We start from the raw sequence: 62,148 nt of genomic DNA on the forward strand, positions 1-62,148 counted from the left end.
GACCAGCTCTGGCACCTCCTGTTAGAAGCAGCCTGCCTGGTGTTGGGGAGCTGGGTGGCTCAGTCGGTTGAGCATCTGACTTCGGCTCAGGTCATGATCTTGCGGTGTGTGGGTTCAAGCCCCGCATCAGACTCTGTGCTGACAGCTCGGAGCCTGGAGCCTGCTTCAGATCCTGTGTCCCTCTCTCTCTGCCCACCCGCCCCCCCCCCCGACTCATACACTGTCTCTCTCTGTCTCAAAAATAAATAAACATTAAAGGAGGAGAAGGAGAAGGAGGAGGAGAAGGAGGAGGAGAAGGAGAAGGAGGAGGAGGAGGAGAAGGAGGAGGAGGAGGAGAAGGAGGAGGAGGAGAGGAAGCAGCCGCCGCCTGGTGTCTTCAAGCTCCAAAGCAGGGCTTCTCCCAGCTCCTGACCCCTTTTACCCCCATATCAGATCAGACCCCCAGGCCTATGGAAATTCTATGCCCTGGTCTCATGCCCTCCTGCTTATCACTCCCCCATGGATCCAGATGGCCATCAGAGCGAGCCTTCAAAGCGCCAGCCTCGCCATACCCCTCCCTCGCTCTGTCTTGCTGTAGCTTCCGCCATCCTCACTGGCATTTGCCAAACTTTTGCCCCGGATCCACGTCCCATGACATCGACTTCCCACGGTTTTGAGTTTGATTTACATATTTTTATCTTCAGAGGAAATTAGAATAATATACTATTTAAAAATCCTTGTGAAATCTTGAGTTTGATGTCCTACTTCAAATCAGCCAGCCAGCTCCCCAACCCCTCCAGTGACACTGAGGTCACACCAGAGGGAATGCTGCAGGTCAGAACCAATCCAACCTCCTTAGCTGTGTGTTAGAAACCCAGGGCCACCTGCATCTCCAGACTCACACCCTACCACCTTGTACACACACACACACACACACACACACACACACACACACACACACACGCACACAGAGCCACAGTAGCATTTATCTGCCTCCAAACTTTCAGCTATGCTATTCCCTCGGCCTGACATTTTCTTCCCGTATCCTTATATCCCTGAGACTCTCCTACTCATCCTTCAAAAGCCAACTCAAATGGTATTTGCTATCTAGATTTTATCTCCTCTCTGAGCTCCCAGAATTAATTTCTCCCTTCTCTGGCTTCCCACACCCCTCTGCTCACCTACCTGTAATAGTAGGGACCATCTGGTGACATAGATGCCTGCCCAGACGCCCTCCTCCCTACTTGGCTGGGAGTGCTTGTCTTAGAGGAGCAGGGCCTTATTCATAAAGCATCTGACAAACATGTGTTGAGTATCTTCTAAATGCCAGGCACAAGGAAAGGTATGGCAGACACAGCCATGCACAAGACAGACCCAATTCCTCTCTCCTCGATCTTACAGCTTTGTTGGGGAAGACAGACATTAAACACATAGACAAACAAATGAGCATATAATTTCCAAACTGTGATAAGCGCTATTAAGAAAGCATCCCGGGTGCTTCAAGAGAGAACAATAGAGAACCCATCTGGATAGGGCAAGAAGAGAAGGCCTCTGTAAGGAGGTAACATTGAGTCCCGAAGGATGGGAAGGAACCCGCAAGAAGAAAGGCTGGAGACCATGTTCGGAAAAGAGGACACAGCCTGTGCGATGGCCCTGAAGTGGGAAAGTCGTGTGCTCTTTGACGAAAATGGAGGACAGGGTGGCTGGACCAACGTGGTTAGGGGGAGAACAGGGGGGTGTGTTTACTGGGATGGCAGTGGCCTGATCACCTGAGGCGTAGCAGACACTGGTGGTCCTGGCCATCAGCACCCACACCCCCTCATGGCTTCCTGTGCCTCTGTGCCTGAGGGAGTCACCTGTCCATGGCACTGAGTTTGGCTGGACAACAAGCCAGGAGAGGTAAGCCCCAGGGGGGTGGCCCTCGATCAAAGAGGATCAGAAGGTAGAGGATAAATACCCCATTCTTCCACCAGGGCCGCCAGGGTACAGAAGGGCACAAAATCCGAGGCCCTCACTCTCAGGGTTGTGCAAGTGTGAGTCACCAACCGAGAGTGAGGGCCTTCTTGAATGTTTTTATAACCACTTTATGGAGAGATAATTCACATACCATAAAGTTCCCCCTCTTAAAGTGTACAATTCAATATATTTACAAAATTGTGCAACCATCACTCTCTAATTCCAGAACATTTTCATCACCCAAAAGAGACCCTGTACTCATTAGTCCGTCCTTAACTTGTGTCACCACCCGCCCCCAGCCCCCAGCAACCACTAATTTACTTTCTGTCTCCAGGGAGAGAAAGCTGCAGTGGCCACGAGAGGGTATCCCTGCTTCTTGGAACGTTCTTAAAGGCTGCAAAGTGCCAGACAGACCTTAAATAATGGGAAATGAGGCTGGACAGGCGAAGGGGGCTCAAATGGCAACCCCAAGTATGTGGGCTTGATCTCAAGGGCTCAGAGCAGAGGAGGATCAGGGTCAAGGGTAAGGTTGGAGGTGGGGAAGGCAGGAAGGAGGTTCTTATTGGTGCTGGGCTGGGCCCCTGGGCATGCAGCGAGCAGAGGATGAGGGTCCATATGGGAATAAGTTGGAGGGAAATTGGGATTGATCATACAGGGATCACTTTGAGCTGGGCTTCTTAAGATGTCAAACTGGACCCCTGAGATTTTTTTTGGTATATCTGTGTACTGTTTATCATTCTAATTTATTTAATATTTTTTGTTATTCGAATTAATCACCACTACATACCCACCAGGATGGCTAAAGTATAAAAAGTTGACAATATCAAATTTTAGAAAAGAACAACAGGGGTTCTCCTACCTAACAGGTGGGAATGTCAAATGATGCCATCAGTTTGGAAAACATTTTGGCAGTTTCTAATAAAGTTAAACGCACACTGACCACATGGTCCAGCCACTCCCCTCCCAGGTATTTGACCCAGGAGAAATGAAAACGAATGTCCACAAAATGACCTGTACAAGAATGTCTGTAGCAGCTGTCTTCATAATAGCCCCAAACTGGAAGGAACCCTAATGTCCATCAACATTATGGAGACTCAACAAGCTAATATATAGTGAAATGCCGCTCAGCGGTACGAAGGAATGAACTGTTGCCGCATTTAGTAACGTGGATGAATCTCAAACACGTTACTCCAAGTGGAAAATGTCACACACATTACATTCGATATGATTCCATTCATTAAAGCCCTAAAGCAGGCACAAGGAGTCTACAGTTGTATGAACCAGAACAGTGGTTACCCCCTTGAGGAGCTGAATATAGACAGCATAGCAGGAGGGCATGGGAAAACTTTCTGGGGTGCCGAAAACTTTCCATGTCTTGATTTGGGTGGTGATCATTTGAATGTGTATAGACTTGAATGTGTGAAGACTTGTTCATTTACATCTCAACACTAAATAATCATGAAAATAGAACAATGTTACCTGATTGGATTTAATTTTTCATTGTTTCGTGTTGAGACGATTGGAGACGTACATGCGGTTATAAGAAATGATGCAGAAAGAGCCCATGTAGCCCCTACCCGGTTTTCCCCAGTGATGACATCTTGCAAAACTACAGTAAAAGATCACAAGCAGGTTATTGACATGGATATAATCCATTGATCTTTTTAGATTTCCCTAGTTTTGCTTTACTCGTGTGTGTGTGTGTGTGCGTGCGCACGCACGCATGTGTAATCCTACGCAATTTTATCACACGTGTAGGGTAGTGAATCCATATCCAGAACCACAGTCAAGCTACAGAAAAACAGTTCTGTCAGTACAAGGATCTCTTGCATTGTTCTTTTGAAAACAAACCCACTCTGGGGCGCCTGGGTGGCTCAATCGGTTGAACTTCCAACTTCGGCTCGGGTCATGATCTCGCGGTTCATGAATTGGAGTCCCACGTTGGGCTCTGTGTTGACAGCTCAGAGCCTGGAGCCTGCTTCAGATTCTGTCTGTCTGTCTCTCTGTCTCTCTCTCTCTGCCTCTCTCCCGCTCCCTCTCTCTCTCAAAAATAAATTAAAACATTACAATTTAAAAAAAGATAAAAACATACTCACTCTCACCTCTCTATCCCCTCACCTCACCCTCAATTACTGACAACCAGTTGATCTGTTCTCAATGTCTTTAGCTTGGTCATTTCAAAAATTTTATGTAAATAAAATCATATAGAATGTTACCTTTGGGGATTGGCTCTTTTCACTCGGCATAATTCTCTAGAGAGTCATCCAAGTTGCTGCATGTATCCACAGTTAGTTCTTTTTTATTGCCAAACACTATTCCATCGTGTGGAGGTACGACAGTTTATTTGACATTAACCCATTGAAGGATGTCTGCACTGTTTCCAGTTTGGGGCTATTACTAATGAAGCCGTTACGTATAGGTTTTTCAGTGAACGTAAAATTCCATTTCTCTAGGGTAAATATCCAAGAGTGCCGTTGTTGGGTATATGGTAACTGCACATCTGGTTGTTTTTTTTTTTTTTAACTGCCAAACGTGGGGGCACCTGGCTGGCTCAGCTGGTGGAGCATGTGATTCTTGATCTCATGGTTGTAAGTTCGAGCCCCACACTGGGTGTAGAGATTGCTTAAAAAAAAACAAATAAAATCTTTTTAAAAATCTGCCAAACATGTTTACCAGAGTGGCTGTACCATTTTACACTCCCACCAACAATGTATGAATGACCCAGTTTCTTCATATCCTCACCAGCATTTGCTGTTGTCGCTAGTTTTTATTTTAGGCTTTCAGATAGGCATATAGTGCTTTCTTGTGGTTTTAATTTGCATTTCCTTAATGGCTAATGATGTTGAACATCTTTCCATGTGGTTGCTTCCTTGCCATCTGTATATCCTCTTCCCTGAAATGTCTGTCATGCCTTTTATCCAGTGTCTAAGTGAATTTTTTTTTTAATTTTTGAGTTTTGAGAGTTCTTTATATATTCTAGATACCAGTCTCTTAAGTATTTCCTCTCACTGTACACTTTATCCTTTATCCTATATCTCTTGATCCTTTAATATAGTCTTTCATGGAGCAAAATTCATGATGAGGATTTTTACAGGAACTGCATTAAACTAACAGGTCAATCTGAGACGTGACATCTTTACCAGGTTGATTGTTCCCATCTGTGAACACGGTATGTTGCTCCTTTGACTTCTGTCCTCAGCATTGTGTAATTATCAGCATACAGATCCTGTATGTGTTTTATTAAGTTTGTGCCTTAGTATTTTATGTTCATTGGAAAGACCATAAATAGTATCATAGACCACCCAGCTGGTATCCACAGAGAATTGGAAAAATTATTGATGTACGTGAAAACCCATACTTTAGGTGTCAGAAGTAAAGTACTGTGCACAGTAGTAGGAGTAGACAGAGTGTTTTTCCCTTTAAGAACCCCTAAGTATTTTATGGTTTATAGTGCTACTTTAAATTGAATGTCTAAAAATTAATTTCCAATTATTTGCTGCTAGTCTATAGGATTTCATTTATTTATTCACTTTTTTATTATACAACTTACTTGAACATTTTTTTTCAATATATGAAGTTTATTGTCAAATTGGTTTCCATACAACACCCAGTGCTCATCCCAAAAGTACTTGAACATTTTTTATTGTGGTAAAATACACATAAGTATTCGATTCTTTCTGATGCTAGTATAAAGGCAATTGTTTTTGTAATTTCCTCTCAGAGTGTTCATTGTTTGTGTATAGAAACACAACTGATTTATGTGAGTTGACTTTGTATCCTGCTACTTTGCTGAATTCATTTATTAATCCTACAAGTTTTTTGGTAGAACCTTTAGGGTTTTCTACAAATAAGATCATGTCATCTATGAACAGAGATGACTTTACTTTTTCCTTTCCAATTTGGATGCCTTGTATTTATTTTTCATGCCTAATAGCTGTGGCTAGCACTTCCAGGACTGTACTGAAGAGAAGGGATGAAAGCAGACATCCTTGCCATGTTCCTGATCTTAGGAGGAAAAGCTTTCAGTCTTTCACCATTGAGTGTGATGTTTGTGGTTGTTTTTTCATATATAAATTTTATTATGTTAAGGTGGCTGCTATTCACGGTTTGTTAAGTATTTTTTCTCATGAAAAGGTTTTAATTTTGTCAAGTGCTTTTCTGAATCAGTTGAGATGATCATGTGACATTTTTTCTTCATTTTGTTAATGTTATTCTAGGAATAAATCCCACTTGGTCATGGTGTATAATCATTTTAATATGCTGCTGAATTTGGTTTGCTAGTATTTTATTGAGGTTTTTTGCATTAATGTTCATAAGGGATATTGGTCTGTTTTGGTTTGTTTGTTTGGTTTGGTTTTTTGGGTTTTGTTTTGTTTTGTTGTTTGTACTGCCTTCATCTGGCTTTGGTATCAGAATAATTCTGGTCTCATAGAATGAATTAGGAAGGGTTCCCTCCTCTTCAATTTTCTGGAAAAGTTTGGAAGGGTTGGTATTGGTTTTTCTCTAAATGTTTGACAGAATTAAGGGGTGCCTGGCTGGCTCAGTTGGTAAAGCATGAAACTCTTGATCTCAGGGTCGTGAGTTCAAGCGCCATGTTGGGCATAGAGCTTACTGAGAAAAAGAGAGAGAGAGAGAGAATAAGCTAATAAATGTTTGGTAGAATGCACCACTGAAACTATCAGGCCCAGAGCTTTTACTTTGTTGGAAAATTTCCGATTACTGATTCAATCTCCTTACTAGTTACATCTCTATTCAGATTTTCTATTTCTTCCTGATTTATCTTGGAAGGTCTTATGTTTCTAGGAATTTGTCCATTTCATCTATAGTATCCAACCTGTTCACAGCACTCTCTTATAACCCTTATTATTTCTCTAGAATCAGTAGTAATGCCCACTTTTGTTTCCAATTTTAGTAATTTGAGTCTTTTCCCTTTTTCTCTTAGTCCATCTAACTAAAGGTTTGTCGATTCTGCTAATCTTTTCAAAGAGCCAACTTTTGATTTCATTGATTTTTCTCTATTGTTTTTCTATTTTCTATTTCATTTATCTCTGCTCTAATCTTTATTATTTCCTTCCTTCTGCTAGCTTTGGGTTTAGTCTGTTATTTTTCTAGTTCCTTAAGTTATAAACTTAAATTGTTGATTTGAGATCTTTCTTGTTTTTTTTTTATTTTTTAATGTTTATTTATTTGTTTTGAGAGAGAGAGAGAGAGAGAGAGACAGAGCATGAGTTGGGGGGGGGGCAGAGAGAGGGCTGATGTGGGGCTGGAACTCAGGAACCATGAGACCATGACCTGAGCCAAAGTTGGGGGCTTAACCAAATGAGGCGCTCCTTTATTTTATTTCTTTAAAGTTTATGTATTTACTTTGTGTGTGTGAGAGAGAGAGAGAGTGCGTGCATGCACATGCAAGAGGGGGAGGGGCAGAGAGAGAGGAGAGAGAGAATCCCAAGCAGGCTCTGAGCTGTCAGTGCAGAGCCCCATGTGGGGCTCAAAGTCACAAACCGTGAGATCATGACCTGAGCCAAAATCAGAGAGTCAGACGTTTAACTGACTGAGCACCCAGACTCCCCAAGATCTTTCTTGTTTTTCAGTACAAGCATTTATAGCTATAAATTTCCCCTTTAACACTGCTTCTGCTGTGTCCCATAAGTTTTGGTATTTGTGCCTTCATTTTCATTTCTATCTAAGTCTTCTCTAATTTCCTTTGTGATTTCTTCAATCATTGGCTATTTAAGAATTTATTGTTTAATTTCCATAAACTTTTGAATTTTCCAGTTTTACTTCTGTTGAGCGACCTCTTTTTTTAAAATGGGAGAGTACAACATGTTAGTGCCACACTCCTCAGTAAAGAGAAAGGAGTATTTATGAGCTATTAGAACAAGCCCTTCATCTCAGTGCTGCTCGGTTTTGGATGAAGATGAAATTCCAAATAATAAAGTAATTAGAGGATTCTCATTTTCAGATTTTTTAAAAATCCAGCAGTGAGAATCTCTCTTTATACTCAGAAAGTCCTTGGGTTCATTCATTAAACAAACATTTACTATTTCACCAAACATTGCGCCAGAAAAGAAGAGTTACACCAATGAATGAAACGGAAACATCCCTGCCCGCATGACGCTTCCAGTATAGAGGGGGAAGACAGACAATGAACAATAAATATACTAAATAAATAAATTACACAATATGTTACAAGGTGGTAAGAGCTATGGGAAGAAAATAGAAACAGGGTGAGAGGGATCTGAGTTCGGGGCTAGGTTGCAGTTTCAGAGAGGATGGTCAGGGTCAACCTTGTTCCATACATAGGCCATGCTCGAGTAAAGATTTACAGAATGTGAGGGGGTAAGCCATGAAAATATCTGAAGGAAGAGCATTCCAGCAAAGGGAAGAGCCAGTGCAAATTTGAAAGGGGAGCGCATGTCTGGAATCTTCATCCAAAACTATGAGACTGGAGAGCGATGGAAGTGATGTCAGAAGGGTAGAAGGGAGATGGCTCATGGGGAGTCTTATTGGATTTAGGATACAACTCTGGAACAGATAAAGGGGCACTGAGGATTTTGAGGAGAGTTTTAACACGATTTGACTAATTTTGAACAAAATCACTGGGGCTGCTGAGTCTTGACTGTGATGGAGAAAGGACCCCAGTAGGGAAGCATCTGCAGTAATCCAGGTGAGAGAGGATGGTACCTTGGATATTAGTGGTAGAAATGGGGAGAAGTGGTTGGATTCTGGAGATATTTCAAAGGCGGAGTCACAGACATTGACCAGATGTGGAAAAACAATCAAGGATGACTCTAAGATTTTTGGCCTTAGAAAATAGAAGGATGGCATTGCCATTGGCTGAGATGGGAAAGGCCACAAATAGAGCAGATTTGGGGGCGGGGGGAAGGATCAGGATTTCTGTTTGGGACACACTGAGTTTGAGATGCCTGTTAGACATCCAAGTGATGGTATCCAGTAGACAGTTGAACATTGGGAGTTCAGAAGAGTGACATGAGCTCCTTCTCTGATAGGGTTGGACAGTGAGAATCAATTCCTTATCAAAATGATGTCATTACATTTGCACAACAAGCTTTTGTTTCTGGAAGCCATCTGAAGCAATCTCCAGAATCTATCCTTCCACTGAGTGTGCCAAGTTATTTATCGATGTCTGCAAAGTGATGGGAGAAGGGTTCTTATCCACTCACAGCTGCCTGCCAGCTTGTGAAAATACTCACAACGATCTTTCAATTCAACGCTAAAGTGTCTCTTCATCTTGTGCAAAATACTTTCAGTGAGTTCTTCAGCTGCGTTTATAACCAGACCATTGAGACCACACACACACCAAAAAGGTTTTCAGCATTTGTCTTAAGGCTGACAGACTGTGTGGGATTGGTGATCTCCCTCCTAAGGCACAGGTGCTTGTGTGGGACCCCAGAGGTCATAGGGCAGCCACTGCTTCTTGAGTGCTTACTGCATGCCATGCCCTGTGCTGTGCCACTTGGCGCGTCTGCACAAACACATCGAAGTGTCGCAACTGTGCTGGGAGGGAAGTACTATGCTTATAGCCATAGAGCTGGGGAACCTGAACCTCCAACAGATGGAGTGATTTTCCCCAGTTCACATAGTGCATGAGTGTTGGAGATAGGACTAGAGTGCTTTGAGGGTCCCTGGAGATGTCTTTGAAGCAGCTGCGGTCTCCTGGGTCAGAGCATTGAGGGCTGATTCCAGGTGCGAGGCTTTGGAGGCTCCAACTTCCCACTCTGAGCATTTGCTGAGGGCTGGGCCACCCAGCACTCCAGGACTTGGAACCACTCCGGACTCCTGGGCCTGGCCTCGGGATCAAGGCTCTGGCTAGTCTGCAGCCCCCATGGAGGGGCCATGGGGGCAGGGCAGACCCTGCTCGGTGTGTACCGGAAAGACACTAATGATCAAAACAAGAGGACATCACAGCCACTGCTCTCATTTCCTCTCATTCCGCAGACCTTCCCTGCACTACCTAGAATGCCCTCTCGCCCACTTCTGAGAATGCTGGACAGACTAAAAGTAGGGTGTGGGGGCAGATGGGTTTTTATTGACCATTCTCCTGCCTGAAACATCAGCTTCTCTCTGACTGTGGCCCTGATAATCCTCGAGATCCCCTCCACCCTCCTCCTGCAGTGTCCAGCCTCATTAATAAGAGGTGACAGATGGAAAGAGGAGGTCAAGGTGATCATGGAATTAGAGTAGGGCTCAGGGAAGACGGGGGAGGTGGCATTCTGACAGGGTTGGTGGTGAGGTGCCCCTCAGACTCGGAGGGTGACGCAACCACCCACAGCCCTCTTAACTATTTGTGTTTGGGACTGGAGATTAGTTTCTGGGATGCCATTAACTGTCAAGCAGGTTGCAGACTGCACAAGAGCACTCAAGCAAGGAGAGACTAAAATCCAGCCGTTGGCCCTTTCACTGTAGAGCCGAATCCACCCAGAGGAAGGGGTGACTTTTTCTGATTCACACAAAGACAACATATGGGCTAGAGGTAAGCCTGTGCATTAAAGACCGGATCTTAGAATGTTATGTGCAAAGCTTAAGTGTTTTATTTTGACTTAAAACATATAAATGTGTATTTACTCTCCAATCTTTTGATATAGGTCCAAGGCCTTTTCTTTGAGGAGTCCACGGGTCGGAATTCCCATTCATTACCTATGTCTATAATTTCTAATTTTGGTGTCTCGAAAGTGGAAGGGACTCTTGTGAAGTGACCCGCAGGCAGAGGTCTTGCCAATTTCTCTCTCACAGCTGTCCTGTTCGTATCTAGTTACAAAGCGCTATTTTTACAGTTTGCCATTATTGGGGCCTCACGGACACCTAGCTAGATCCCAAAGCTTCTGCACGGCTGCCTTTGTCCGTGGGTATTTGCAAGATATTGTTGCTGAAGGGGGTACCAGCGGAAGACCTCACGTGCTGCCACCTTACTGGTATCTTTCCTCTACCAGTTTTTCAAGCTAGCATTTATCAAGCATTTACTAGATGCCAGCTGGATACTAAATATTTTTCATGCGTTTTCTGCCACACTAGGAGGTCAGATCTGTCAGTCCCATTTTACAGGTGAGGACCCTGAGGCATAGGGAGAGGGAATGCTTTGCCTTGTTTTCTGACTGCACAACTCCTATGTTGACTCAGTTCTAAGACATATTTTTTTTCACATTGCTAAACTTAGGATGTCGACGAAATTTAGAATAAATGAAGAAGCCATGATGTGTAAACATGCTTTTAAAAACTTGTAAACTTTTAGTCTGAAAGCATTTCAAACTTACAGAAAAAGGCACAAGAATACTGCAAAGAATTCCCATATGCCCTTGACCCAGAATCACATATATTATTAACATTTTGCCACATTTACTTCAAATTCTCTCTCTCTCTCTCCATATATATGAATCATTTGAAAGTAAGCTACAGACATCATGCCTCTTTTCCCCTAAACATTGCCCAAGAACAAGGAATATGCTCTTACACAAACATAGTATAACTATTAAAATCAGAAAATTTAACACTGAACAATATACTATTATCTGGCTCATAGTTCATAGCCTACATTCAGATTTTGCCAACTTTTCCGGTAACGTCCCTTATAGCAGATTTTTCTAGCACCAAATTCAATTCAGAATTACATGTTGCATTTTGATGTTGTATCTCTGTCATCCCTTTTAAATTCCTGTCTTTCCTTTCTTCCCGTTGACATTTTTGGCGAGTCAGGCCAGTTACTTTGTAGAATGTCCTAAATTTCAATTCGTCGGGTTGTTTTCTCACGATTTCATCCAGGTTACACACTTTTGGCAGGAGGACCAGGTACGTGATAGCTTCTCGGTATATCCCATTGAGAGGCACATATGTTGGCTTGTCCCATCAGTATGATGTTAACCTTGAACACTGGGCTAAGGTGGAGTCCATCAGGTTTCTCCACTATCGTGATCGCTCTTCTTTTGTAATTAAAAAGCCATTTGGAAGGAGACACTTTGAGACTGTGAATATTCTTCTAGCAAACTTTCAACAGTTTTAGCACCCATGGATGATTCTTATTCCAATTTACTGCTATTACAGTTGCAAAGTTGTGATTTTCGTATGCTATCACCCCTTCTATATTTATTAGCTGGCATTCTGCTATAGGGAAGATGTCTCCTTCCTCTCCCATTTATTTCAAGAGTAGAGACTCATGGATTCTTCTCACATTAGTCAGTGGGAAATAATGCATTACTGTCATTATTTATGCTGATGTTTTATTGTCACTGAGGCAGGATATGAGCCCCGGTCCATCTGATGGCAGAACCTATGTTCCAGACCACTCTTCTATGCTCCACTCTGTTTACTAGCTTTTACCTTGAGCACACTGCCTAAATTCTCTAAAACTCAGCTTTAATACTGGAAGGATCTAAGAGACACATGTGACACATGACTGAGATTCTAAAGGGAAAGTCTGTGGCATTGGCCCTCTGCTGGGTCCTAGGACAACCCTTGTTCCCTGCCAGGCCCTCAGCACCGTTCTGTTCAGTCAGGTTCAAGTTGCACCAACCTAACACCTGGTCCTCTACTAGGGGCTTTGTATACACAGATGAGTGAGACCTGGCCTCTGCCAGATTGAGGCTGCTCCACACCACTGCGTCCCAGAGAAAAACAATGTGGAATAGAGCCACAGCTGAGCCACGATGGGCTTGTAGCACGAATGAGACATAAACATTTGTGGTCATCAGGCCCTGAGGTTTGGGACTGGTTTGTCCCTGCAGTATAACCTATTACCCCCTGTCCTAGTTTCTGAAAGTACAATTAGGACCAAGGCAGACTTAGTTCCTGCTTTCATGGAGCTCACAGTCTACTTGGGAAGACCGATGCTAACCAAATGAATAGTTATTTAAGCACAATTATGTTAAGGGCTACAAAGGAAAAGCACTTGGTACTGGGACATCATCTAACCAGGGTGCCTGACTTCATCGAGAAAACCAGGGAAAGCTTCTGAGGAAGCAACAGTAAAACTAAGACCTTAAGAATGAGTCTGAGGGGCGCCTGGGTGGCGCAGTCGGTTAAGCGTCCGACTTCAGCCAGGTCACGATCTCGCGGTCCGTGAGTTCGAGCCCCGCATCAGGCTCTGGGCTGATGGCTCGGAGCCTGGAGCCTGCTTCCGATTCTGTGTCTCCCTCTCTCTCTGACCCTCCCCCGTTCATGCTCTGTCTCTCTCTGTCCCAAAAATAAAAAATTAAAAAAAAAAAAAATAAGAATGAGTCTGAGAGGGCCTGGTAAAGAAAGGCAAGTGAGATATTTCAGCAGAGGGAACAGCATGTGCAAAGGCCCTGGGAAAGGGAGCCTTCAGGTTTCCTGCACTTTCCAAGCTTGCTTCTTCAAGTGCCTCTCAGTTCTGTGAGCCCAGAGATCCTACTGATACATTTCCTTTGTGCTTAAATTAGCTGAAAGTCTACTGCTTTCCACCAAAGAAATATACACTGTGTACTTTAGGCAGGAATTTTTGGCTACAGTCTGTACCCAGAGTCAACATCAACCCAAGTCTCTCAAATAAACTCCCACCTCAACAGACTCCTTGGCCAGAAAGAAGTTCCTGTGCTGAGTATATGTGGGCTCATCTGGCTTCTCCAAGGAAAAGTCGAGCGTATCCTTTTGTGCAACTAAGGATCGAAAAGCAATCTGATTTCCTTTTTTTGTTTGTTGGTTTAGTTTTGTTGTTGTTGTTGATTCTTTGGAACAAGGCATCGTTCTACAGAGTGCCAGGGGAGCAAAGCCCAGCAGAGTCTCTCAGCCACACTCCGGCACCCATTACCTCCTCCCATCCCCATGTCGGGGGTAATCTCCTGGCATAACCTGAGCCAAAAAGAAAGAAAAAAGAATCTCTGCCCTCTGGGAGTTAAACTCCCCAAGTCTTCTCTTTCCTCAGCCTTACCCATTTCAGTCAATCCTTCTATTTTTAAAGCCAAAATCCCAGGAATCATCCTCAATTCTTTTATTTACCCCCTCACATTTGAGCAGTCATCCAGTGCCGACAGCCCTGCCTCCAAAATACATCACAAATTAGCCCACCTCCCTGTATCACCACGGTCTCCACCCTGGGCCAAGCCACCACCACCTAGACACTTATCTTGGCCTCCCCACTGTCTTCCCACCTCTCCTCTTGCTCTCCAATCCGTTTACTTTATAGCTAGAGAGATCTTTTAACACAGAGGGGTTAAAAATGCAGACTTCAGGTCCATGTGGCCTGGAGTCAAATTGAGCTCGATCACCTGTGGCTGTGTGGCCTTAGGCACTTGACTTCATCTCCCCGAATCTTCTTTTCCTGGTCTTTAAAATAAAGATAATACAATCTGTTCTTTATAGAATTACACTGAAGATTAACAATGTCAACGCTCAGTGTCTGGCACACGGGAAGAGCTTAATACATCATTATTGTTCCTATCATTAATGGGTTGAGGACAGGAAGAATATTAGGCACTTGCCCACATTACCACTAGATGTCGCCAGAGTCCTTGCTAAAATAGCAGCACTTGTTTCCCAAGTCTGGAGCAAAAACAAAACAAAACAAAAAAAACAAAAAAAACCTTAGAGTTGGAGAAACTGAGGAAAAAACCAGCAGGGACCTCTCAAGATCATGAAAGCAGGTCCAGGATTCCAAGCCACTGGTCCTGCCCCCTTAAGGATGGCAAATTCCACACCAGGGCTCCCACAGCTCATCCTGCCCCTGGAATAACCTGCTATCCATTTGAACTAACAGGTACCCGTGAGTGCTAACTGCGCGACAGGACCCATTCTAAGCATTTTACAATATGAACTCACTGAATTGCCAGAAATAACTATAAGAGGTAGATTCGAATGTTTTCTTCATTTTATGGATGGGAAAAGTGAGGCACAGGGAGGGTCAGTAAGTTGCTCAAGGACACACAGCTAGAAAATGCAGAGTGGGATTAAAACCCTGGCATTCTGGCTGCAGTCTGTGCTATCCTAGAGCTTACTTCTTTGGTCACCTTGGCAATAATGTTAATTATTACATTTTAAATCTTTTGATATCACATAGCTTCTTTGATGATTTAACAGATCACTGCTGTTCCATTACAGGTTACCTTTCCCCAGTCTATGTCTTGGGAAGGAAACAATGCTGATTTTCAGAAAAAGCGATTGTCAAATGGTGTGATTACATAGGAAATTAAGTATTGTAGTTTCACAAAACATCACTCTATAAACAACATAACCTTTTGCTGATTCTTCATCATTTAGCCCTAAGTTTGCTATCCAGTCCCAACAGAATTCCATGGACTTGGTCACTGGCTAAATTGGAGGCTTGGAGGACAAATGAGAAAGGAAGGAGCTTGGCCAGGTCTTTAATTCATTCACTCATTCATTCATTCCGCGGTGACCGCGTCCTACTCCCTGCCTGGCCCTGTACTAGGCTCTGAAGCCAAGAAATGACCCCTACATTAGCCCTGCCCTCAAGGAGCTCACAGTCCAGTGAGAGTTAACAGACAGGAAGTACGCACACATTGGCCCTGCTTAATTGACCGTCTCCCCAGACCGTCTGTAGATGGAGTTTGTCTATTCCCTCCATTCCTAGCATAGTGCCTGGCCCATGTTAGGTACTAGATAAATGTTTGCTGAAATGAATACAAAAGCTCCATGGAGCAGGCAGCAATTCGATCTGGGGCTTTGAGGATTAGAAAACTCTTGACAGGTGAAGACAGAGGAGAGGACACACCCTCTCAAGAGGAAGAACGACAGGGTCATTGTAGAAAGATCATCCTGGCTTCTGTGCGGAGGATGATGGCTTTGGGTGAGATGCGGGGCACTTAGAGGCTGGTTCAGGGCCCAGGGGTGAGTGGATGGTGGCCTGGACCAAGGCTTTGGAGGTGGGGACAGAAAAGGCCTGATGGAGGATTGAGGAAGGATGGACAAGCCTTGGGGAGTGTGGAGCAGGGAAAAACAGGAGCCGTGGGTGAGTCTGGCTGTCTGGTGGAGCAGAGCAAGTTGGAGAGGACTTGGAAGGACGTTGAGGTCTGTTGAGCAAAATTTGGGGGCATAAAGACCCTTCAGGTCCCTCAAGTCAGAGCCCAGCTTTGGTGTCATTTCTACCACCTGGAACTGCCGTTGGAGGGTGGAACAGTCTTGTGGATACAGAGGAAGCGAGCCAGCTGGGCAGGAGCCAGCCACATGTGAGTGAGAAGCCCTGCCTCACTTTCTGCAGTTTTCTGGGGCCCCAAGGGGAAGAGGGCTGGCCACGGAGGCTTTGTCAATGCCCAGACCTAGCATGAAGGTTACTGGGAGGCAGAGTCTCTCCAAAAAGTGCCTTCTGATTCTTGCTCGGCAGCACAAACCACATACCGTGGATTGGGAGGACATCGTCCTCTCTTTTATTATATTTTATTTTTCTTGGGCTGTAACACACATAAAGTATATAAAGTCTCCTAATCTTAAGGTATAGCTTGATGAATTTGTGCCCATGTAGTCACCAAGCAGATTAAGATATAGACCTTTTCCAGCATCCCAGAAAAGTCCCTCTTATTCCTTTTCCATCTCTACTCCCCTCCCCGTGACCCAGGTAACTGCTACTCTGATTTCTATCACCGTAAATCATTGTTGCCCACCCTTGAACTTTATATACGAACGGAATCATACTATATGTATTGTTTTTGTGTCTGGGTTCTTTTAGTCAGCTTAATGTCACTGTATGTGATATTAATCCACATATCACATGTCAGTATATTGTACTTTTATATGTATGATATAGTATTCCATTGGACGAACGTGCCATAATTTGTCAGTTCTCCTACTGATGGACATTGAGCTATTTCCAGTTTAAGCTATAAATAAATCTGCTAAAATTCTTTCGTGAGTCTTTTTGTAGACATAGGCACTCATTTCTCTCAGAATGAATACCTAAGAGTGGAAATTCTAGGTCACGGCAGAGGTGTATGTTCGGATTTAGTAGAAACCGTCGGTTATCAGAAGTGGCTGTACCAATTTCCTCTCTCACCAGCTGTATGCAAGAATTTCGGTGGCTGCACGTCCTTGTCTCTACTCCGAGACTCCTCTTTTCTTCCAGTGTTGGATACTGGAACACCAGAGATTGGAATGGGTGCATTGATCCCTCAGCCCATTAGCAGCAAGACAGACAGAGGCCACATCCAGTTTGTTTCTCAGCTGGGGGAGGAGTGGACATCTTGATGTGGATGTGACTCTAGGAACTGGGGTAGTCATCTTATGACCATGAGCATGAAATCATCACGAGGATAGCAGATCAAAGATGGAATTAAACCTGGGAGATGGAATGTCCATGATGACACTGCACTGCCAAGCCACTCAATTAATTTGCCATTGGGTGGCAGCCTTCTTATGTTTAAGCCAATTGATTTGTGGATTTTTTTTTTTTTTTTTTTTTGGTGGTTTTCTTTGTTTGTTTTGTTTTGTTGGCGGGGGTGGGGGACTTATAAAGGATATAGTCTATTAGCCCTCCTTTTAACCAAACCCAGTGGTGCCATTTCTGTCCTCTACAGCAATCAGCCCCACTGAGCACTTTCTCCTTCTTGAAACCTTCTCGTTGGGATCCCATATTCACCTGGTCTTCCTCCTACCTGTCTGGACACTGCTTCTCAGCTTCCTTTCTTGGCTCCTCCTCCTCTGTCTACTTTTTTTTGTTTGTTTGTTTTTTTTTTTTTAATCTATCTTCCCTCCCTTGGGATCTCATCCAGCATCATGATCCCATCCATCACCTGTGTGCCGATGTTACCCAAATATGAATCTCCAGCCCAGACCTCTCTTCTGAGCTCATCTCATATGAAAATGCCTGTTGACCCTCTTCACCTAGATGTTGCCCAGGCATTTCAGATTTGCCTTCTCAAAGTCAAACTCTGTATCCTCTCCCTCAATTTGATCCTTCTTCAGGTTTCACTACCTTAGGGAAGGGCTCTTGACTCCTTCCTACTCAAGGCAAAAACCTAGATGTTATTGCCATTGCCTTAGCACACACCCACATGCAATCTTTCATCCTTTACTTCTCTACCTCCCCAAACCGCCACCCTGAGTCATTGTTACTTTGCAGCTAGAAAGTTGCAACAGCCTTCTAACTGGTCCCCCCACACCTGCTCCCAACTGTCTTCCAAGCCATGCAGCCAGGGTAGCGTTTCAAAAATCCAAATTTGTTATCATTCCCCTTATGAAAATGGCTCCTCATTACTCTCAGGATAAAATCCAAATTCATTTGGTACCATTACCTGCCCTACTCCTTGCTCATCCCTCATGCCCCTCCCCCCCCCCCCCCCCCCGCCCCCAATCCTTCCCACCTCATCTGGCACAAATGGTTCTTTCTGCTTAGTGCATTTCCCCTCTTACTCTTGCCCTGCACAACTCCTAACTGTCCTTGGTTTCTCAATCTAAATGCCAGCTTCGCAAGGATGATCCACCCTTACCCTCACCCTATGGCAGGACCCCATTCATTTTTCATAATCCTCCTTACTTTCCCACCGCGCATCCCATGCTGCATAACTATATATTGATTTGATTAATATTATTGACACATAGTGATTATTTGGTGACTCTCTTTCCTCCTCCACCCGCCGCCCCTACACTTCACCCCACTAGAATGGCAGGTTGGAGCAGTGTCTAAGCCACCCTCCACTCCACTTGCTTTTAGCAATGCATTTAACAGAGAGTAAGCGCTCAAGGAATGCGCTTAATTAGCTGATAAATGACTCATTCAATCCCCCATAACAACGCTGTGGAGTAGGCATTTCATCAGACCTAGGGAAGCTGGGTGAGAACCCGGGTAGGCAAGTTGCCCGAGGTATAGTGAAAGCGGAGGAATCAGGTCCTGCCCCACGTCTGGTCTTAAATTCTGAACCTGGTTTTTCCGCTCCTGAACTTTGGCCGCTTGGTGAAAGAGCCAGGGAGGGGTAGGACTTTGAGCCACAGGAAGGTTTTCCCGGATGACACGGGTGATCCGCATGGGGCATTGGAATCAAGAGTTCACCCACGGAAACTAAGGAACGCCCCCTCCGCTCTCGAAGAGTAAGGATCACAATCTGCTGCATATGCATGAGGGGACCATGAAACCGTGATTCGGGACTACCCAAGACGCGCCTGATTGAAAATTCTTCGGGCTTGAACACTTGAGAACCTCCAGAATTCCTCACACATACATAGAAAGTTTTCAAAGGCTCATATAAAGCGGATGTTGAGGGAATATCGGGTGAGGACGACCCAGGTTTGGGTCTTTTGATCAGGCGTCTGCTGGAGGCAGCCCGATCCCAGGAGGGGTCCTCGGTCTGCTCCACTAGAAGACGAAGGGGGCGTCTCCCCGGCTTCCTGCGGCGTCGGCGGAGAGCTGAGGTGGAGGCAGGCTGCGGCAGCGAAGGCGACAGTGGCGGAGGCGCCATGGCAGGGCTCGCAGGTACCGTGGCGTCGGCCTCCTGGGGACGGGATAAGAGGCCCTCAGTGCGGCGGTGCCGCCATGTTGTCCCCTCGGGGTCACCTTAGGCGTCGCCCGGTCCCTTTCTGGGGTTTTCCTTCCGCGCACCCTGGGGGCCACCCCTGTCCGGTGTCACGTGATTGCCCTGTGTGGCCCCAGCCTGGGCCTTGGGGGTCCCTTTCCGGCCCGAGGGCGGGTCACCGGACCCCTGGGTCTCGGTCTGGCCTCCAAGGTCAGCGCTCGCCTGTCTGTTCCCAGGAAGTGACAGACAGAGCCGGGGAGCGCGGAGCTGAGGGGCGCGACTACCGCGTCTTCGGCCCGGGGCCCACGGCAGGGGTCCCGGGTTCTGAGAGTCCTGCCACTCTGTCCCCGCCACTTAAATCGCATTTTTTAAATCAGAAGGGGCGTGGGGGAGAGGGGAGAGAGGGGTCTTCCCCACACATACAGGCACCCGCTTTGGTGTCTGAGGTGATGAGGTAATAGGTTGACGCTCTGCCTTGAGTCGCGGGTGCTTCTCACTCCCTCGTAACTTTTCAGGTCTGGACACCCGTTCCCTTTTCTCCAGTGTATATGGGGAGTGGCCCTCAAGGGCAGCTGAAGGAACGGAATGCCTGGCACACCCGTGGCCTAGAAAGAAGAATGGGGGCTGGGGAACAGTTGCTTTTTCCTTCCCCCTTCCCCCGTCCCAACCTTCTGTAAATTCCTTCCAGGCCTCCGTGTTCCTTTTCAACGCTAAATGTTGGGACAGCCTGGGGTCTGTCCTGGGGAGGAAATGATCTTTCTGTTTATAGGTTCGGATCGTGTTTTATCCCTTTCAGGGAACTGGTGTGTTGGGAACAGCTTCTGTTTGCCCTGCCTGACACGGTCCAACCATCCCCTCAGCCTTCTGGACGGCAACACCAAAGCCAGGACCAAAAAAAAAAAAAAAAAAGTTCCAGCTTAAGTGCTAATGCCAAGTGTTAGATCTTGTCTGTGTGTTTGTTTCAAATCAGACAGACTAATTAATGTCAAACAAATCTGTTAGAAGATTCAGAGGCCTGGTCAGTTTCCAGTGACCAGATCAATTCCATAGCTGAAATTGGTCTTGTTAGAATTGCTGCCAGAAACAGCTTAACCTTTTATCTGTAACGTGTTGTTTCAGAGAGGAATCTGGAAGTCTGGGTTTGGCTGTCTTTTTTGTTGTTCTCTTATCTTCGAAACATATGCATTCCATTTCAAGCCTGTCACTGTGTGCTATATACCAAGGATCATGCGTTGCCTGCCTCTTTGACTTCCTGTTCTGGGAATGCTCAGGAATCGGGATCCTGCCGGGGGTACGGGCCCTGTGGGAGGGAGAAGGGGCGGAAGGGAGGGCGGACCAGATCCTTCTCAGAGAAGGTGGTGACCTGTCTCTGGGGCAAATAGAGGAAGTCAGAGGTCACCAGGGAAAAAGAGCGTGTTGCTAAACCAGTGTTTTGTGTGGTGTGTGCACGCTTGTGCACATTTAAATCTCGGGGGGTAAAACTAACTGCAAATTCAGAATTTCACTTTAGGATGCTGGCTCCTGAGTAGACACAGTTTGAAAATAGGTGATCTAGCACATGGCTCTCGGCAAACCTGCTCCCTCATCCAACCCAGGTGTAATGAGCTGTGGCTGTCCTGCATGAAGCTTGGGAAACGCTCCGCCCCCTCAGTCACAACCCAGATGCTCCACGGATAGAGATGACACTGTCACATAGCACCCCACACCTCTGAAAGCCACGGTACCCAAGCCCTCCTGGAGCTTAACCTGACTGCTTAGGCTGAGATACTAACATCTTCTTGGGGTATTAGTGCCAAGGATCGTGCCCGTTGGTGTCCTGCAAAGCCATTCCAGTCCCCTCACAACTCATCTGCTGTATCCTTGGTCTCACAGGGGCAAAGCCTTGTGGTGGTGGCAGAAACAGTTTAGGAAGAAGGGAGGCCTGTGGACTAAGGGTCTTGCAATGAAACTCTAGTGATTTTCAACTTCTATCATTGCTCTCTATCAGAATAAAATGTTTTCATGGTACTGCTTCTGGAAAAATTTTTGTAAACAAGGTGTGTCTGGGCCAGACTTCTAGGCACCACACAGGAATAGAAAGTGAACGCATTCCCTCTGTCTTCTCCAGTGGGCTGTGTTTGCTGCCAGAACATGAGGGTTTGGGGGATGAGGGGTGAAAGTGGAAGAGTAGACATTGCACACTCAAGCTACCCATGTGGATGCAGGCCACCAGGACAGCCCTTGCCTGGAAGTCTGTCATCTCACCATGCCACACGGATGGACGGATGGACAGATGGAGCGGCCCCACAGGTGGGCTTTGCCAAGATTATCTAGAAAGCCCCCGGGCTGCCAGCAGCCTCCTGGCTTTTAAAGGGGGCACAGGAGGCTAAGGGGAGAATGCTGTGTCCAGAGCAGCCAGACCCTTGCATGCCCGTCTACCTGAACCTGGCTGCCTTATAACTGGGCTGAGGTTAGAGCATCTGGGACAGTGGGGCTGTGGGCACACCCCTCGAAGGCTCTGAGGGGAGGCAGCCTTCATTGAAAACACATGGGGAAATGTTCATGGTTCTGTGGGTTTAGTGTGGAAAACCACAGAAACTCCCAGTCGAGGCCTGCCAAGGTACAGCTTCGGAAGGGAGGTGTGGGCATTGCCTGCTGATGAGTCACCCCGGGGCAAGAGGAGACCTGTCTCACCTTCAGGCTATAGTACAAGCGGGAGCCACCCAGCCTAAGGAAGATGGAGTCTCTCATTATACATCCCTACCCCAATCCTGAGGAGTCCTGATTGGCACTTTGGTGACAGAATGTTTCTAGAATCCTGGAGTTCACTGGGATCTTAGCAGCCCTTTTACAGAGGGGAGCTAAAGGTGAGGGGTAGGAGGTAACCTGGCCAGCTTCCCTGGGCTGATTGATGATAAAGCCCAATACCGGAACTGAGGTCTGCCCCCTCCACCCACGTAATTCTCTGATGCTGTACTGAAGTTATAGATGCCTCTAGAGGTGGTTGCAGTGGGTTTAGAAACAAGGGGGTGCTCAGAAGAGGGGAAACATTATCTGGCTCAGGGTGGGCAAGGTGCTTTGTGCCCCAGAAGTGTTTGTGACAACTGTGACTAAGGGATTTGAGGAAGTGGCAGAGAGAGAGAGATTTATGGCCCTCCAGATTCTCCCTTGGTGTTGACCCAGGAACAGGTGTATAGTGACAGGGACACATGAAGCCAGAGACAAGGCTGAACAGGCGGCAGGGCCATTTGGTGAGGCAGTCAGCTGACCATGCGAAAGGAGTCCTGAGTCACTCAGGAGTGAAAGAGGGGAGAAAGAAGGAGCCAGCCAGCCCACCCACCCTGACATGACAGGGGAGAGCCCAGGGCCAGGGACCTGGTAAGCACCCCTAAAAATACGGAGGCTAATGCCTACAGAAGTGAAGAACCCACTCATGGAGAGATCTGGAGAGTAGTAGCGGGGCAGGGCAGAATGCCCTTGCAGTGGTCCTGGTAGAGGTTATACGGCCTAGAGGGATAAGCTGGGCAGGGGAGGCACCACACCATACCTCTTATCCCATACTCATTAAGCCAGTGCCTACCCTGCCAGTGCCCATTTCCTTGGGGCTCCTGGATGGAGATAAAATTTTGTGTTGTAAAGTCCTGATCGTCCCTTGGTCCTTAGCACCCCATCTTGAGGGCTACTCCCACCTGTTGCCTCCCATCTTTCCTGATTACCTGCTACAGCCCCTTATTCCAGGACAGTGAAGGCACCCACCCCTCTGGGTAGGGGAGATGGTCCCTGATTCTGAGACCACAAACTGAGATGTAGACTTTTCTCTTTGGAGTGGGGGAAGTGGTCCTTTTTCTCAAAACAGCGTTAAATGAAGTTGGAACTGAGTGTGTGAGGGTCCCAGCTTATTCCCATTTTGTTGCCTCCCCCCTCCCTCCCTCTCCCAAGTAGTGTGCCGCCCCCCCCCCCCCCGCCACAGTGGGTGCATCAGCCTGGTCTTAGGAGTATGTTTCGAAGCTGCAAAGGAGTCACAGGAGACAGCTGTTTGGTGCACCTCCACCACCCCGCAGGGTCCTAGGACACTGTGCGAGATGGGGGAGGTACTGGTTTTTTATTTTTTGTAGAGGTGGTCCCTGTCCTCCAGGAGCTTACAATCTAGCTGGGGAGACACAACTAATGCACACTTATACAATCAGTACAATTAGCGATTACCACAATATTGACCACAACTGCGTGAGACCAGGGAAAGCAAGATCAGTGAGGGGCTAGGGGCTCGGAGAAGGTGTTTTAGTAAAGATGGGACTCATTTACTGGTTGAATAAGTCCAAATTTAGTGACATTTCTTTGGGGTGGGCTTAGAAGGCAGTGGCGGGGGGGGGGAAGGGGAATCGAGGGAGCAAAGGCAGCAAGGCTGGAATGCACGTGTTGTAGGCAAGGGACAGTGAGAGGGCCCCACTCTATTTCTTAACCCTCTTCCCTCACTCTTGCCCTCCAGTCCCGCCACACAGGCACGCAGTTGGCGCCTTGTCTGCTGCATCGAGATTCAGGGCTTCCGCTGGTGATGATGGAATGTCCATTCTGCTGGCTGGTATGGTTGTCTGGATCTCTGTGGTGGGGCCTGCTGGCATGGCCATGGCTGCGGGGCTGGGTTGGCGTTGTCCCGACTTGGTCCAGATCAGAATGCATTGCCTGTGCCCAGATCTCGGGGGTCTGCTCCCCCCACCCCCCTCCTCCCTCTACCCCACCCAGTGGTCAGAGGGGCGCAAAGGGGTTTGGAAGGGATCTGGTATTGTCGTCATTGTCGGTGCTGCTTCTCCGGGGGCCTACCGGCCCCTCACTGACCTTGGCAAATGCTCCTCTGGCGAGAGAGCACAGGGGACCCCCCATTCCTGCGCGGCACTGGCTCCCATGCTGGCCGAGAAGCACAGGAGCACCTGGTGACGCGGCCGCCCAGGGCTGGGGGTTGGGGCCTCAGTTGGGGGCTCGCTGCCGGCGCTCTCCCAACACCTGCCGCCCGGTCCTCGACACCGTGTACGCCAGCTTCTGCAGAGAGTACCTGAACACCTGCGGTGAGAGACCCAGGACCTGCCCTTAGAGGCAGGTACCTGCAGCGAGTCTGCAGCGCTGCCGTGCCCGCCCCCGCCACCTCCCCCCCCCCCCCCCCTGCCCCGCCTGCCTGTCGGACTTCGAGAGGCAGGCGCGGGCGCAGCTTGTCCACGAGTCAGGGCAGCTGGAGCTTTTCCAACTGTGCTGAAGGCTGCATGGCAGCAAGCTGATTGGACCCACAACTTAGGTATACCTCACTTCTCGCAATGGGCTGTGTCCCTGGAGGATTCCGAAAAGCGAATCCTACCCAGTAAATGCAGCATTCCAGGAACACCTTAAAGGAAATATGCGATTCCTTTGGCAAAGGGATTCCTTTAGCAGGGAATTCTTCCTGCAAGGGGGTGCTTTTAGGGTAAACGATTTTATGGGCAAAGTGCTTTCTTCTGATTTATTAATTTTTACAAAGCACTTTGTCTCTATGATTTCTTTTTTAAATACAGTGAATTGTCCTTTATTGGGAGCGCTTTTTTTCTCTTCCATTTCTCCTGCAAAGAACCTTTTCTAATTGTTTTCTTCAAAGCGCTTTTATCCGATTCATTTTTTCTGTTAGCTCCTTTGTCTAATTTTTTTCTGCAATGCGCTTTTTATCTAGTGCATTTTTTTTCTGCCAAGTGCTTTTACCAGATTTATTTTTCCTGCAATGCGCATTTTCTCTAATTCATTTTTCCCGCGAATTACTTTTCTTTAATTCGTTGTGGGTTTTTTATGAAGTGCTTTTTATTTTTTCTCTGAGAAGTGCCTTTTTCTAACTTATTTCTCATCCCACCTTCGCAAGCGCTATATATGTTTTTAAAAGACAATTTCCCCGCAATGCGCAATTTTTTAAGACGGAAAATTCTGCTATGCGAGGGTAAAGTCTCTTCGCAAAACAGGAGTGCCCCGCCTCCCTCCTGGGGTCGAGTCTGGGTGTAGCGGGTTTTTCTTACCGCGTTGGTCGCTAAGAGCCTTGGCGATCGTCAGTGGCTGGCGCCCGCCGCGCCCCAACTCTTTGTTCCCGGCCGGGCGCGGGCGCACTGGGAAGGGTCTGCGCGTGGAGGAGGGCGCAAGGAACGGGCGGGGGCATGCGGTGCCGACCGCGGCACTCGGGCAGGCAGGGATCGCGGCAATACGGATAGGACGGGTCTGGGAGGCGGCAATTGCGACGTGGGCTTGCCGGTTAAGGGGGCGCGCATCCGGACCCCTCTCCCACCCGGAACCTGGGCACACTTACCTGCAGTAGCACGCGGAAAATGTACCAGCCGATGATGAGCAGCTCAGCTGAAGCTGCCGCCACTGCCGCCATGGTTCCAAGAGTGGTGGGTGAGTGGTTGAGAGCGAGCGCGGTTCGCCGAGGTCCGCCGGTCTCGGAGTCCGCTGTTGGGCGCACTGCCGCAGCCGCCGTGGCCGCGCCTTAAGTATCCGCCCGCCACCCAAGTGCGCATGCGCGCTTGGGGGTGTCCATGAGGAGGGGTGGCCGGGGGCGCTCCTCATTCGCCGGGAGAGGAAAAAAATAATCCATCTGCTCTTTCCACACCGACCCCCGCCTCCTGAGTTCCATCTTAGCCCCTTTCCAGAAGATTCCGCTGTGCCGCTTTTGAATTTTAGTGTAAAATGGAGGGGAACTGCAACTCTTGAGAAGCGCAAAGGGTTAGGGTACGGGATGCACGTCTTTGGTGTGGAACCCCTCCCTCTCCGAGCCGTGGCCTGCAGATTTAAGCCCAGTGTCCCGTGACGCGCCAGAACCCACCTTGGGCATGGATGGGAAACCAGGAAAACATAACTTAGAGATCATCTGCCCCGCAGAGCAAATAAAAGGTGCCCCTTCCTGGAGCCTTGGCTTCACAGGCCCCTGGTCAGTACTCTTCTAATATTTGATGTGCTGTAAGCCTACATTCTCGGCTTCACAAGAGTCCCTGAGCACATAACCTTTCCCTCATTCCTCGCGTCCCGCTTCGTACGGTTACTACCACGGTGACTATTGTAGGAAAGTGAGCCAGAGCATTGAGCTCTAGGCGCAAAAGTGGTAGTCCCCGGGTATCTACCTTGTGGGAGGGATGCAAGAGGGATTGGTGCCTTTGTGTGCGTGGAAGGAATGGGATGAGCTTACCGAGAAGTGGTCGGAAAGTGCTGTGGGATAGTTTTCTGCTGGACAGGTCTTTTCAGCCTCCCTCTTCTGCTCCCCTCCCCCCAGGCCCTGGTAGGTCTTAACACAGCCAGGGAGGCTCTTTGTACCCGTTGCGCTGGGTGGCTGCAGCCTGGAATGGGGTTTTGCTACCGCCACCAGAGGGTTGTGGCTGCCGCAGCTCCATTTCCAGGCACAGCGGGAAGACCTGAACGCCGTCTGGGAGCTCAGCCCCAGCGCACTGGTGGCCTGCCGCTCCAGAGCGCCTCTCCAGCAAGCTGCCTAGCACAGGGGCCAACTGGCATTTGCCCCTGTGTGGATAGAAAATTAATTTTGATTAAAAGCTCACAGAGGTCAGGTTCTATACGGTTGCCAGCAGCAGATGGAAAGTGTAAGTGATCCAAGTGAGGTCGGTGTGGATGAAGTAGCATGGTGATTTTTTTTTTTTTTTTTTTTTTTTTTTTTTTAATGTTGACTTTCGAAGAAGTTGGCTGGTTTGGACAAAATGATGCTGGGCTGCCATCTTAAACAAAATATTTGGTAGTGCCGTCGCTGCGGCTTCGCAGAGCATGCAAAGATCCATTGCCTGCAAACTCCAGCCGGCAGCACGCTGCTCTAGTTCTCCCCTGAGCACCTGCTATGATAGACACTAGATACAGAATCCTATTCTTATTACTTAGGGGTACAGCACTGAGCCCATGGCCATCCATGGCAACCACAGGGCGGTATTGTGAGGTCTGGGCCCTTTGAGGACGGGCTGCAGCCCCAGGAGGCGATACATGATCTCTGCTGGGCAGGGCCCAGGCAAAGCCAGTCCACTGTGCCGGACCTGCCCGAAGAGCCCTCTGGCCCAACCCCGACAAGCCTAGGGGAGACACCCCAGGAGGCTTCCTGGACAGGTGATGTGGAGAGGAGTAGACTTCCATGGGTGGGCAGGGAGGAAAGGGCATTCACATTTGCTGTTGTTAACCATGATCCATTTTCCCAAATAAGTATACATTCTGTTCCTGTTTTTTTTTTTTTTTTTTTTTTGTCTGTCTGTCTGTCTGTCTGTTTTTTGTCTGTTTGTCTGTTGTGTTGACTTTTCTCTTCAGGATCCCTGCTGCCTTGGTGATCCCGGGCTGACAGCCAGAGAGCACAGCGGCTCAGCTCCTGGAGAGTGAGGGTTGAAGAAAGCGGAGGGCAGCTGCCTGCGCCCGCTGGCTCCCATTGGGTCGGTTCCTGCAGCGGTGCCCGGTGGCCTTGGTGAAGGCCCTGCCCGGCAGAGATCATGTATTGCCTCCAGTGGCTGCTGCCCGTCCTCCTCATCCCCAAGCCCCTCAACCCCGCCCTGTGGTTCAGCCACTCCATGTTCATGGGCTTCTACCTGCTCAGCTTCCTTCTGGAGCGGAAGCCTTGCACGATTTGTGCCTTGGTTTTCCTGGCAGCCCTGTTCCTCATCTGCTATAGCTGCTGGGGAAACTGTTTCCTGTACCACTGCTCTGATTCCCCGCTTCCGGAATCGGCGCACGACCCCGGCGTTGTGGGCACCTAACAGCCTGCCCTGTTAGCTTTCCAAGGAAGCAGAAGATGGGAGGGGAGGCATTGACATAGGTCATAAAGCATTGGAGTTTCAAATCCCGCAGCCCCGCGGGTGCCACATTCCTGACGGCGCCTTTTTTGGCCTGTGATGTTTTATCCTTATAATGTGAATAATGGCACTGACCGGTGCTTTTATTGTAGAGTCCTATAGTCGTGGGTGGTCTTGTGATTGTGTGTGTTCTGTCCCCATCTCGGTTCCTCCCCTCGCTCCCCAAGGCTGGCAGGATGGTCACCCCCCTCGCCTCATTCCTGCGAGGAGTCTGCACCCATCCTGGTCAACCGTCCCGGCATGACCTGGGCAGATAAAATGCCAGTCTCGTCACCTCTGTGAGCCCTCCTTGTCAGGGTCTCTTCCCTTCCCAGAATGTTACCAACCCCTCAGTCCCTCTCCCGGTTTCCCTTTAGTTCTCTTCTGCCCCTTTCCTTTTTGGGGGAGCGCCTGTCCAAGACAGGGCTCATTTTTGCACTTATCTCGAATTTAAAGAGATTGCTGACGCCCGAGAGCCTCGCTTTTTCATCCTTCTTTCCCCGGTCAGCAGGCTAGACAGAAACATGTCTTGACTGTTTGTTGTCCACAGATCTCCGGTATTTTCTCCACTTCATTTTTAAGAAAGAAGTAACAGGGACTTGTTGCTCTTTCACCTGGGTTTCTGGGCTCATGCTTACCAGCCCAGCCTCACTTTCTTTGCCCTTCCTCCTGCCTTTCTCAACTGTCCCGAGGAGGGGGGGCCTCATCGTGTCTCCTGTGCATGCTCTGCAGGATTGAGGTGTGGTGTGTCCACGTAGATCTAGCAGTCCCCAGCTGAGTGAATGGAAGAGTACTCGTGTGTTTTTTCATAACAGCCATGATCCCCTTGATAGGTGTTTGAATATATTTTGGTGTGCCGTGAGTGTGTGTGTGTATGTGTGTGTGTGCGTGTACAAATACATGTGTATATTCCTTTTAAAGAAGCTTTATCGAACGTGTTCTCATTTTGAGGTTTAGCAACAGCTAGCTATAGCAGGTGCCGCTGCAGTTTTTATTTAGCATGGGGATTGCAGGGTGACCAGCACGCTGGACTCCGAGGTGGTTCAGACAAGACAGAGAGGAGCAGTGGCCATCATCCTCGTGCCAGGAGCTCCTTCAGTCCTGCGCATATAGACTGGACGTTACGAAGAATACACAGGAAGACTTTGTGACTGTCACTTGCTTTTTGCTTTTTCTGCGCTTCAGTAACAAGTGTTGGCAAACGAGACTTTCTCCTGGCCCCTGCCCACCGGGGACTAGCATGGTTGTCCGTCCAGTCTAAATCATCCATCTCTTGCCTGAGTGGGAAGGGCGGTGGGCCAGGCAGAGGACAGAACTGGAGGCAGTCCATCTAGGGAATGGGACCGTGAGGCCACACTTGTGGAACATTTGGACTGCCATTCTGGAGCTTTTATTTCTGGTGTGTTCGTTGCACAGCTGTTTGAAATGTTTAATAAAGCTTTATAAACTTTATTTTGTGGTTTTATGTGGCTGCAGTCCATTTGGGTCGTGGTGTTGGATTTCTAAGTTGGTGGGGGACAGAGGGTAGCATGGAGGGGCTGAGTCCTTGGCGCCAGAGTACCTTAGCCCGAAAATTTGATCTGCTCTCTGGAGAGCAGATGGTGGGGTTGGGGGAGGGGGAGCAGGGGGCAGGCCAGGCGGTGAACAGGAGGGAGTCTCAAAGTTTTTAGAGATGAGACATTTGTGTTTCTCAGCTCCCATGGCTTCTCGCCTGAAACTGTTTCCCTCCATAGGAGATTTGAGTAACCGATCCCTTGACAAACAACTTAGGACAGCTGGAGCTCTAATCATCAAGGATTTTTATGGTGCTGCTTTTGAAGTAAAAATAAAGTGAAACCCCTTATGGCATTTCAAGTGGAAAAATAAATAAGGCTGGCCTCCAACCAGGGGGCTTACGGTGACGGCTGGAAGTGCGAGAGTGTTGCGGGTCCCTGTCGTTGATGGGCACATGCTCCTGTGACTGTGACCTTTGAGACGGAGTGAGTAGCTTGTCAGGGGCCTGTGCTGGGTGTCCACCTCTCAATGTCTTTTCCTTCTAGAAAACATAACTGGAGCACTGCCTGTCCAAAGCACAGTGCTGTTGTAAGGGTTTATTGAAATAACAGTTATGAAAGGGCTTTGGTAATTTCATAGAAGGTCACATGTTTTACCTAGATTTTTAATTTATTGCTGTAAAGTTTTGTGCAGTTTTCTCCTGCCCTTTTAAACCTCCCCACTGTCAGTTTGTCCCCTTTTTCATTCCCAGTGTTGCAGATCAGTGAGTGCTTCCTCTTTTCTTGACCAAAACTGGCCAAAGATGTGTCCATTTTAAAGGTATTTTCAAAGAACTCAACTTTTATTGACTATATCTTCTGAGTATTTTCTGTCTGATCCTTTTGTGCTTTTATCTCTGAATTCTTCTCTTCTGGGTTTCTGGATATATTTCACGGTTCAGCAAAGTCTTGACAAGGTGAAGAGTCCTACACGTGGAAAGGATGGTTTGTTCAGCAAACATTGACCCCCTGTACTAGGCTTGCTGGGGGTTTCAGGGGCAAGACCCAGACCTGACACTCCAGGAGCACATGATTCTAACCTAGTGGGGAAGACTTAAGAAAATAGACAATTGCAAATTCCAAAAACAAAACAAGCAAAACAAAAAAGGCTTTTGTGGCCCCACTCTCCTGTGGAGACACCTGGATGATAAATGAAGCCAAGATTATTGTTTATTTTGCTCTCCCTCAGAAAGCAGCTTTCTGTTGTAGGTCAAGCCTGCCTAAGAGTTACAAACAGGCCTCCCTCTGAAAGATTTGTGGCCCTTTCCAGCAGGGAGCCTGCAGCCCACTACCCCCCAAGGTGACTGCCAAATCAGCATTCTGTCTGCCCAACAGTGCTGCCTTCCACCTTGGCAAGGCAGCACGGGCAGCACTCTGCCTCCTGTTCCTGAAACACCTTTCAGGAACATGAAAAGTAGATGCCTCTTCCGGAAGAGAGCAGGGGCACCAAGCCTTAGAAAATCCCACTCTGCAATCCCTCTGTTGCTGTGGCTTCTGGTGTGAAATGGTTCCTCACGTACCTGGTAACCACAAGACCCCACGAGGCATTGGTCTGGGCTTCTTTCAGAACCGGTCTGCACCCTGCTCTGGATATCAGTTTCCTTATAGATCAAACGTAGTCTTTGGAGCAAACTGCAACCTGGCCCTAAATACTGGGGATCCTTTTCCCTAGGATCTTAGAGTCCTCCTGAATGCACTTGAGGAAGGTGACTGAGCTCTGAGAAGGTGGCAGTGTCCTTGCAGGACAGGCTGCACATGCTTTATGCTGTAGTCAGTGTACCAAATGAGCCCAGATATGCCTCTGTCAGGAAGCCTTCCTGGACTTCTTCCCTCTGCCTGGAGATCACTTGCCTAGAGCACTTTACTCAGCCCTCTGTTGAGTGTTAGCACTAGTGCTGGTACTCCTGCTCACCAGACTTCTAGCAGTCACTGGGTTCCTCCCATCCCTCAAGGGGGCCTGCATTGTTATTCAGTCAGTGGGTACTTTCAGAATCCTTGTAGGACTAGGCCTGGGGGCCACACAATGGACAAGGTGGAAAGTCCCTGCCATCTGGGAGTCATCCAGGCTAATGGGAAAGGGCAGGACATTGGGCAGATCATCCCACCAAGATGTATAAAACTATGAGTTGTGGCAGATGCTATAACAGGAGACAAACAGGATCTGATGCAGGCCGGGGAGGATTGATGGTCAGGCTGGGACCTGAGGACAAATATAAATGAGCAGTGGAATAATAAATGAGATGTTATTTCTCAGCATTTCATCAAGCATCTCTGTTTTTGCAGATAAAGAAATGGGCTGAAAGTAAAATGAAGGGTCACCAATATCTGGCTGCCCTAGAATCAGCCCTGGAAGGCTTTTGGGTAGAGAGGTCAGGCTGTTCAAAGCTTCGAGGACTGTACTGGGAGGTCCTCAGGGGTCTAAGGCTGACATGCTGGTGACAGGTCCCAAAACTCAGTCCTGAGAACTCTTCAGTCTCCAGCTGACTAGACCCATCACAAACACAGATCTGACAGGAATAGGGGGTAACCCAATCAGAACAGCATTTTTAAAGTGGGGATTCTTTCAGCCAGGACCAGGACAGCACTGGAGCAGTGAAAGCTGCGGGGCTGTTGAGAAGGCCATTGCTCTGTCCAGCTGGTTGGGACCAGGGAGAAGAGGATCTAAGGAGTGATGGTGGGTAGGGAGGTGAAGGCAGGAGGAAGCTGGGAAGGGAGGGGGACAGAGACTGGTGATGGAAGGAAAGCTATAGGGAAGGAGGCCAGAGAATGGTTGTCACCAGTGTCCAGTCTCCCAGCATCCAGCACAAAGCTCACCTGCTCACACCCCGCCCGCCCCATAATGGGTGAAAGGGTCACCATTCTGAAAAGAGGGAAGAACTAAGGAGTGCTCTACTCAGCAAGTGGTGGAAGATGGTCGGGACTCAGAGGGGCTAGTCTAGCCCCAGCCCAGCACCCTTCCTCCCTGGTGTCTTCTCAAAAGCCAGAAGAGGGGCAACTGGTCTGGCAGGCTTCAGAGAGAGAGAAGTCAGTATCTTGAGAAAAACCGATTATAGAGTGGGCTTACTTGGGAAGGGAGGAACCTGGCCAAGCAATAGCTGGAGGCTTCATGCAGAAGCACTTGGTCCCTCTTTGGGGTGTTGGGATTCAAGCAGGGGGTGGGAGTAGACTTGGAGCAAACCTTGAGAGGCGAGGCTTCAGGGAGCCCCAGGCCCTATGCCCTGCGTTTGTGACCACACCTTCCTGAACCTCAGTTTCCTCACCTGTAAAATGGAGGTCGGAACATCTACCATAGCCTGGCTCAAGACATCATCTTCACACATATTTCCTCTCTTCTGTGGCCCTCCACCACCAGCTCTTACTGGGCTGAAGCCTCTTAGGGAAGCGATCTGATCATCCAGCTCTCCTACTCATTCGTTCATGTGGGGAGCATTTGCCAGGCCCTGTGCCAAGCTCTGAGACACTGATGCAGAACAAGGCTGTGCCATCCTTGAAGAGCTCAGCTCAGCAGGAGGGAGGCACCAAGGCAGTCAGATAGGCAGATGATTGCAGTGCCATATCTGGCCTCTCCCCTCTTTTCCTGGGCAGCTGGTGGAGAGTCTACACTTGGCTGGCTCACTGCTTCTTTCAAAGCTAAACCCTCAGCCAATTCCCTGACCTGGTGATTGCAGCCCTCTAAGGGGGCCTGGTCCCCGCCTACCTCCATTTCCCATGTGACTTTGCTCTCCAATGCTCACTCTTCTCCAGACTTCTGTTTCCCCATGTGTATGCCAAGGAAGGGGCCATACCAGAAGCCCTTAACATTTCCAGAGCCATCTTCTGTGAAACATCGGTGAACTTTACCCTTGTTATTTCAGTACCCTTGTTGCTTCTTGGAGATATTGGGTAAAAGAAAGTGTGTTACAACAAGCAAGTGTTTAATGAAAGGATTTCTCGCACTAACGAATAAACTTCAAATCTTTTGGGTGCGGAATTTTGGAGTCAAGGCACACTTGGGAAGGTCTCTGAGGGAGGAAGACAGACAAAGCCCATCAGTGGCTCCCTGTTGCCTTTGCTCCCAGCTCCTTAGTTTGGCCATCAGAGCCATGTACAACCCTTGAGGGCGGGGGCTTGGTCTTTGTCCCTTGACCAGGCACAGGCCTGACCAGGCCTGGCCGAGAATCTGCTGATTGGCTGGCAGGGGGGATGGATGGAGGGATGGCTCTAATCAATTTCTAGCCTTCTAAGGACTCAGGTGGCCCAGTCCTTCCTACGTGTAAGAGAATGCAGTTTGCCTCCCAGCCTCTTCTCAGCAACTCTGAAGTGACAATATTTTCCACACTCCAGACTAATATTTCACACACAGATATTACGGAGACCACTATTTCTCAGACACATGAGAAGACCCTTGCAAAAGGCTCCTGCCTCCGGCAACAGGTGGCTGTGAGTCCTCTTCCTTCACTGGGCCTCAGTTTCCCATTTGTAAAATGAGGCAGTTAGACTAGATAATCTCGAGTTCCTTTCCAGCTCTAGCATCACCCTCAGACGCCCTAGTGCCTAGGGCAGTCATTGGACAGGGAGCATGGTAACTCCAGGATCTGGGTCAAGTCCACATATTGGAGCACAGAGGAATCACAGTGATGGCTACGGCCCCCCTAGAAGATGAACTTGGCAGAACTGGCTGGGAGATTTTCCTGCTGCTGGTGAAATGTCCTGGCAGAGTCTATGCAGGTAGGTTGATGCAGGTGAGGGGTGGGGGTGGGCTCTCCCTTCTCTTGTGGTCCCTGAGTAATGGTTCTTTGCAGAATCAGAAGCCTCCAGGACTGGTGGGTGCCAACCAGATTCTGCCATTCATACTGGCAAAGTGGGTGAACCATCTTTTCACACTGCCTGGCAGGGCTTCCGTAAGGTTTTCTGCTCCCGTTCCTTGAATTCCTCTCTCTATTTCACTGTCTATGCCTGGAATCATGCTTTTCCATAGCCAGTTCCCCATCCAGGTAGCACGTTCTGCGAGAAGACTGTGACCCTGATGCCATAACCAGCCAGGAATGGCTTAGCTCAGAGTCAGAGCCATGAGAGGAAGACTTGTCCAAAACTGGGGCTCTGTTGAAAGAAAAAGATTCATCCATTTCCAATGTCACCTCAGAGCACACACCCAAGTTCAAAAACTATTTTAAAAGGTCAGAAAGGAGATACGGGCCCATTAAAAACAAACAAACAAACAAACAAAAACAGGGAAGAAAGGAATTGGATAATTAACAAGTGTCTGAATGGGGGAGCCCCACTAAAGTGAAAAGCAACAAAATGACATCAAGAAGGCAAAGACCAACCAATTTGACTACATCAAAACTAAATGTTTCCAAAGTCAAACAGTATCACAAACAGAATAAAAAAGCAGTGGGTATACTATTTGTAGATCCATAATGTGTAAAAGAACACAAGCAAAACCTTAACGGTAAAAATGCAACAGAGAAGTGCATAATTCACCTAAACTGAGTTTACAGAAGAGGAAATAGAATGGACTAAAAATTTGTTTTTGAAAAAATATTCAATCCGCTAATACCTAAAGATCAACAATAAAAACCAATAAGGAAATACAAGTTCTCACCAACAAATTAGGGGGCTAAAGTTTAAGAATACCTAATGCTGATGAGGATACAGTGGGCCAGGCACTCTTGTGCAGGGCTAAGAGGAATGTGAATTGGTGCAAACTTTTTGAAAAGTAATATGACAGTCAAAGACAAGGAGAGACATGAAACTTTCAAGAAAGGGCAAATGGCTTATTATTTATACAACATTTTATTGTCTAATTTGTGTTAGGCATGATGCTGGGTATGAAATAGGAAGATATAAATAAGATACTGTGTCTGCTCTTAAGCATATAGTCAAAGAGGTAAGATACACAGATACTAAAATGATGTATAGTAAGACGAAGGCCAGAGATATGCCTGGGACATGGACAAAGCATGGAGCAGCTGGGCTGGGTTGTGCAAGTGTGAGGCTTTATGGGAATATCGGGGGTGATTCCTAGAAGAGATGCCCAGATGAGCAGGAGTTGTTCACGCAGGAGGCAGAGCCCAAAGTAAGCATCATGGACGAGTTCACAGACAGTTCAGGATTGCCAGAGCAGCAGAAAGTAAGAATCTGGAAATGGAGAAGGTGGGATCAGATCACACAGTGTCACGTCTGTCTGATTGAAGACTTTGGTCCCTCTTGACAAGAGAGAGCCACTGAAGCATTTTGAGCAGGCGGGTGCCATGGTAAGATTTCTGTTTTAGGGTGATTACCCTGGTTGCTTAGAGACATTTGGAGGTACGAAGGCTAAGGAGGAAATGGTTGCCTCAGTCCAGGTAGAGAGGGCAAGGCCTGAATTAGGGCAGGGGCCAAGAGGATGGAGAAAAGGTAAAATTAGAAATACCTGCTCACTGACTAATGGCTGGGGTTAAAGGAAGAGTCATGGATGGCTTCCTTGTTTCTGTCTTGGGTGACTGGGTGGATGGGAGAATACCCAAGCAAAAAAGCAGGGTTAGGGGCTGGAGGAGGATTGTTGAGCTCAATTTCAGACAGTTTGAGTAAAAGGTGGGCATCCAGGTGGAGGTGGCCTGCAAGGAGCTAGGCAGAGGGTTTGGATCCAGCAGGAGATTTGAACAAAAGATTTGGTTTGTAACTGATGACTGTTGTAGCCATGGGTTTTGGTGAGCTGGCCCTAGGAGAAATGGCTAAGAAGAGGAAAGGGTCCAGACAGAGAATCTGTCCCCCATATAAGGGGTGAGCAGAGAGAAGAGTGCACAAAGGCAACAAGTCAGAACAAGATGGCAAAGGCACCTGGAGCCTGCGTTGGCCTGGAGGGTTTCTAGGAGGGCACACTCGGCAGACAGAAGAGAGAAGCCAGTTGGATAAGGACTGAGAACCCACTGCAGGGACCAATTGGGGACCCTAGATCCCTACAGGAGCACTGTCCTGTGAGAAATGGGGCAGAAGCCCCCACAAGCTGAGCAGAGTAAAATGAAAGGGGAAGGAAAAGCCGGTAGCATGGCCACCTGTCCTGAGGAGTCTGGGATACCGAGGAGAAATGCTGGAGTTACGATCGGGGTCAAGGAGAATTTCTGAGATGGGCTGAGAAGAGATAAGGACAGGGATGACAGAAGAGAGGTTGAAAGGGCTGTCACCTGATGTTCTCCTCTCTGTATAAATCAGAGGTAAGATCAAAGGACAAGGTTGGTAAGGAAGAAGAACATCCATTGGTGACCTTGCCTAGAGCTGCTATCAATTAGGAAAGTATATATGCCAGTTGGGAGTCCACAGAGGAAGTGTGGGCATCTCCCGAGGGGGATAGATGGAGAACTAAGGATGAGCTTGAAGGAGAAGGTGCAGAGTTCACAGAGAAGGGCCAGACATTGAACCGTGACTGACATTTTAGGAATGCAGACAGGAAGAGACTGAACGGGGAGGGGCTGGAGGAGAAGACCAGAAAAGCAGGGGTCCTAGAAGCTCAGGGAGGTGAAACCTTCCAGAAGTCAGGGTGGCCACTGGTGGACCGGATGCACAGAGGTCAGGGGAGACAAGGGCATCCCCTGGACCTGGTCTTTGGTGACCTTTGCTATAGCAGCTTTGGGGGAGGGGACAGAAGCCCACCTGGGTGGGGGATGATCCAGAGTCTGGCTGAGAAAGCAGGAGGGAAAAGGGGAAGCTGGGGGGAGGGGAACAGCAGGGCCCAGAAAGGTGCTGCTTCTTGCCTGCTGACAATAGGAGGGAGGAGGGCTTGGGAGCCACGTTTGAAGAGCAGGGACAGATCGTGAAAGGGGCCATAGAGCGGTGGGATTAAGTGTAGAGGTGAAGAGATTAGCCGTGTTGGTGGAAAGGGGCCAAATTAAATCATGTACATTTTACCAGGTAGCCTGATCTCCATGTTCTTCTGGAGGCTTTTTCTCTGCCCTCTGGGTACCGACTACAGCTTTAATTAGCAGTGGTTTCATTCTGCCTCGTGTCTGGGGCCACGTCCTCCTCATTTTTTGTGCCTTTCGGCACCTAGCAACAGGCAGCAAGCTAGGTAAAGGCAGAATAATTATTTTCTGCTTGAAATCAAATGCTTGAAATGAAGGTTCAGAATTCAGTTTCATCACAAAGATTTTGTGATAATTCCCAGGGAATCAGTGAACAAGGAAATAAGATTCAAGGTTGAGGCTGTCTTGGATGTGAGGCTGTCTGCGTCTCAGGAAATGCAAGCTGTACTCCAGGGGGTGGGCACAGGTCTTTATAGTACACACGGTGGATCGTGACCGTTGTCCCATCTGGTCATAGCAACTCCATCCTCCCACCCCTACTGAGTCATACAGCTACCATTAGCCCCATTTCACAGGTTAGGAAACAGGCTGAGAGAGGGAAGGAGAGAGTGATGGGCAGTGAAGTGGATGGAGACTGGGCACAATCTTAAATGCTGCATTCAGGGTCTACGTGAACCATGTGGTGGTATCTCCTGAACATCACATAATTCTATCTCTTCCGTATTTGAACAGAAGTCAAAGTCAAGAGAGAGCCTTGGTCTAACTGGCTGAGCTCAGGACTGGTACCACCCCTGACAGGACCTGGGTGGTGAGAAGTAGGACCTGGAAGAGGGGCCTCTGTGGCCTCTGTGTGCAAGAGCAGCCCAGGTCCCACTATAGCCACATAAAATAAAGAATAGGAAATTTCCCTAACTGTAACAAGGGGCATGAGGAGGAATGAGGGATGCTAGAAAGCCCAAATCCCCAGACATCCATTATAAGAAGTAACCAGCCCAGAGGCAGGGAGATCTGATAGGAAGCCATTGTCCAGATAAGAGAGATATCTGAACTAGACCAGTAGAGATGGTGAGAAATAGATCAGAAACTTGTAGTAGATAAAAACCAGAAATGACTGGTGTATGATTCACTATCAGGTGAGAGAGAGGGTATGAGAGTGACTCCCAAGTGTCTGAGTGGGCCCTGGGCAGGTGGTGGGGGCGCCCCTGAGATGAGGAACACAGCATGGGGAGCCAGCGTGAGGAGCAGGACAGTGGACTCAGATACAGCCAAGGGTCAGTGTCACAGCCAGCTGGAGTCCAGCAGGCACTTGTATCCAGGGTCTAGGACTCAGGAAGAGATTTGACTGGAAGCACTGGCCCAGGGCCATGGCCATTCGGAGAGTAATGGGAACCCCAAGAATCAGTGAGGCCACCAGAGAGAGAATGGGACAGGGCCCAGGGCAGAATCCTGAGTTACAGTGACATGTGAGAAATCAATCAAGGTGTGAGCAGGTGACAAAGGAGAGAGAAAGAAGGACCTCAGAGATGCGACAAACAACTAGGAGAAGGGTTGCCAGGGCAACCATGGTAGTGAAGCGTTCCAAGCAGAAAGTAATCAACATTGTCAAATCCAGCAGAGAATTCCAATAAGATAAAGACAGAATTTTTTCTTTGGATTTGATGGTTAGTAAGCTTTCGGTGACCTTAATAAGAGCATTTTGGGGGAGTAACGGGACACAAACTGAACTAATGTTCAGATGTGAGGGGGAGGTGATTCTGTCACTAAGAATCCTTTGAGAAGTCTGGAAGACTTGGAGATGTGAAGGATTAGGAGTGGGGAGTTTGAGCGTAGGAAAGATATGAGCCAGTTTATAGACATCAGCTCCCAAATGCAGTAAGCATTGTTTAGTGACAAAAATGTATTCATTCCACGTGTTCTGATTTAGTACCTATTATGTGCCTGGCAGTGTGCCTAGTACTGTGGATACTCGGGTGAATGAAGTGAAATAGGCAGAATCCCTGTTCCCATGGAGCTTGTATGGTAATAGAGGATAAAGACATGAATCAAATAGTGGCTCACATAAATATACAACCCCGATAAGCAGTCGGAAGGAAAGGTACTAAGTGCTGGGGTGTGTACAACAAGGGGACCTCCCCTAGGCGGACTCCAGGAAGCTTGCCTGAGAAGGGGACACTTGAACCAAGTTGTTAAAGAAGGAGAAGGAGTTAATTGGACAGAGAAAATTGGGGAAAGGCCTTCTGGGCAGAGGGAAAGGTCTGTGCAAAAGGAGATGAAATGAGACTAGAAAGGCGGGAAGTGCTGACTGAACAGAGCCTTGGAGGCCAGGGCTGAGCTCCTGCATGTGTCCCGGAGCAAGGGGAACAGGGCTAAGACCTGCTCTGGTATATCCCTATAATCTGAGACTGGCTGTGCTATGGATAAATTGTTAGAAGGAGCATAGGTAGACTTAGGGAGACCAGTTAAGAAGTTTTTGTTGTCATGGTAGACAGGATTTGGACATAATCAACATATTCTAGTTAGTCTTAGTGCTGATGGAATGAAATGGGGCAGGGAGAGGAAGAGGTATTCAGAATGACCCCTGTGTTTCTAACTTGCCTTACTGGTGAGGTAGCAGTGCTGTTCTCAGAACTGGGAAGCCCTAGAAAGGGACTGGGTCCGTGAGGCAGACCCCAAGTCTCGTGGTACACAGCTGAGACATCCAAATGGAGGTGGGGAGGAAGTAGCTGAACATATATCTGGAGCACAGAGTGAGAGATTACTGAGATGGGCTCAGAGCTCCTGAAGGATCCTCAGTAGAAATGTGAGTTAAAGTGGTGTCAGATTTCTGGAACAGTCTGAGGCTATAAAGAGTGGCTGAGGAAGAAGAGGCCAGAAACGGGAGTCCAAGAGGCACCAACACTTGGAAACTGGAAAAGGAAAGAAGAATCTTCCTAGGGCACTGGAAAAGAAGGACCAGAGAGGTCTTTCAGCAGGATGAAGTGGTCATCAGTGAGTATGTGCAGAGAGGTCAGGAGGACAGGGCTGATCCACAAGCCCCTCCCATGTGCAAGTGCACAATCACCATGGTGGCCCTGGCTGATGGGCACCCACCAGGGCCCATGGGAGATCACCTGGGGACCTTGGCCGATGGAGTGGAGGTTGGGTGGAGGTTAAGGAGAGAAAGGAAGAGGAAGCAAAGTCCTCTTTGCTTTTAATGTTTGTCTTAAAGGAAAGGGCTTTTTGATTTTTGTCTTAAAGGAAAGAATGATACTGGCAAGCATCATCATTGCTTCCCAATGATACTGGGAAGCAAGCCTGAGTGATGAAGCGATTAAGGATGGAGACAATTAGTGTGAAATGAGCTCCCAAAGGGGCTGGGATCAAGTGTAGAGGTGGATAAATTAGTTTGGGGCAATAATGTATATTTGACTGAATGGGGCAAAATTAAATTATTTACCTTTTAGAGAGTAACTTGATCCCCATGTTCTTTGGGGAGCTCTGATCTGACCTGGGTACTGACTACAGTGCTAATTAGACCAGTTTTATCCTGTCTCATGGCTGGGATCGTGTCTTATTTTTTGTGTTTCTCAGCACCTAGCGACAGGCAGTAAAGCTCTTTGGGTGCCGAGTCAGTGTTCTCTGCCTTGGAATCAAATATCTGAAGTCAACACTCACATTTTTTGACCAAAAAGAATCTATGACAATTTTCTAGAAGTTACAATGCAGGAGAAAATAGGGGCATTAAGTCGTGAGTGGCAGGGGTGTGGGTGGGTGGAGAAAGAGTAGAGGAGTCGGCTCCCCTCCTCCTGGTAAGCTCTGTGCCATTTATACATGTTCACATTCATCATCCCAAGTGAACCTCCCCCTCCCCCCCAAGAGACAAAGCAATACCCAATTTCATATAGGAGGACAAAGAAGTCAGAGGAGGAAGTCTTACTGACACAGCACAGGTGGCGGGAGCTAGGTTCAGGTCCCAGTGCATCTAGTGTAAAGGGCCTTCTCGTGACCGGGCTGACCTGGAGAGAAAGAGGAAGAGAGGGGGTCCAGGGGGCGCGGGAGGAGATGCTCCGGGCACTTGCAGAAGGTTGCAGGTACAGTCCAATTGGAGACCTACCAGACGTTAAAAGCATCATATCAAACTGCAGTGATGGAGTTTGCAGCACTAGCTTTCCCTCTCTTTCTCTGCCCCTTCTCCATGAGTTCTCTCTCTCAAAATAAACAAATAAACTTAAAAAAAAAAAAGGAAGCCTCCCCACCACATTATTGATATGTGCATTCTATATTTGCATCTAAAACTATATTTTTAAGTCTTTAACCCATCTGAAATGGATTTTCACATGTGGTATGAGACGGAGATCTAATCTGATCTTTTCCCAGATGGATAACCAGCTTGGTGTTGTCCCAACACCATCTTTTCTCCCAGTTCCCTATGTCTAGACTCTATTCAGATCTGTTGATCTATTTGTCTGTTTCTGGGCCAATACCAAATCTTAATGAGCACAGCTTTATCTTAGGTGGCTGATAAGGTAAGTAGCCCTCCCTCCCTGGCCCTTTTTTTTGTTTTTGTTTTTGTTTTTCAAAATTATCTTGGTCATTCTGCACATTTAACTTTTTCATACACAGTTTAGAATAAGCTTATCAAAGTTCCATGAAAAAAATCTTGTTGGAATTTCGAGCGGGATTACACATCTCCAGGATGCCAGGTCTTCTCATCTGTGAACGTGGTATCTGTCTCCATTTAATCAGAGTCTTATCTCTTTGGTTTGGTTTTTGATGCCTTTTAATAAAGGTTGGTCACTTTTGTCATAGAGGTTTTTTTACATTTCTTCATAGGTTTATTCCTGAGTACCTTATCAGGAAAAGAAAAAAGTTTTCCTTTTTTTTCTTTTTGCTTTCCAAATTTTAGTCAATTGCTAATCACTATGCTCCATTCACAGACACAGAGTAAACGTGCTTTGTCCCTGGGCACATAAATGAGAACACAGCACACATGTAAAGCAGAGCTAATTGGCTAGAAACAAATTAGAATTTTTGGATTAAATTTTAATTATACAAGTAATACATGAATACATTTTCCTTTAAATAAAATTAGAGCGTTACAGATAAAGTCTCTGCTGGCACCCTCCCCACCCCACTCGCATCTCTGCCTCTGGCCCCTCCCCCTCCTTTAGAGGTAGGGGCTCTTAAGCTTTTTGCTATTTATTTAAATGTTTTCTTATGCCTATTGAAACACATCTTCTCTTTCTGTGGGTGTTTGTTTGCACAGACATGGTGTGTACACTCTGGAGGTGTTGCTCTGAGCTTAGTGCACCCTACAGGACTCCTGGGGTCGCTCTGTGCAGCTGGCAACTGGTGGCCAGAACTGATTATATACCACCTTGATTTCCTTGTTTACTATTGATTGACTGTTAAAATGTTCCCGTTGCCATTCCATTAAGACAAACCTGTAAGAGCATCCTTGTACATTGCCCGTTTACATATGTAAGAGTGTTTCTCTGGGACAGACACTTAGAAATGGAATTGATGGGTGATAGGATATATACATCTTAAATTCTAATAGAAACTGCTAAAATGTTCTCCAAAGTGCCTTATTAATGTAATCTTCTGCCAGCAGTGTATGAACATCTATTTCCCCAGACCATTTCCAAGTTTTGCATTTTTAAGCAGTCTGATGAGTGCAAAATAGTATCTCGTTTTAGTTTGAATTTTTCTGAACTACTGCAAGACTGCAGGCTTCATGTGTTTACTGCCCATTTATATTTCCTCCTCTGGATTGCTTGTCTGTATCCTTTGCCTAGTTTCTTAAGTTATTTTTGTCTTTTTGCTATTGATTTTTATGAGTTCTTTATGTATTTTGAATACTAATACTTTGTTATGTATATTGCAAATGTTTTCTACATTGTGATTCTTGTCATTTAATTATATGGTACCTTTTGTCTTAGAGAAATTTTAAATTTGATACAAACTTATCAACCTTACTTTTATGCCTTTTTACAGTCTTTTAAGAACACCTTTGCTATATCAAGGTCATAAGCATTTCCTGTATTTTCTTCTCTAAAATTTGTAGTGTGTGTGTGTGTGTGTGTGTGTGTGTGTGTACATATATATGCCTTTAAATTATATACAAGAAATAAATTCCATATGCATGAATCTTAGGATCTGACTTTAAACTCCCCATCCCCAAATAGATAGGTAATTGTCCCAACACTATTATGTAATAATATATCATTTCTCCACTGATTTAAAATTGCTACTTTCAGCTGCACTAAATTGCAATGCAGGTCTGTTGCAGAGCTCTTTCTGGTCCATTGATCTATTTGTCTACTCCCGAGCTTGATAATATGCTTTGCTAACTGGCGGGACAAATCCCACCCTTTTTGTTGTTTTTGCAAAATTGCCTTGGTCATCCTTGCATATTTGTCCCACCACATGGATTTTGAAATCAGCCAGCCAAGGGTCAGGAAAAATTTAATTGAGATTACATTGAGTTTATGGATAAATGTGAAGAAAATTGGCATCTCTGTCATACAGACTCTTCCTACCAGTGCTCAGTGCTATATGTACTTCTCTCAGGTCTGGTCAGCTTCTATGTCTTTCTGGGAAGTTTCACATTTTCCTCTGGCCATAGTCTTGCATATTTCTTGATAAATTTATTCCTGGGTTTGTTTGGCCCCTGTTTTTCCTTATTTCATTTCAGCCTGTTTACTAATCACTGTGCTTGGTTTGCAGACACACACGCAAAGTAAACGTTCTTCCTCCCTGGGCACAAATATATGAGCATAGCCAAACACGCAGAGCCGGCATCATTGGCTAAAAACAAATTAGAGTCTTTTCAAATTATACTTTAATTAAACATGTAAAGCATGAATATATTCTCCTTTTTCAAAGTAGAACAATATGAATATAGCTCAAGTTTCCTTTGGCCACCCCCTGAAATCCTAGTTTCCTACCCTCTCCACAACTTTATGTGTCTGCTTTCATAGAAAGGTATAGTATCGATGTGGATATTTTGGATGAATCATCCCACTTTATAAGGATTTTACTGTAAGTTGCGTTTTTTCACTCAATCACATATTTTTAGGATATACTCCTATTGAAGCAAATGGCTCTTTCCTGTTCCTTTTAATAGCTGTATTGTATTCGTCCCTGCCACATTTTTCTCTTCTCTGAGGTCCATGGACATTCAGTTGCTTTCTTTCCTCCATTGTAAGCAGCGCTGCAGAAAACAGCCTTGCACATGCCTCCTCTGTAATTTTTCTCTAGGATTGAGAATGGAATTTTGGATCTCAAGGTTACCACATTTTTAGTTTTAACAGATACCGCCCAAGTATCCTCCGTAAGTTCTGTACCATTTACACTTGCAGCAAGAGGATACAAGAGGGCTCAAAGCCCCATGTCATACGCGGCTGTCGTAAATATTTGCCAATCTGAGAGATGAAAAATTGAATCACTTTTTAAATTTATATACACTTGTTTGCTAGTGAGTTTTTCATGTGCATTGCCATTTGTATTTTCCCTTTTCTGATTCATCTGTTTATTTTTGCTCATTAAAAAAATTAGATTGTCTTTATCTTATTGATTTGTGGAATTTCCTAATATAATCTGGACATTAATCTCTTGTATATACATGGCAAATATTTTCTTCCAGCCTGTCTGTTGCCTTTAACTCTTTGGAAGCTCTTTTAGACAGAAGTTATCAATTTTGACCTAATTAAATTTATCACTCTTTTCCTTTATTCCTTTTATTTATACATCACCTTTATACCTTTCTTAGTCCTAAGGTTTAAACGTGTTCTGTGTTCTTTTCTAATAAATTTACCTTTATTGAGGTCTTTAGTGCATCTGGAATACATTTTTGTGGTTGGATGAGGTATGATCTAACCTCTCCCCAAACACACAACTGGTTATTGCAACACGGTAGAGTGACCAGTTCATCCTTTCTCCACTGATCTGAAGTGAAGCTCCCTCACACACTGAATCATGGTGTCTAGGTTGGCGTGAGACCCCTGTTCTGTTTCACCGGTCTATATATTCCTGTCTGTACCACACTATTTTGTCTTCTATAGCTTTATGCCACCTTTTGATATCTCTTAAGTAAAGTGCCCCATTTCATTGTGCTTCCTTTTCAATGATCTAAGCTAACTATCACTGCACATTAACTCCTCTGCATGAGTTTTTAAACCTTCTTGTCAAGTTCTGTGACTTTCCAGATTAATTTGGGGGAAATTGACATCAATACAATACTGAGCCTTTTGATCTGTGAGTACAGTAGAACCCTACATTTATTCTGATCATCTTGCATCTCTTCAGTTACATGGTTTTCTCCATAAAGAACCTACCCATTTTGGGATGGCTCAGTTGGTTAAGCATCCAACTCTTGATTTCGGCTGAGATCATGATCTCTGAGGTCCACGGACATTCAGTTGCTTTCTTTCCTCCATTGTAAGCAGCGCTGCAGAAAACAGCCTTGCACATGTGGTAGGATCAAGTCCCACATCAGGCTCCACACTGAGCATTGGAGCCTGCTTGGGATTCTCTTTCCCCCTCTCCCTCTGCCCCTCCCCCACTTGTTCTCTCTCTCTCTCTCTCTCTCTCTCTCTCTCTCTCTCCCCTTCCCTCAAAATAAATAAACATTTAAAAAAACCCATTCCCTAATGAATTTATCCCTGTGTTTTTATTGTTGTGAACAAGTTCTCTCTCTCCACACTCCCTTTTTTGTTTTGCTTTTGCTTGCTACATTTTTTAAAAATCTACTTACTAATCACTGTACTTCATTCACAGACACACACAAAGTAATCGTTCTTCCTCCCTGGACACAAACATGCGAACACTGCCAAACACACAGAGCAGACATAATTGGCTGAAAATGAATGGGAATTTTTTCAAATTAAAGTTTAATGACACAAGCGAAACATGAATACATTCTCCTTTTTAGAAAATAGAACACTGCAGATGATGCTAACGTCCCTTTTGGCCACCCACTGCCATCCCATTTCCTTCCTCTTCTCCAGAGGTAACCACTGTAATAGGCTCAATGTGCATTTTTCTAGACTTTCCAAAAACTTATAAATTCACAGATAGATACCCACAGGAAATATATGTAATAGTTGTCTCACATAATGAGACTTTTGTCTTTTCCTTTCCAATCTTCATTGATATTGACCTGAATTTTATTATGGTTGTAGAATAGAATGTCAGTATTATCACCCGTCACAATGTGAAAGGAAAGATGTAGAAGTCTGGAGGCAGCAGTGGGGGAAGAGGGGTGCTGAGGGGAGTGATAGGGGGCAGTAAGAGCTTCTGTGGGTGTGCAGTGGAACAAGGCATGAAGGGGCACGTGGATTTCTTCAAATCGAGAAGATAACCAGTAGAGGTACTTTAAAACTGTGTTAGGGAAAGCAGGGGTGGAAGGGAGTACTTTCCAAGGGTCCTAAAGCCTAATCCCTAACGTGGGACATCCGTGGATCTCATGAACTAGAAATAGGATGGAGCAGGTGCTGTTCAGAGAACTCTGATGATCCAGTTTTGACCAGGATCTAAGAAGGAAACATCTTCAGGCAGCTTCAAGGAAGCTCTTTCTTTAAGGCAATGCACCTGGGGAGCTTTCTTGCCCACCCCCCTTTCTTTTCTGCCTAGGTGCTGTTGAGTGAAAATGTGATGCATGGAGCTCTGACAGCCATCTTGTGACCAGGAGGGGAGGGCCAAGTGATGCAACTCTCTAGCCCAGAGCCTGGTCACCTGGAACCTCTGACTCCTGGGCTTTTCATTCTGTGAAACCAACAAATGTTCTTACTTTAAGCCAAATCTTAGGTGTTCTGTTAGATTCTGGTGAAAGTGTTCTTCCTAATACAAGAGATGTAAGAGCTTTTTAGAGTTGGGGAGGTGACCTCAAACAGCAGGTCACATACTCTGGGGTGATAGTTTGAGTGGGGAGGAGGTGGAGAAGGCTGCTCTTCATCAAAACCCTGCTATTCTCTTGGATTTTTTTTTAAACTATGTGTATGTCTTACATGGAAAGAAATAGAAATTTATTTTTTTTTAACAGTTCTGATAAGTGTGTCAAAATGTAACCAGTGGTTGCCTCTGGTTACCTTGGATATGTAGCAATTTTCTAAGATGTCCTCAAATTATTTCTGTAATTACAAAAACAGTCCAAGACCCAGGTTCTTAGGGGATGGCACATAAGAGACATGAATTTTTTTTAAATGTTTATTTTTGAGAGAGAAAGAGAGAGAGTGAGCATGAATGGGGGAGGGGCAGAGAGAGAGGGAGACACAGAATCTGAAGCAAGCTCCGGGCTCTGAGCTATCAGCACAGAGCCCGACACGGGGCTAGAACTCATGAACCGTGAGATCATGAGCTGAGCTGAAGTCGGATGCTTAACCGACTGAGCCACCCAGGTGCCCTGAGAGAGGTGAATTTTGAGACAGGGAAAGGAAGTGGCTCAGAGATGAAATCCTAGACAAAGACCTCTCACCTGGCCTCGTGAGGACAGCCATGGGCTCAGGGCACATGTACCGCAGGAGAGCAGTGACAGGTCAGGCCAGCCAGTATACACACGGCCTATGCATCATACCAAGGAGTTTGAGCTTTTAAGGGTAATGAGGAACCAGGGACGTGTTTATGCAGGGAAACAGGTGTGAACCCATTTTCACGTAGTCACATTTCTTCTGTGCCAGAGAAGAAAGTTCAGCTCTGATCCACTCAGGAAAAAGGAGAACTTAATTGGCTTCCGTAACCAAACCATCGACCAGGCTGGGCCTCCAGGCCCCCTGGAGCCAGGGGCTTGGCCATCAGACCCTCCCTGTCACCTCCGGGCCTCCCCATCTCATTGCCTGTCAGCCTCACTCTCTCCGGCCTGCTTCTTCCATATACTGGCACTCCTGGCTATGCGTGCGTCTCACTTCCCTCAGGCTGTGACCAAAAAAGACCAAGGTGGGGGGGGGGGGGCGCACAGGGATTTGGCTAAAAGGCCTCACATGAGTCAGTGACACTTGTTACTGGTTTCTCTGTCCTCAATGTCCTCGTCTGCAGACACCCATATTTCATAACAGCACCAGTCTTACTAACACCAGGGTGTTGCAAGGGTCAAAGGAGATGATGCTCTGAGATGCTTAGCTGGGACCTGGCACGTAGTGAGTGCTCTATAAATGTTATGAGCTCTCTCTGTTCCCGAGTCAAAAAATTTGGGGACAGACTCTGATTGGCCCAGCCTAAGTCAGGTACTCAATCAGCTCTGGCCAATCAGTGATCACCAATAATGTATAATAAGGTGAATCCCATTCAAAACAGATAGGTTGGAGTGCAGAGTGACTAACAAGGAGAGTTGGTATTGGTCTAGGTAAAGAAGGCAGTGGATGTGTCCTGTTATCCCTCTGCTGTCTGCAGAAAAGAGTTTGAAGAGGGCCCCATAAACCTGGAAGGAGGGAGGATACGTAAGAGGTCACCGCAGTTGTCCCTGAGAAGTGTTGCAGGGCTGAACTAAAGGACAGTGCAGATGGAGAGCAGATGGATTCACGAGAAGTTTTGGAGATAGAACTAGGAAGGTTGGTGCCAACCAAGCATGAGCGATACGAGAGAACAAGAGGTTGCAGGTGATCCCAGGTTGCTGATCCAGAAACCGCCACGAACAGAGCATGGCCAAAGTTTAGCTTCTTTATTTCTCCAGGACTCAAGTTCACTCTACTACCACCACCCCTTTCTGCTCAGCTGCACAAACTTAATCTTAGTTCAAGATAAGCACAATCACTTCCGGACTTTACCTAAGTCTCTCTTGAGCAAATTCTTGGTCCACTTCCAGCTTTTCTGCTTCCCAGCACTTCTTCCCTTCTCTCTGAGGGTGTTCTGTGTTCTGGGATCTCTTATTTTGCCCTGGCACCAAGGTGGATCACCAGAATCTGTCCACTGCCATCCACTGAGCCCAGATATCCCCACTGAGTCCTTGTCCTGACCACAAAGCATGTCCAAGTCCACCAGCCACACTCCCTCTACTTCCTAAACCCTTACCATCAACACCTTGCTATGGGGACACACGGGGGCTTGGGGGACACCCCCAGGCCCATCTATCAGATGGCCATCTCATCAGGGCTCTCAACTTCTCCAGCCCAAGTTGGGGGGGTTTGGTCTTCTGGGCAACACCATGAGGGGCCAGGCAACAGCTCCTTCAACTCTTCTACTTCTTTTGGGAGATCTGGTATCTCCTATTAGTCATGTCTCCGTATGATTCCCCTCCTCACTAGCTGGCCCAACTTTTATTTCCTTTTGGGCAGAAAGACAGCTTCTGCATTCTTCCCTATTTTACTGTTCATGACATCAATTTCAAGTTCTGAGTCCTTCCGTTTCTTTTCTCTTTACCAAAAAGCAGCAGTCACAACCAAATGCCCTGTCTCTGCTGTGGGTTTCAAGAGGCTATTTGAAACCATTGACCGTCTCATTGCATTCATGCTGTAACAACCCCGATCCTCCCCCAAGCTCTGCCTGAATCAGGACAGAGTGGCAATGCCACCATAATTTCCTGCCTTCTCTATATACACATACTATTCCTTACATCAAGAGGTGGCGTCTACTTTTCCATGAGTCTGGGCTGGCCTTAGTGACTTTCTTGGCCAATAGAACATAGCAGAAGGGACATCCTGAGACTTGTAAGACTACATCATCAGAAGCTTTGTAGCTTCTGCACAGGACTCTTGAAATACTTGGTCTTGGGACACTTCCTCTTGCAACCCAACTGCCATGCTGTGAGAAGTCCAGCCTTTGTGGTAAATGCACATATGGGCACTCCAGTGGACAGCCTCCACTGAGTTCCCGGCTGGTGGCCTGCTATGTGAATGAGCCCTCCTGCACAGTAAGCCCAGCTGAGCCTCGAGGACTCAAGTCCAGCTGCCATCTGACTGCAACGCAGAGAGACTTTAAGCAAGAACCACCCAGATGAGCCTTGTTAACTCCTAGAACCATGAGGAATAATAAATTGTGTTTTTAAGCCACTAGAGTTGGGGTCATTTCTTATGCAAAACAGTGTCAGGCAAGGAAATAGGGGGCGGGGAGCACATTGAATAGTATATAAAAGATCATTCTATATGATCTAGGGGTGCCTGGGTGGTTCAGTCAGTTGAGTGTCCAACTTCAGCTCAGGTCCTGATCTCACGGTTCACAAGTTCGAGCTGTGCTGACAGCCCAGAGCCTGGAACCTGCTTCGATTTTTTGTCTCCCTCTCTCTCTCTGCTCTTCCCCCACTCATGCTCTGTCTCTGTCTCAAAAATAAATAAACACAAAAAAATTATTCTACTACACAACATTTAACGGACCATTATAATACAGTATGGTAAGTGCAGTAATGGAACATAGATATGCACGGAGCTTTCCAGAGGAGATGACCACTGGTCTGACTTCTTAAAGATGAGCAGAAATGAGCAAGATAGAAGGAACAGGAAAGACATTCCAAGCAAAGGAATCAGCATAAGCAAAGCCCCACAAGTGAGAAAGTAGCAAGAGTGAGCTTACAGGCATCTGGTATTCCTGGAATACAAAAGGAGGAGATGGGAAGAGTGAGACAGGAAGTGGACAGAGATCAGGCCCTATAGGGCCTTGGATGCTCCCCACATCAAGGAGTTTGGACACCATCCTGTAGTCAGTGGGTACTGTTGAATGTTTTTACACCAGTGACATTTCAGATTTGTGATTTGGAAAAATCCTGCATTAGCCAGTGTGAAGGCTAGATTTGGAAGGTGACAGTCTCTAGGTAGGGAGACAAATTAAGAGACTATGGTCATGGTCCAGATAAGACAGGATGAGGCCTGACCTGGAACAATGACAGGGATGTACAGAACCCAGAAAACTTTACAAAATAAAGTCAGAAATGCAGGATGATTGTTGGTTTTTGGGGTGAGAGCAAGGGTAAAGGGAAATGAGTCTTGTGTGTCTTAGGTGGGGATGGAAGTGAGGTACTTGGGATGGGGAACATGGTATGGGAGCCAGTTTGTGGGGGACAACAATGGGCTCAGTCTCAGGTAGAGCTGAGCGGCTGGGGGCACAGACAGGTGGGACCCATCAGGCAGCTGGATCCTGAAATCTGAGGTTCAGGAAGAAATTCAACTGGAGGGGCCAACCCTGGGACAGGTGGTAATGGGAACCTCAGGAATGAGTGAGATTGCCAGGGAAAGATTGTATGGAGAGAATAGGAGAGAGCCCAGGGCAGAATTGTGAGCCACATACATACATACATACATAGGAGGGGCCCGGAGGTGTGGATGGGGAACAAAGGAGAAAGTGAAGGAAGGACCTGGGAGATTTGACAAAGAGCAGGGTTACCATGGCAACCAAAGTAGTGAAGGGTTTCGAGGAGAAACTAATCAACTGCTATATGGCCTGAGTCTCAGAAAAACAAGAAGCATAATCCTTTTAATTTAGCAATCAGGGGCCTATTGTGAACCTTGGCAGGAAGAGTTTTGGGAGTGAGGGTTAAAAACTAGTTTACAGGGGACAATGGAGGGAATGAGTGGAGGAGATGCAGACCTCCCCTTAGAGAAGGCTGGATGGCTAGGGTAGGAGTTGGGTGGCAACAAGAAGAATGTGGGTGATCAAAGGAGGATTTTTCAAAACAAGAGACCCTAGAATTTTCTTCTCTTGAAAGAGGGCACCAGCAAAGAGGGAGAGGATGAAAAGAGGAACAATTTGTGAGCTGGGATCCATCCTCTGAGCCTGGCTGAAAGGAAACAAGTGGGTATGATTGAAGATGTCTCAAGAGAAGAAGGAGAGACATGGAAAGACTCCTTTGTGATTCCCTTTCCAAACCTAAAAAACTTGGAGAAAAGATTGTCTACACTGGCAAGTTCTGCAGGGTGGTTGAGACCGATAAGAAAGGGAAAAGTTGAGTTGAAGTAGCTAGGAGGCCATTTGGTGACAGCCATTCCTCACTGGCTCCTAGAGCCTTTCTTTCTCTATCCGGTTCTGTGCCCTGGATGGCCGACTTTTACATCCCCCAGGCTCCTTGCTCTCTGGCTTCTAGTTGAGTTTGGTCAGTGGAGGAACCAGTGGGGAGAATGGAGTGGAGGCTCTCCTGGCTGACTTCCTATGGGCTGTGTGTTGGCAGTGACTGTATTCCTTTACTTATGGCCACAGGTAGGGCCCTTTTCTTAAAGTCGCTGCTTTCTCTATGTGTTCTTAAAACCCACACCCTCTTCTCTTCAGGCCTAGAAGCAGTGATGGTTTCTAACTGTTGCTCATCCGTGGGCCCTTTGTCATCATTGGAACCCTTAGCCCTGCCACACTCTGTGAATAGTCTTTCACTACATTGGTTTCACTTAAATCCTTTTGAGTGCACCTACCAGGACCCTGAATGAATGGTGAATTTGGTTTACTGGGACAGACATGTAGGAGGGTACACAATACTGAGTAAAGCCAGACCTGATCCCTGCCACATACGCTCCCAATCCATCGAGGGAGCCAGATATTAATCAAGTAAATAAAGAAATCCATAATTTCAAACTCAGAGGGGTGCCACAGAAAAATCTTTCTAGATCAGAGAAGTAACATTTGATTAGAGGAGTGGAAGTTAACTAGGAATGAGGAAAGCATTGCACATAAGGAAACAGCGTGTGCAAAACTCCATGGTGGGAGGGTGGTGCATTCCAGAAACCAGAGGCCATCATGGCTATAGCACTTATTGGTAAGAATGATTTTGAAACAAGTGACAGAAAACTCAAGAACATTTAACAATAAGAGATTTATTGCCACGCATAATGAGAAGTTCCAAGGGAGGCAATTCGAATGAAATCAAGGACCCAGGATCTGTCCATCTCTCAGCACATGCACTTCTGTTCCCATGGTCACAAGATGGCTGTGGCTACTCCAGGCATTGTATTCACCATACTAATGTCCACAGATAGATGAAAGAAAGTGGTTCTTCCTTATACTTCTTTTTATTTTTTATTTATTTATTTTTAATATAATTTATTGTCAAATTGGCTAACATACTGTATACAGTGTGCTCTTGGTTTTGGGGGTAGATTCCCATGATTCATTGCTTACATACAACACCCAGTGCTCATCCCAACAAGTGCCCTTCTCCTCAATGCCCATCACCCATTTTCCCCTCTCCCCTGACCCCCTTCAACCCTCAGTTTGTTCTCTGTATTTAAGAGTCTCTTATGGTTTGCCTCCCTCCCTCTCTGTTTGTAACTATTTTTTCCCTTCCCGTCCCCCATGGTCTTTTGTTAAGTTTCTCAAGTTCCACATATAAGTGAAAACATATGATATCTTTCTCTGACTGACCTATTTCACTTAGCACAATACCCTCCAGTTCCATCCATGTTGCTGCAAATGGCCAGGTTTCATTCTTTCTTATTGCCAAGTAGTATTCCATTGTATATATATAAACCACATCTTCTTTATCCATTCATCAATTGATGAACATTTAGGCTCTTTCCATAATTTGGCTATTATTGAAAGCACTGCTATAAACATTGGGGTACATGTGCCCCTATGAATCAACACTCCTGTATCCTTTGGATAAATTCCTAGTAGTGCTATTGCTGGGTCATAGGGTAGTTCTATTTTTAATTTTTTGAGGAACCTCCACACTGTTTTCCAGAGCAGCTGCACCAGTTTGCATTCCCACCAACAGTGCAAGAGGGTTCCTGTTTCTCCACATCCTCACCAGCATCTGTTGTTTCCTGAGTTGTTAATTCTAGCCACTCTGACTGGTGTGAGCTGGTATCTCAGTGTCGTTTTGATTTGTATTTCCCTGCTGATGAGTGACGTTGAGCATCTTTTCATGTGTCTGTTGGCCATCTGGATGTCTTCGTTGGAAAAGTGTCTATTCATGTCTTTTGCCCATTTCTTCCTTATACTTCTTTTTAAAGACCAAAAAACCTTTTCCAGAAAACCCCACCACCATCACCTCTCATTGGTTAGATTTACAATACCCACTCATAAACCAATCACTGTTGAGAGAAGTAGACCTGACCACTGTGACTGACATACGTCACATGGAGAGTGGCTTCTGCTAGCAAGAACCAAGAAGAATGACTTGATGGGGTGGTGGGTGAGGTGGAGGGCATAATGTGTGATGAAGCTGGGGAAATCAAAGCTGATCTTTCTTTAAAAGCCATTGAATGGTGTCAACAGGAGGTGAGCATAAAGACAAAGATGTGTATTCTGAAATGCCCACATGGGCTGCTATGGGAGCTGGATGATTGGAAGGAAAAGGAGATTTGGAGAGACCATTCAGCAGGTAACTACAGTGGACCAAGCAAGAGATGGTGACTTGGACTAACCTGCTGCTGCTGTTGCTGCTGCTGCTGCTGAGGCAAGGAAGCCCCACAATGGGATGTGGTGGGTGAAGAGGAGATTCTAGACTAACTGTTGAGTGTCTCCCACCAGAACAATGGTGTCATTTTCTCAAAATAGAAAACACCAGACAAGGAGAAATTTGGGGAAGAAAAATTAAGAATTTTAATAAAGAGATATAATCAAGTGGAAAAAGAAAAACAGGCCAGGAATTTCATTTGGCTCATGTTGTTGAGATATCAAATATTGGTAGATGGCTGGCCATCGCATTCTGGAGCTTGGAGTAGAGATCAGGACTGCAAATGCAAGAGCAGTCATTAAGGAGAAAGATTGACATGTTGGTCTGGAGCTCAAAGGTGGGTTGGACTGGACTGTCAGTTTGGGAATCAGCCTCAGGAGGCAGACAAAGCTTTAGGGGTACAAGAAATCAAGGGAAAAGGTGCACAGTGAAAGAAAAGTCCAGAGACCCATGGACTTGGGAAGGGGAGTCTGAGAAAGAGAGGAAGACAAGGAAACAGGGGATCTCAGAAGCCCATGAAGAAGGGTTCCCAGAGGTCAGGGTGGTCACTGATGGGCCAGATGCACAGAGGTCAGGGCAAGGGAGTCCCCCTGGCATGGTCTTTGAGGTTCTTTGCCACAGCGACTCTGGGGGAAGGGGCAGTAGCCCACCTGGGTGGGGGATGATCCAGAGTCTGGCTGAGAAATCAAGAGGGAAAAGGGGGAGCTGGGGTGGGGGTGGGGGGAGTGGAGAGCAGGGTCTGGAAAGATGCTGCTTCTTACCTGCTGACATTTGGTGGGAGAAGGGTTTGGGAGCCATGTTTGAAGAGCAGGGACAGGTCTTAGAGGGGTCCCTAGAGCAGTGGGATTAAGTGTAGAGGTGAAGAGATTAGCCGTGTTGGTGGAAAGGGGCCAAATTAAATCATGTACATTTTACCAGGTAGCCTGATCTCCATGTTCTTCTGGAGGTTTTTTCTCTGCCCTCTGGGTACCAACTACAGCTCTAATTAGCAGTGGTTTCATCCTGCCTCGTGTCTGGGGCCATGTCTTCCTCATTTTTTGTGCCTTTCGGCACCTAGCAACAGGCAGCAAGCTAGATAGAGGCAGAATAATTATTTTCTGCTTGAAATCCAGTGTCTGAGATGAAGATTCAGAAAATGTTCTTTTGAGCACAAAAATGTTATAGGAACTCTGAAAGAGCGAGATTACAGGGTAAAAGGGCTGTTGGGGTAGGTGGGGATGGAAGACCAGGGGACTAAAGAGTCACCAGGTTAGTTCAATGCCTGGAGACCAGTAGATGAGTTCAGGAGGGCTAGGACTCCTCCCAGCCTGGGCCCAGCCCTTCGTAGGAGGCAGCGCTGCCCACTGGCCTGGCTTCCCCCTGACTGGTTCATGGCCATTCTTTTCCGAAACCCCCATTGCCCTACCCAGCAGACACACTTCTCTCCTTGAACTCAGCCTCATGGTAGCAGCTGACACAGCTGACCACTCCCTCCTGAAAGCGCCTCTCCTTGCCTCCATGACACCACTGTGACACCAGATCTCCCAGTTAATTCCATCCTTGCTGGCCACTCCTCCTCAGCCTCCTCCACCCAGCATCTCAGCGTTGGGTTCCCTCAAGACTCATTTCTGGGCGCTTCCCATCCTCCCCTGTATTCTCACCCTGGGTAGTCACTCGTGACTCTGTTTTGATGCCCCCACCTGCCCGCTCGGGACTGGCATGCCTAACTACCCAGCTGGCAGCTCTGCTAGGGTGTCTGTCATGGCACCCTCAAACTTGCTGCAGCCAACAGGACTGCTAGCTTCTCCCCAAAACTTCTGTCAAAGGCCCAACCTTCAACCCTGCCTCCCGAATCTGGCCTTCGAGAGTCATCTTTGGCTCTTCCCCGCCCTCCCCTCCCACCCAGTCCCAGCGAATCCTGGCATTTCAGTCCCCAAAATCCTCCCCAGTCTGACTTCCCTCACCCTCTACTACCACCTGGCTTCCATCTCTCATCGTCTTTCGGCAATGGCCTGGCAGGACTCTTCCCCCTCAGTCCTCCACTTATCACACAGAAGTAAAAGCAGACTTCTTGAAACCCAAGTAGGATCCTGTCATTATCCTGCCTACCACCAGCCTTTCATTGATTTCCATTGCCCTTAGAACAAAACCATCTTTCTCAAGGCCCACCTCAGCTGCCTGGTGATCTGTCAGCTCCCCTGGGAGAGGCTCCCCTGGGATGTTCCACCTCCCTGTCCTCTGGCCACAAGTGAATTCTTTCAGTTCCTCAAATGTTCCAGCTTGTTCCTCTCCTAGAGCCTTTACTCCTGTTGTTCCTCATCCTGGGAAGGCTTTCCCCTAACTCTCTCCTCTCAGCCTTTCGGGCTTACATGTCCCCTCGGAGAGGCCCTGTCCAGCCCCCCCCCCCCATCCATCCCTTCCTCAGTATTTTGTCCTTTCCCCTTGGGGCCTTCATAACAATTTCTTACTCTTAATTACTCTCCTGGAAGCTCACCGAAGGTCATTTCTTAAGAGACCATCTCTGCCCACTCTGGTGTTCCCGAACCTCACACACATTTGTTGAGCAGAGAATAAAGCTGTGTTGATGTTCTTTACCTCATTTGGCCATCATAGCCCCATTCTACAGAAAAGAAAACTGAGGCCTCCAGACTTCAGGGCTGTGCCCATCATTCGCCTGTCCCTGTGGTGCACAATGATATAATTTGACTTCCAGGGGGTGGAAACAGCTAGAAAAATGGATATATGTGTGGAAAAAGTGGTGCCATGAGAAACCCACTGTGAGATGCCCAAAAGGAAATTTGATGTCGGCGTCAGACACTTGGGCAACTGAGCTGATGTGAAATAAAGATGTCCAGGGCTCTCACCCCAACAGATGTTGCAGTATGATATAAAACAACGTAATATTTTTTTAAAAAAGAAAGACATCTCAGTGGAATAGACTAGAAAGCCCAGATGCTGATCCCTGGAATATCTCCCACTGTGCCTTAGGAGAGCAGAGACATCACAAGCTAATGAGGAATGGAAGGATTTCTCATTAAGTGGGGCTAGAAAATAATTTTATCTGTCTGGGAAACAAAAAGTAATTTTTACCTCCCTTTGTATTAACACCAAAATCAATGCCAGGTGATTAAGGAGTGCACTTGTCATGATGAGCACTGGATGTTGTATGGAAATGTAAAATCACTCTATTGTACACCTGAAACTAATATCACACTGTATGTTAACTAGCTGGAATTTAAATAAAACCTTTCAAAAAAATCAATGGCAGGTGATTTAAAGAGTTAAATGCAAAAAAAAAAAAAAAAAGCATGCTGCTAACTAGAAACTAGAAAAAAATTGAAATGATTCATTATTCAAACTGTGATTAAGGCAAGGCATTGCAGCCTTCACAGCAATAGAGAGAATTATAATGGAAAATACAAATATAATTGACTATAGGAAATGTAAAGCTTTTCCGTGTTGAAAATTCTCATAAATAAAACATTTACAGAGGCAGTAAGAATTTTCATAATGAAATGTTGGGGCAATAAAAGGCGGTAAGAGTCCATTTATAAAAGATGAAGTTCAAAAGGCAAATACAGTTGCAAATATTGAACTTAGTCATAATAAAATACATGTAAATTAGGATGGGGAGACACCACTTTGGGCCCATCGAAGGAGTACTACAAAACAAGAGGCTTGCAGTGCTGGCTTGGTCCTGGTGGCCTGGGACCTCTTGTGCACAGCTGGCAGGGCTGTGAAGTAGCAAAACCTTTCTGGAAAGCAATTTGCTTGAGATGTGTGAAGAGCCTCGAAAAAGTTCACACTGTTTGACTCAGGGATTCCATTTACAGGAAGCTCATCCCAAGAAAATGATCTAAAACATTGCCCCAAGACTGGTGCAGAAAGCTGGGCACTGTGGCTTTATTTGTAATAGCAAAGAAGAGAAAAGGGAAAGAAAGAAAGAAAGAAAGAAAGAAAGAAAGAAAGAAAGAAAGAAAGAAAAGAGAGAGAGAAAGAAAGAAAGAGAAAGGAAAGGAAGAAAGGAAAGGAAAGAAAGGAAGAAAGGAAAGGAAAGGGAAAGGAAGGAAGAAAGAAAGAAAGAAAGAAAGAGAAAGAATGAGAAAAAGAAATACTCAAGCCTCAGGAGAATGGTTAACCAAATTATGTTTCATTCATTAAGTGGATTATTAGACAGCCATTAAATGTAATAATTACAAAGAATGTTGACTAACAAGTGGAAATGCTTGGCATATAATCAGTGTAAGAGGGTGGTGCAAAATTATATATATAATAATAGTATTTTCTGTAAACAAATGCCTTAAAAAAGACTATGAAGAAATGTACTCTTCCCATGCATTTTCACATAGCAAGGCTGTGGGTGCTGGGATTCTTGTCAAGATTTTTCTATTCCTCATTCTTTACTCTCCCAATTTTCTGTAATGTTCAGGTATTGCTGTTTTTATGGTAACATATTTCAAAAGTACAGAAGGGAACAAGAATAGTATAATGAGCATAGTATACAATGTACTTGCCATCTAAGATCATGTATTATTTTCACAGTAGGAAAACCAAGAAAAAAGAAAAGTAATAGAGCCAGGTCTTAAGGGAATGGCACTTGCTTTGGGCAAGTTTAGAAGGCAGGGTGGAGGGATGGGGCTGGAAAGGAAAGAAAATGGTCCAAATGCTTGGATGGGCCCCTTCAAAGGGCTGAGATACGGAGACCTTCCTGCTCCTGGGGAGCAATGCTTTTCATCTGAGATGTCCTTCCTAGAATATGGCAGGAAAACCATCAGACATGGTTTTGATCCTGAACTCTGAGTTGTGTAGGTCAGTGCGTCTATTCCTGACTATGCTGTTGAATCACTGTTGCTTCCTCAGCTGCTACCTAGTAGGGCAAATACAGTCCTTTTCCTCCTATGGTGCTCTCACCACTTGTTTTTGTTCCTTAAAATGATCTCGGCTGTTCTTCCATCTCCTCTTCCATGTGACCTTTAGAATCAGCTTATTAAGTTCCATTTAAAAATCGTGGTGGGATTTTGATTAGGAAGGCATTGAATTTGTACATTAATTTGGAGAGAATTGACATCTTCACAATATCGAGTCTTCAGGACCCTAACATTGCAAGGGTGGTTGAGTCAGAGGCTCTGATTAATGAGACTGGGAAGGAAAAGTCGTCATAGAGACGGGTTAAAAACAAGGAGAGGGTGTTGTCATGGAAACCAAGAGAGCCGAGCGTTTCAAGAAGGCGAGAGTGATCAACAATATCAAACCCTGCAGAGAATTCCAATAAGACAGGGATGGAAAAACACCCACTGAAGTTGGTAATTAAGAGGTTATCAGAGCCCTCAGCGAGAGCGGTTTCTGGGGTGAGACGAAGCAGAACCCCAACTGCAGTGCCTGACGATGATAGATAGCAAAGACACCCCTTTTACAGAAGTTTGGATAATTAAGTTTAGATAATTAGAAAAGTTTTGAGAAGGATTGTCTGCAAGCTAGAGAGTGAAGTGCAGAATCAAGAGAAAGTTTTCAACTCAATTCAACAGATAATCTTTGAGCATCTCCTATGTGCCAGCTAATCCTTTCGGGAGATGGTGAGAACAAGACGACACATCCCCTGCCCACTGGGAGCTGATGGTCTAAACAGGGAAGCAGATATGAATTGGGCAACCACATAAATACGTGAATAATTACAATGATAATCACAAAGGAGAGGTGCACGTGGCTAAAAGCAGCCACGGGGCGGCCGTTGGGAAGGAGAGATCTGTTAGTATTTCCCAGAGGGGATCTGAAAGGTGAGCATCAACCAGGGAAAGAGCATTCCAGGCAGAGGGAACAGCACAGGCAAAGCCCCTGCAGTGGAGAGGGGCAGGGCATGTTCTGGAAAGGGAAAGAAGGCCAATGAGGCTGGGCTGATGGAGGAGGGGCAGAGTCAGAAATGAGGTGAAGAGTTCAGCAGGGTGGGAAGGTTTGGGGCTGTCTTCCAAGAATGATAGGGGTTTAAATATGGCAGCAGCATGTTCCCATTTGCATGCTGAAAGTATGGCTCTGGCTGCTAGCGAGGACAAGATTGCAGGGATGCTGGAGGGTTGCAGGGAGACTGTCCTTCAGACCAGGGCTAGTGGTGGCTTGGGCTAGGATGCTGGTGGTGGAGTTGAAGACAACCAGAAGGATCCAGGAGCCATTGGGAGGTCAAGTCTCCAAGGCTAGAGGCTAGACCGTGGTTGGGGGTCAGTGCAAGTGAGCTGAGAGGCAAGACCCCGGGTGTCTGGCTGATATCTTTCTAGGACATGTGGGACTCTAGTGAAGGAGTGGATTTTGGACAAGAAAAGTTGTCTGTTGAGTGTGTTGAGTGAAATGCCTTTGCACTTCCCAGTTACGGAGCCAAGAGGAGAGCTCAGGCTGGAAATAGATGCTAGGGTGGCTTCAGGCACAGGCAGGGCTCAAAGAGGGGGTCTTGAAGCAGCTCAGGGGGTGAGTGTTATTAAGGAATAGAGTGTGGAGGGAATGAGCAGAGGGCAGGGGCTGAGTCCAGCATGTAGGGGGCTGGGGACTATACAAAAAAGAGGCTGAGAAGGAAGGACCAGAGGGGGGAAGGCAAAAGGGGCATTCCCAAGGAGCCTAGGGAGGAGAGTTTCCAAAAAGACAGGGTGTCCACTGGTGGCTGTAGGTAAGGGGGCCAGGAGTTTGGGGCGGAGGAGGGGAGGGTGAAGCCTGACTAGCTTCCCTGGACTTGGCCTTTGGGACACATTGCCAGTTTTTTGCAGGGGGGCAAGTCAGGAGTCAGGGTGGTCCAGGGCCTACCTGTGAAGGGAGGAGAGCCAGGAAAGGGTGCAGAATTTTTCATTTGGTTTTGGTCCTAGTAAAAGAGCAATAGTCACACATTAATTTTCCCAGGGGAAGGCACCTGTGGGATATGAGCCATTGCAGAACAAGGGCAATTAGCTAAATGAGGCCTCCAAGGAAATGAGGCCATGTGGGCGAAAGGGATCCATCTTGGGCAATAACATGCATCCAGCCTCCCAGGAGAGAATTCAATGCCTGGCCTTTTACTGAGTAAGCTATGTCCAAGTAACTTTCTTTCAGAGAATTTGTCTGTGACCTTTGTGACTTCACCGAGTCTTGCTATAGCAGGAATTTCATCCTGCCCATGGTCAGGACTTTGGCTTGCTCATTTTGGAATCATCCCCAGGCTGGGGCAGCCAACCGGGTCCTGAATAAATATATTCTCTGACTTAAAATAAAATGTCAGAAATGGAAGGTCAAAATTCTTAGCCAAAAAGAGTTTGTAATCAATAGAACAATCAGACAAATACACTGTGTGTGTGTGTGTGTGTGTGTGTGTGTGTGTATGTGTGTGCGTGTGTGCATGCTAAGTCCTGCCCGGGAGAACAAATGAGGACTGGGAGAGCTGGGGATGAGGATAGATTAGATGGTCAGCTTTCTTGCCATGCAGGGCTGAAGGGA

The 62,148-nt window shown here is 46.7% G+C and overlaps 2 protein-coding genes across 5 annotated transcripts; one reads left to right on the top strand and one right to left on the bottom strand.

Annotated features, from left to right (window-relative positions):
- The first annotated feature begins 10,209 nt into the window (after positions 1 to 10,209).
- Positions 10,210 to 29,599, top strand: BLCAP (BLCAP apoptosis inducing factor). Of its 2 annotated transcripts, none has more exons than XM_019458535.2 (2): positions 10,210 to 10,429; positions 27,633 to 29,599. In XM_019458535.2, the coding sequence occupies exon 2, from the start codon at positions 27,809 to 27,811 to the stop codon at positions 28,070 to 28,072; it is 264 nt and encodes an 87-aa protein (XP_019314080.1). In that variant the 5' UTR covers positions 10,210 to 10,429; positions 27,633 to 27,808; the 3' UTR covers positions 28,073 to 29,599. The 2 variants fall into 2 exon arrangements, with proteins under 2 accessions (XP_019314080.1, XP_019314079.1); XM_019458534.2 differs by lacking the exon at positions 10,210 to 10,429 and adding an exon at positions 19,192 to 19,321.
- NNAT (neuronatin) lies at positions 23,376 to 25,995 on the bottom strand. 3 transcript variants are annotated; one of them, XM_019458537.2, is made up of 3 exons: positions 25,648 to 25,995; positions 24,631 to 24,711; positions 23,376 to 24,395 (listed from the first exon to the last, which is right to left on the bottom strand). In XM_019458537.2, exons 1-3 carry the CDS (start codon positions 25,717 to 25,719, stop codon positions 24,303 to 24,305), a joined length of 246 nt encoding a protein of 81 aa, XP_019314082.1. In that variant the 5' UTR covers positions 25,720 to 25,995; the 3' UTR covers positions 23,376 to 24,302. The 3 variants fall into 3 exon arrangements, with proteins under 3 accessions (XP_019314082.1, XP_019314084.1, XP_019314083.1); XM_019458539.2 differs by having other exon boundaries at positions 24,636 to 24,711; positions 25,648 to 25,989; XM_019458538.2 differs by lacking the exon at positions 24,631 to 24,711 and having other exon boundaries at positions 25,648 to 25,900.
- Positions 29,600 to 62,148: the final 32,549 nt, after the last annotated feature.

Source organism: Panthera pardus, unplaced genomic scaffold (genome assembly GCF_024362965.1).
Source record: "Panthera pardus isolate Hobbes unplaced genomic scaffold, ASM2436296v1 HiC_scaffold_25, whole genome shotgun sequence".
Taxonomy (NCBI): domain Eukaryota; kingdom Metazoa; phylum Chordata; class Mammalia; order Carnivora; family Felidae; genus Panthera; species Panthera pardus.

Coding starts and splice junctions, on each gene's coding strand:
- BLCAP (XM_019458535.2), top strand. CDS start 27,809: ATGTATTGCCTCCAGTGGCTGCTGCCCGTCCTCCTCATCCCCAAGCCC.
- NNAT (XM_019458539.2), bottom strand. CDS start 25,719: ATGGCGGCAGTGGCGGCAGCTTCAGCTGAGCTGCTCATCATCGGCTGG. Junction 24,712..25,647: donor TTTTCCGCGTGCTACTGCAG/GTAAGTGTGCCC, acceptor ATTTCCTTTAAG/GTGTTCCTGGAATGCTGCAT. Junction 24,396..24,635: donor GACACAGCCCATTGCGAGAA/GTGAGGTATACC, acceptor CTCTCACCGCAG/GTGTTCAGGTACTCTCTGCA.